General features: G+C 37.1%; 2 protein-coding genes across 4 annotated transcripts; both read left to right on the top strand.

Annotated features, from left to right (window-relative positions):
- The first annotated feature begins 9,562 nt into the window (after window positions 1–9,562).
- PKIB (cAMP-dependent protein kinase inhibitor beta) lies at window positions 9,563–49,594 on the top strand. Of its 3 annotated transcripts, XM_087972605.1 has the most exons (4): window positions 9,563–9,775; window positions 20,452–20,538; window positions 46,208–46,385; window positions 47,381–49,594. In XM_087972605.1, the coding sequence occupies exons 3-4, from the start codon at window positions 46,238–46,240 to the stop codon at window positions 47,458–47,460; spliced, it is 228 nt and encodes a 75-aa protein (XP_087828731.1). In that variant the 5' UTR covers window positions 9,563–9,775; window positions 20,452–20,538; window positions 46,208–46,237; the 3' UTR covers window positions 47,461–49,594. The 3 variants fall into 3 exon arrangements, with proteins under 3 accessions (XP_087828731.1, XP_087828735.1, XP_026521844.1); XM_087972609.1 differs by lacking the exon at window positions 20,452–20,538 and having other exon boundaries at window positions 9,564–9,716; window positions 46,211–46,385; XM_026666059.2 differs by lacking the exon at window positions 20,452–20,538 and having other exon boundaries at window positions 9,564–9,775.
- A 7,336-nt stretch (window positions 49,595–56,930) lies between these two features.
- Window positions 56,931–61,194, top strand: FABP7 (fatty acid binding protein 7). Its single transcript, XM_026666014.2, has 4 exons — window positions 56,931–57,168; window positions 58,249–58,421; window positions 59,568–59,669; window positions 60,937–61,194. The coding sequence occupies exons 1-4, from the start codon at window positions 57,096–57,098 to the stop codon at window positions 60,985–60,987; spliced, it is 399 nt and encodes a 132-aa protein (XP_026521799.1). The 5' UTR covers window positions 56,931–57,095; the 3' UTR covers window positions 60,988–61,194.
- Window positions 61,195–62,868: the final 1,674 nt, after the last annotated feature.

The following is a 62,868-nucleotide window of genomic DNA, read 5'->3' as shown; positions in this document are numbered from 1 at the left end:
ATACTGCTGAAACAAAGCTGAATGCTTTAAATAGCATACATACATACATACATGGGACACACACACACACACACACACATGATATATATATATATATATATATATATAATATATATATATATATATATATATATATATATACACACATACATACACACACACACACGGTTAGAAACTGTACTCAAAATGGCTAACAAAGCACTCTGCTCCTAGACCACAACATAGGTTGACAAACAGACTATATCCATGAACTCTTAAATGTGCTTCATGATTATGTTAACATAACAATTCTTACTTTCAGATTTAATTCTTCCTACTAGTTCTGCCTGTCCTTAAGAAGGCAATCCCAAAATTCTTTAGAGTACCAAGCATCAGGACTTGGTAGCACTTTTTCTGGTTAATAAATTTTATTAAACAGTATAAAATGTAATGATCTATGGTTCTCTACTTAAGAAAATGCAGTTCTGCCCTTCTACCCAGAGGTCAGTATTGGACAAGAAATAAACTTTCCTTTCAATGACTGAAACAGATTTTTTTTTCTCATTCAAAGTATCAATTTCAAAAGACATTTGACCTCAGTATTTCTACTAATAACTAGGGTTCAGTTGTGTGGGCATAGTTCCCTATTGATATAAATACTATTCAGGTTGAAACCTTTTTTTTAACACAGTAAAGGTGATTGTCAGCATTATCAACACTAGAATCACTTCCATGATAACAACCTTACCTTGCTTTGTTTCTTTTGTAAAATGAAGATAAGGATTCTAAGGCAACAGCCTGGGTACATTTATCTGGGAATAAAATAAATCTGATTAAATTAAGAGTTTACAGATGACTAACAGATGCATAGGATTACACAGTCAAACTAGACTTTCCTGTTAAATGTATAAATGAAGCCATACAATCATTGTTTGGAAACTAAATGAGCTTATATACTGTATATTCTGCAGTATATAGGAAACAATCTGAACTTTGAGAAAGGGATTGGCTTATTTATTTTAATGCTTTAAAATAGTCTCTTTTATTCTTTAAAATATGAGCTATCATTTCTTCTGTGTCTAGGTTAAACTTTAAGCTCCCAGAATGAAGCCATCTTCTTGACTTTGTCATTTGCCAAAAATAAGTATTGGTACATGTTTCTGGTAGTCGCCGACATACCAGCAGATATACCAGCTCTGCATCTCTTCACAGTCATACAGCCTGTTGTTTTTTGTCTCCATCTGAGCATATTGGTTTTGCACTCAGGCACTCCAGCTCTCAACCTATTCAGGGTCCTCCAAGTAATATAAGGGAGGTTGGATCTTTCAGCCATATCCTCCTTTAATGTAATTCCTTACTCGATGGTCTCCTTCCTCCAGCTTTTAATTTGATATGTTCCTGTGTACCCTGAAGAATGTTTGTTCTTGCCATAAAGCTGTTCCTAGACCTGATCTGGCGGGCTTGGGGCACATGTCCATACAGAGGATGTCAAAGATCGTTCTCTTGCTCAGTTCCCTCAGAGTCTGCTGCTACCTCTCTCCTGATCGTAATTGGGGCAATGCCAGTGAGAGGATATATTTTCTCAATTGGTGTGGGTTTGAGACATCCTGTCACTTAGCATATTGCTTCACTGATGGTGACATCAATTTGTTTTGCATGTGCAGATGCACCCCACACTGGAGCAGCATACTGAGCTGCAGAGAAGTTCAAGGCCATGTAGACAGTTGAACTTCCCATGTGTATAGTTTATCAATTTCCTGATGATATTGTTCCTCAATCTGATTTTAGACTTAGTGTTCAGACAATGCTGTTTAAAAAAGCTATTGGTAAAACAGATAGACAAAACATGTAACAGAACCCAGAAAATGTTTAATAGCCAAGTTAGATGCCATAGTTAAGATGAGACTTCCCACAGTGTATACAGACAGAGCTAAGATCCCACAGATAAATTATTGTGAGACTTAGTCTTTTTCCTTACTTGCTTCCAACTGCAGCACAAACATGCTCTGACAACCTCTTTTATATGCTGTGTCTATGTGACATTGCCCCCATCTCATCCACAGACCATATCTGAGGAAGTTGTTTGGGCAGGGGGGGGGTTGCCTTCAAATCAGTTTTGAATCCTAGTGCCTGGACCAGTCCCTGAAGTTTTTTTTGTCAGTATTTTTCAGAGGTGGTTTGCTATTGCCTTCTTCCTAAAGTTGAGAGTGAGAGTGACTAGTCAAGGGTCACCCAGCTGGCTCATGGTCTCCCATTTTCTAGCCCAGTGTGCCTTCACCACCACAATATACCGGCTCTCTCATCCTTATTGTTCTTAAGGTACAGATAGAAAAGAATATTTGCTGATGAATATTTGCACTGATTATGTTATCTAGTTTGGTAATGAAACATCTCCAAGAAAACTACTGACCCCAGAGAGCACCAAGGACCCCACTGTTTTTGACAGAGGTCTACAAACTTGGCAACTTTAAGACTTGTGGACTTCAACTCTCAGGATTTCTCAGCCAGTCATGCTGGCTGGAGAATTCTGGGAGCTGAAGTCCACAAGTCTTAAAGTTGTCAAGTTTGAAGGTCCTTGATTTTTAAGATAGCTATTTCCTCTTTTTCTAAAATGTAGGTTTCTCATGGATACCATCTGACACACTTCAATGACCATTTTGTTCTTGACAGCCTGCTGACCTTAGGGGGTGAGATCATCCTTGGATCTCTGAGCCAATCCCTCAAGAAATGCAGGAGGTATGCAAATTGATGTGTAGCATAAGTCTTTCTTCCCATGCCATGAATTGGAATGATACTCTAGGCCAGGGGTGGGCAAACTTTTTGGCTCGGGGGCCTCATTGACTTTTAAAATTTGACAGACGGGCCGCCACCTGGTGTTGAAATGCCTGTCATTACAAGTCAAAATCAAATGAATGCAATCATTCAATCATTCACATCAAACCTTAATTCTGTACCAATCTTCGGCGGGCGGATTAAAAAGACCAACGGGCGGATGTGGCCCGCGGCGTAGTTTGCCCACCCCTGCTCTAGGCTGTCTTTGAATTCTTCTATGAAAAATATTTTAAGAAAAGCAGAGCATGTTTGGACAGAGTTCCCAGCTTATCAGGCTAGCCACTTGCCAGATCTGAGGGTTCGATGGTGCTGTCTGAGCTCATTTCAACCCTGAGCTACAGTTATTCTCCTTTATTGGTTCTTATCAAATTTCACTTTCTTCCTAGCTGCAATCAACATTAAAGAAAGTGATTGGTAACATGTTTCCTTGCTGACTGGTCATATTTGGTGGGAGAGGAAGGAACACATAGATAAGGGAATCCTACAATTCCTTTGTAGGATTCCCATATGTAACATGTCTTGCACATTTAAATCATATTTTCAGAAATTGCACTTGCAGGCAGAATAGGAATGATTCAACACTGATATTCTTTTATCATTAATCATGCTATCTAGGACATGAACAAGGTATAGTGCAATTGAAAACATTTAAAATAGAACATATTTTATATGGCTGAATCATTTGATTTTAGCAATGATAGCTTTAAGAATGCTTTATAGAAAACACAACTTCAGTTTAAAAAAGAATAGGGTTGTATTCAGTATTATCTTGCAACATTTATAAATTCAAATTTTTCAGTTGTCTCGGTCTAATCGGAAATAATTCCTCATAATGAGGCCAAAGGGTATATAACTCAATTGGTGCTATTTTGATTGAGATAGGTGCTTATTCTGATATTAGATTTTGCTTTCAAAAGCACAAAGTTACTTAACAACTTCATATGAGAGTATCCAGGCAAGTAGCTTTTAATGCTGTAAAGCAATAAATAGGTGAAGGGAAGCAATCCATCTTTAACACATTGGGGGTGAGGTGGGGAATGAAATGGAAAAATGGAATTGACTAGAGATTTTACAGTATCCTTCCCCTGCCACACCCACCAAGCCACGCCCACAGAACCAGTAGTAAAAAAAAAATTGAATCCCACCATTGAGTGAAGGTTTTACAATTTGGGACCAATTGGCAGCATGAAAACAGAAGATCCTGTATATGACTAGTTATTAAAAGGTAAGCAATGATCTAGCGGAGAGGGAAGGTATATGAGAGCAAACAGGAAGCAAGAGAGAGAAGTTATGAAAGTCTGGGAGGAAAGGGAGATGCAGTGTTAAATTGCTTAAAATACATTATATTAATCATGCTCTTTCATAGAAACATACGGTATTGTATTATACATTATAACAGAGACAATGGTTGCTTGGTTGGTGCTGGAAAAAAATTGGAATGTTCTGGTTTTTCAGACATAATCTTGGTCGATAACATTTAAAGAAAGACAGAAGCTTGATCTTGGACTGAAAAAATTATGTCCTGAAAGTAAAATCAGTTTATTTGCCTACTTGTTGAAAGGATTAGCAAATCCTTCTTTTGCATGAATAAATTATTGTTAGAACATAGATATTCTGTGTTTAATTCAGGGGTCCCCAAACTTGGCAACTTTAAGACTTGTGGACTTCAACTCCCAGAATTCTCCAGCCAGCAATGTTGAAGTCCACAAGTCTTAAAGTTGCCAAGTTTGGAGACCTCTGGTTGGTTAATACCATTGCTTTCTTTCTTAATATTATTTTTATTGAAAGAAGCATGATGTGTCACAAAGAGCCTGATATTTCTGCAGACCAAGGAAGAAACTTTTATTGTCTACCGTACTTTGTTATGTAATAAAATCTGAAAAACTCATAAGAGATATTTTGAATCCTAAGTGATGGATCCCACGATCCACAAAATCCTGTGATATTTGTCTTTGAAAGCTGATTTAAAAAGATTCCTGTTTGGACTCTGGCTAGCAATGTTTTCATGGAATCTGGGAGCCGGTCTGAGCTTCTCTGTAGTGTTTGAACCATATTCAGACCAGTGGTGGGATTCAAAATTTGTTACTACCAGTTTGGTGGGCATGGCTTGGTGGGCGTGGTGTGCCTTGGTTGGCGTGCCTTGTTGGGCGTGGCAGGGGAAGGATACTGTAAAATCTCCATTCCCTCCCCACGCCACTAACTTACTTCCAGCTCCATTCTCCTGTGCAGGGCAACCAAAGAAGACCCAGCCGATCAGCTGGGACTCTCTTGGGAGGCAGAGAATAGATGGGGACAGGACCAGTCAGAGATGGTATTTGCCAATTCTTCGAACTACTCAAAATTTCCGCGACCCATTTTTCAGAACTGGTCAGAACCTGCTGAATACCACCTCTGATTCAGACCCTCCTTGGACTTGTGCTTACTTGCATTTTGTCTGGTTCCAGATCTCTCTCTCCTTGAATTTTGCCCAATTTGTTGGAAAGAAGAATCATGCTTGATTCAGGGATGACAAAAGGATATTTAGTTGAAGTTCACAATATCAAATGGAAAATTAGGAAAGAGACACTTAGAAAAGGGGAACATTCATAATCAAGGAAATTGCAGGATGAACTAGCATACTTTAAAAGAAAGGAATTTTAATTATAATTCAGTGCCTGAACATTCAGAAGTAATTTTGATTGGCTTTGGTTAGATTAACTCTCACTAGGATTTTTAACATATAAATACATTTGACAATTCTTGAATGTTGAAACCACAACATTTATGATCAAGCTACTACTCACAGTTAGTGAGATACTCTGTATTCCAGCTGTAATTGTTCCGATTAGATCATTAATCTTGGGTCAATATATTTCTACCTGCAGGCACATAGTGGAATGGTGCATTTCATATCTTAGGGGAATGTGTCAGCATTACTGAGGAGCCTGTTAAATCAATACAAAGATGCTAAACCATAAATGCCCTAACATAGAAATTGTGATTATTTTTTTCCATGCTGCAAGAAAGTCCTTCCTATACCTGTTTGTGAAAGGACCAAATCTCACATGAGAAAGGTAATAAAAGAAATCAAGAACAATGTCTTAGATTTCTCTTCCTGATCTAAACCCAGATCTTTTTTTAAAAAAAAAATCCAATTATATTTATACACTTGTTTCTTAGGAAGCACATTCTAAATGAATAAAGCATGCATTTTATTGTATTCTTATTTTAGAAATTTCATAATTTAAAACTGACATTTTTTGGTTCTATTTTTAGATTGGAAATTTATATTTCTTCTGCATTTTGTTCATTGGCTGTTCATTACAACAATCTGATTTTTTTTTAAAAAAAATCACCCCTTTGTCAGATTTTGTACAAAATGGAAGATATTGTGATAATTTCATCATTAAATTCAAATATCTTTCTGTTGAATTTGGTTTGCAAATTGCACCAAGCTATGATTTGATTAACCCTGATTCACAGAAGAAAGCACAATTTGCATATCTTGCTAAACTATAAAATACTGCACCCAATACATAATTAATGGAAGATTCATCTTACAAACTGGTTGGGTTTATACATTATGGCTTAATGCAATGTGTGAACCCAATAATTATTATCCTGTTCTATGTCTGTGAAATGTGGAATTGTAACATATTTGAAGTTTCCAATTTGTTTTCTCTAAGCCTATTTTAACATCTGAGATAGCTCTCTATTTTGTACCATCTCACTTTGATATGATGGAAAGAATAAGATTTTGTTTTGCTTTTCCATGTATTAATACTTAACAGCATTCAAGTTTATGGCTCTTTAGCCATGGAATAGATATTTAAGCAATGATAACAATTAAGCCTCTATATTTTCTTATCTTTTATGTATGTTACAAAATAATCAGGGAGATACACATCTAGCAATCACACACATTTATTAAATTGACATTTCATAATTTTCCCCTGCTGATTTGATAAGAGGTTCATGAATATCTTTAAATGCATTTTTTTTTCAAACTATTTGACACATTCCTTATTAGCAAGAAGAATGAGCCAAATACAGCCATTTTTAATAATGTACTCAGCTAGAGTTCCACTTGCAACTAATTAATCCCAGTTGGTTTTATATTCATCAGAATTGAATAGGATAGAAGTAAAAAGGGGGGAGCCTTCCCCTTCTTATGATATCCTCACCCTGTCAGTACGATTGATTTGAGATGATGATTATATTAATTATCAAAGGATCTGCTTGGTTTTTCATCATGGTAGTCACTTATAATGCACATCTTGATCTATAATTGTAGTTCCAAATGACACTATAATTGCCTGCTCACTGTTGGAAGCATGTTTATGTATAGATAAGACAAGGTGATGAAATGGCAACTGCTAACACATGCCTTCATCCAGTTTAGGAATAAATTCATGCAGTAAATAATCATTATGCTTCAGGCTCTATCCCAGTTATCGTAAATTTCCATTAGAAGCTACTAAATTATAGGGCTAGCAAATTAGGACTTCAAAAATCAAGATACTGGACAGAAGCAAAATGAGTTTTTGGTATCTTTTTGTTGCCATCTGTGGATGTCCCATACTTCCGTGCTCAGTTTGTGTTTTGGGGTGTGTTTTGAGTCAGGGTTGCCTGTGGTGGCTGCCTGGACAAGCCCCTTCAGTTTTGTTGGCAAGGTTTTTCAGAAGTGGTTTCCCATTGCCTGTTTCCTAGGACTAAGAAAATGACTGGCCCAAGGTCACCCAGCTGGGTTTGTGCTTAAGGCAGGGCTAGAACTCACAATCTTCTGGTTTCTCATCTGATGCCTTAACCATGACTACATCAAACTGGTTCTCATTTTGTATCAGCAGTCCTATTAAAATATTGTATTGATAGGGAATGCAGTATAATGCTATATATTTTCAGAGGGACTTAATTTTCAGGTAAGGGAGATTGCAGTTGTAATTCATGACTAACTGAAGCTGAATTGAGATCTAAAATATTTTAGAAAATAAATGGCAATGGATAAATTAATATTACATTTTGAAATCATCACTGGATGTTTCCAAGGTGTTTAAAACAAGGTTCTCTACCTAGAAATCTTTCTCTTTCTCTCTCTCTTCCCCACCTCCCTCCTAAACACATAAATGCACACAAACAGAGACACACACATACCAAATGTACATAAATTATTTTTTGTACTCCGGAAAAAACGTTATTTTGTGACTGCCACTTTCCACCACAAATTAATGGAACAAATATAGCAAGTTTGCTGAAGAGGAAATTTATTAGAGGAAGAGATTATCACACATGGAGCCAAAATGCAATGTTTTCAAAACAATCATTGTGCCTGATGTGCAGTTTTATTTCAGAGTAGTCACAAAAGATTAAAAGAAAAATTTGCAGGCAGGAGCAGCAATATAAAGAGCCATTTATGAAGACACAGAAGTGACTTCAGTATGAACAGCAAGGAAAGGAAGTGTTTCATATCAGCTTCAACTTCCACTTTTTCTGTCATAGGGAAATCTATGTGGTGGGGTTATACTTTCACTTTTTCTATTTCTTTTGAAATTATCCTGTGAAAAAATATACACTTTCAAACCAATCACAAGCTAAGGGAGCATTCAGCAAAATTCTCTCTTACTCTTTTGCATGGCCCTACTTTTCACTGTTTTTGTTCCTTGGAGCAGGGCTGATGCCATTTTTGCCAATTCCGTGCCACTGGTGGCTTCTCAGTAGTGCCAACCCCAGCTGCCTATTACTAGCCCTGTCCTTCCTCCACACCATCAATGGAAACTGAAGCACACTCATTATCCATTGGTTCTTCCCATGTTTCTCCCTCCATTGCACTGGTTAGCCTGATAGGTCATGGCAGGAGGCGGGTGGAGGGAAGGTAGGTGGGCTGAAGTAGGAGACAGTGCCCAATTTTCCTTGCAATTCTTTCTTCACACTTGTGCAAGTGGGTTGGGTAACCTCTCCAATTCAATTCACCTGCCTACATTCAGCAAGCCTTGACTCAATGTACAACGAAGAAGAGAAGAGGCGGTTGGTTTTCTCTCTGGGAAGTGAAGCTCAGTGGGAAGAGAAATCGAGTCAGGGGCTCCACTTATTTTCATTTTAGGTCAGTCTCCAAACTCTTTAGCTCAACTTCACGAATTTTGGGAATTGGTCCCAAAGCACAACTGTAGAACGTAGTTTACTATGTCATGCCCGGTAACCATCCCAACAGGCATCAACATTATATGGCTGCGTTTCGAACAGCTTTTCTGCCGCAATACAGGTGCAGAGCGGTAGAATTGTCACTGTGGTATACCTTCAGCACGATTAAAGTGATCCCGCTGATTTCAGTGGGGTTTGGCCCTGCGTAAGATTGCAAAGAAATTCGTTGAGATTTGTCAACGTTTCAGAGAATAAAAGACCGGGGTTGATCCTCACTCAATTGGCCCTAACATCTATTTTTGAATAATCTCCGGAATGCTCGTTACTGTCCTTACCCGAAACTCAACCAGATCACCCAATACCAGAAAACAGCCAATTTAGATTTTTAAAACTCCATTATACAAAAAAAAAAAAAGAGGGGACGACGACGGGGGGGAGCGGGTCTGAATTTCCTCCCCTCCGTCCTGCTATTTCCCCATATCCAGTATCTGCACCATACGGAAATCCCTTCCTCCTGGGATAAGATGATGGTGGAGAGAGAAAGTGTGTGTGTGTGAGAGAGAGGTTTTCATTTACTCAGAATCCACTCAGAAACCACCCAGATCGAGCGCCCGCCTCCTTGCCTTCCTCATTCATTCCTATCGCCAGCCGCTGGTAACGTTTGACCGCCTCCTTCCTGGTTGTTAGTTGGGAGGCTGCCTAGCCAGGCGGCGAATTGTTGGCGCTGGAGATCGTGAGCGCAAAACGAAGGCGGGCCGGGGAGTGCTGTGGCGGGATTCCGTCTAGGGGTAGTTGGCAGCTGCTCCCTCAGTTTCCCCCCCACTTCTTTTTCGCTTGAAACCACAAAGCGGTAAGTCCCGGACAAGAGCTTGCCCTCTTAAGGCTGGGGCAAACGCCAAAGTTTTGCGGTGAGGGAGGGGGGTTGGCGTCGAAGCTCCTAAGCCAGGGCACCATGGAGATCTGCTTACGCTTCTCCCTCCAGTATTTCTTTCTGCTTAGATTAAGAATCGCGCCACACGTCAGCGCTTTCGAAGTGTTTACCTTCCCTTCACCCGCTTCTCGTTAGCTGAGGACTTTGACTTTTATTATGCCGACCCATTAATAGTAGTCGTCGTTTCTGACTCGGGAGGGGGAAGAACAAGTTGGGAATTGTTGGAAAGAGTCGACTTTGCCTTTATTCCTGAAGGAGCAGAACACAGGTTGTCCTCGACTTAACAACAGTTCGTTTACTGACCTCTCAAAGGGCCCCGAAAAATGCGGCTTACGATGCTTTTTCAAAGTTACACGCTTTGCAAGCATCCCCATCATCGTGTAATTGCCAGTGTCCCAAGGTCATGGGATCACCTTTTGCAACTTTCTGACAAGCAAAGTAAATGGGGAAGCCAGATTCACTTATCAACTGCAATGTTTCACTTAACAACAGTGGCAAAAAAAGTAAGTAAAATGGGGCAAAAGTCGCCTAAGCGTTTCGCTTAACAACAGAAATGTTGGGCTCAATTGTGGTTGTAAGTCAAGGACTACTTGTATCTCTGCTACAGTCTTCCTACTGCCTACTTTTAGGGTGCTGGATGGGGTTGGGGTTGGGGTTTCGGTGATGATGCCTCCTGTCTGTGCATACCTGAGTATTGTTAACCTTAGCTAGAAAGAGGATGTGTTTAAATTGAAGGTGTATTCTAGTCAGTGGGAACATTTTAACTGCAGGTTAGACACTAACAGGTGTTCATCATATAATTTTTCAAAGGAAACCTTTAATGCATTTATGTGAATGTAGACACATTTGTGTGGGCTAAACCAAACTGTGGCTTGTTTAGCCTCAGCATAATGTGAATCCAGTTATTGTTTATTTAAAAACACAGCCGAGCAAAGAATGGCTTAATGGAATGCGAGATTGTCATCCTATTGAATGAAGGGAGAACTTTGATGTTATGAATTGTGCATAGCTTTGGAGTATAATTGTTCGCTCCTAGACTGACAACTTTGCAAAACAAAAATACACAAATCACAGAATAGGTCAAATTAAAAAAATAATGGTTTATGGAAAATCAGCATGTGAGTTTTAGAGTTTAATTTGCAGAGCTGTGGGCAATTTCTAGTTAATCTAAATCATACAAGACCCAGACTTAAGCACCAATCACTGTGCCCCCCTCCATTCCATTTGTTTTCCTTGTTTTAAAAGTCACTTGTCTGATGAAGAGTTTTGCTAAAACTGAAAACTTACATCTATTGCAATGGTTCTCAACGTTTTCTATGCTCTGCACTCCTAGAAAATGCTTAATATTTGCACCCCCTACAAAAGTAATTGCCACTCATCATTAAGGGACATAAGCCACTCTTTGTTGCACCCCCTGAAATACCATCTTGTACTCTCTGGGGGTGCAGGGACCCCAGGTTGTAAAAATCTATTGATCTATTGTGAAAATCCAGTTGGCTTCATGAAGGCATTGCCAAGGTAGATTTGTGACTTGGATATTGATACAATTTATGATAAAGGAAAAGCATTCTGCACATGATCCACAGAACTCTTTTTAATTCTTTTCAGAAGGAAGGACATTTTGCCCCATAGTATGTACAATATTCCATTTATAGCACCTTAAATAACAAATGTTCAATCAGAATAGAGCTGGAAGGGACCATGGAGGTCTTCTAGTCCACCCCGCTTCTCAAGCAGGAGACCCTATCATTTCAGACAAGTGACTGTCCAGTCTCTTCTTAAAAACCTTCAGTGATGAAGCACTCACAACTTCTGAAGGCAAGCTGTTCCACTGGTTAATTATCCTCACTGTTAGTAAGTTTTTTGATAGTTCCAGGTTGCTTCTCTCCTTGATTATTTTCCATCCATTGTTTCTTGTCCTCTGGTGCTTTGGAAAATAAACTGACCCCCTCTCCTTTGTGGCAACCTCTCAAATACTGGAATACTGGAATTCCCCCCAGTCCTTCTTTTCTCTAGACTAGCCAAACCCAAATCCTGCAACCCTTCTTCATATATTTTAGTCTCCAGGCCATTAATCATATTAGTTGCTCTTCTTTGACTTTTTCCAAAGTCTCAACATCTTTTTTGTAATGTGACCAAAACTGGATGCAGGATTCCAGGTGTGATCTTACTAAGGCTTTATAAAGTGGTACTAACACTTCAGGTGATTTTGATTCTATGCCTCTGCTCATACAACCGAGGATTGTATTAGCTTTTTTGGCTGCTGCCGCAAACTGCTGATTCTTGTTTAAGTGATCACCCGCTAAGACTCCAAGGTCCCTCTCACAGTTACTGTTTTTATGCCAGGTTTCGCCTAATCTGTACTTGTACCTTTGGTTTTTCCTGGCCAGATGTAAAGCCTTGCTTTTTTCCACATTAAATTTCATTTTGTTGGGGTGCTCTATTTTGTTGTTTAAGACTGTCAAGATCTTTTTTGATCCTGAACTTGTCTTCTGGGGTGTTGGCTATCCCTGTCATCTGTAAATTTGATGAGTTCCCCCTCTATCCCCTCATCTAAGTCATTTATGAAGATATTGAAGGCCTAAGACAGAACCTTGTGGTAACCCACTGCTTACTTCCCTCCATGTAGATATAGTACCATTAAGGGTTATTCATTGAGTACGGTTTGTCAGCCAGCTACAAATCCATCTGATGGTGAATGCTGTCTATCCCACATTTTTCTAGCCTACCAAGAAATAGATTGTGGTTTACTTTGTCAAATGCCTTGTTGAAGTCTATATATACTATGTCTACAGCATTTTACTGGTCTACTAATTTAGTCACTTTGTCAATGAATGAAATCAGATTGACTTGGCATGATCTGTTTTTAAAAAACCCATGCTGGCTCCTAGTTATAATTTTATTTGTTTCTAGATGTTCACAGATCTGGTTTTTGAATTATTTTTTCCAGTATCTTCCCAGGTATTGATGTTAGGTTGATTGGTCTGTAGTTTCCTGGGTCTGTTTTTTTCCTCTTTTTTTGAAGATACTGTATAATATAGTGTATATAATATTATAGCATAAGCTGTGATGGGAGACAGTTTATGCCATAAGACTCTTTCAGTTTATTTCACCTGTCTACTGATAATTGGCCACTTGATTATCAACTAACTCAAAAAATTGCTGAGAAACAGCAGCTAAGGAGTGAATTAGCAGCTTCGAGTTGAAAACATTTTTCCATTCATGTCCCAACCAATTTACTCTTCAGTTCACTCCTCTTATCAATAGATAATGTTCTGCCTTGTGGAGGATAATATGAATCACAATGTTTTTAGATGGGATGTGTTTTATGTGGGGCAAAAGATTTTTGCACTGCTTTTGATCTATTTCATTTAGGTCAACACTGCTAGTGAAGTCTAGAGAAAGAGGAGAGATAATAATAGGAGGCAGCAAGGCTGTGGATCAAGAGTTATGCATTTCCCCATTAAAGCTCCCCCTAATCCAGGCCTTTAAACATTAAAAACTTTATTTCATTATAATTGTTGTGATAAAAGATGTTTTTAGTGGTTTTCCTGTGCATCAAGCAAAATAATGTTTATTTAAAGGAGGCTTTGTTCTGTAATACTTTCACAGAGGAGAATGTAGAAAACATTTACAGCAGCATTGGAACTGCTAATATGTTTTCAGTCTTCCATGGAAAATAAAAATAGGCAATTGCCAGTGAGAAGTAAGTATGTAATTATTTTGATAAGTTAGGTCTGTTGTGAAATAGTTAACATGGGGAGAAGAGCTTTTATCACAAACACTCCAGGGAAAAATTCACACACAGCCTCCCCCATGCCCAATCCAATGAGAGGCTTTGGAAGAGAGGCTAACATTTGTTGCAACTCTCTAAGGACATGTTTTATAATTAGCAAAAATGCCTGATGCTCATCACCATTTTCCCTGGAAACTCTTTAATTATCATGCTGGAATGGAAGCCAATTCTATTTATTAGATTGTGACAGAAATACCAGTTTACTATTGCTGAAAAGCACTTTCTTCTTTTTGCCTTTTCTTGTTTAGTTTATTCTACTTATCCTATCTTGAAATCTGGTACTTAATTACTTAATTCTGTAAGTGCTGATCATTTGGATATAGATCAGTACCACCTGTTTTCAAAAAGGAAATAAAAAAGCTGGTTGGGTGACTTTAAGCCACTCGCTCTGTCTCAGCCCAACCCACTTCACAGGATCATTGTGGAGAAAATAGGAAAAGGAAGGAATGTTAGGTATATTCACCTTGAGTTATTCATAAAAATAATAAAAGCAGGATATAAGTAAATAAATAAATAAATAAAGCAACAACTCAAGAAAAGATTCTTTAGAAAAAAATTATTTTTAACTATAGCACCCTTAACTTGAGTGGGGAACCTTAAAACAAATCATCAAAGACTGGATATCACCAGAAAGTACAGAAGCCTAACTCAGTAAAAATTAAAATCCACACAAAATAGCCAGGGAGTACATTGGAATTACATGTCTTAGAAAAAAGAATTTTTCCTGAGCAGCTAGAATCTTTAACAGGAATACTGCAACAGATTACATATCTCACTTCTACATTCCATATGTTTCTGTAGCTAGTTTGTATAAATCTCTTCTGTATGATCAATAGAGGCAAAGTAAAATCTCCTTCAACATAAGCCACCCGTGCAGTTATCTTGGCAACAGCTTGAAAGCAAAGAATTTCCTGTGCTTTGTTTATTTACAACAGTAAAATCTATGTGGGAGGATCCAATCCACCATAGACGCAGCATGTTTTGTGGATCTCTATTGAGCACTTCCTTCCTTTACTCAGGGATTATATGGAGTACCAGAACATTACAAATAACAGGAGTTTTTCTTGTTCGATGTCTGTGGAAGAGAAATGTTGACGCAGTTCCTGCGTGGAATGCTGACAAAGGAATAGGGGGGGAAACGGATTCTGTTTGTTATAAGGAACTCGGATGAAACTCAGAAAGAAATATTATGGCAATTTAGAACTGACTGATTCAGTTCTAAATGACTGATTTTTACTATGACTGATTTGTACTATGACTGATTTTTACTATGACTAATCCTAATAAATCCGCTATAAAATGAAGATCTTTTCCTTGAAGATTATGGACCATATCTACCACTTTTCTCCAGTGGGGGTTAGGTAGATGTTTTGTGACCTTCCAAGCTAGGGCCGAGAGAGTGTGACTAGCTTGTAGTGTAAGAAAAGAAAATAGAAAAGAAAAAAAAGATCTTCCAATATTCTTTACAGCAGTTATAAGAACAAGTATTTTTAGCCTCTCTCTTTCATGTTACAGCCTATCCCTCTTCTTTCTATAATCTATTCTACCTATTTTTCAAAACCAGAAATCACAAGTTCATTTTTTTATTTACATAGAAAAAGTCCACAAGAGACTTCCAGTCACCAATAAATGTAGATGTCTTTTCTCTAATCAAAGAGGTCAATGTATCAATTTCCAGCAAAAGCTGTCACTTTCACCAACCATTCCTCCATAGTGGATGCTGTTAAATTTCTGTGCATATAGTAATCTTGCCGCAGTAATTATATATTGAAATAATTGTATATTGAAATAATCTTCCACAGCTTTTTAAAATTGTTTATGTATTAATCCTGGACCATGGTTGGGTTGGAAGTTAGCAAAACCATGTTCAAGACCCTAATGCTGCCATGAGGTGGTTTGAGCTCTCATCCTTCGCTCCAGCTGCTGGGGACACGAAAGAACTTCCCCAATTGGGCATCCTCCAGGCAATGATGATGTTATTGGTGGTTAATCCTTTCAACCCAGAAGCGCCTCAGTGCTTCTGACACGAATGCAATGTGATCCATTAATCCTAAAAAGGAAAAATCCTGGCTTCAATTGAATATTGATCGTTAAAATCATCTGTATCAAAGTATGTGTTTCAATCCAACATATTTTAGTTTCTTACATGTCCACCAAGCATGATAAAATGTCCCTTCACATGTCCTTCCAAACATTGGCATAAAATTAGCCATCTTTCTAGACACTGGATAGAAAGGGGCTATACGCCAAATTAATAAAGTAAGGAAATAAATGCATTGAGAAAGCAAAAATGGTCAGCTTTAAAAATTTGTTTATTTTGCAGGTGAGAGATTCAATGTACTCCTTACTTACCTAAGCTGTAGAAAATCCCATTACCTATAATATAGTTTTAAGAATGTACACTCAATTTTCTTTTTAATAAGTAATCATTGATCTGCTTTACAGAATGTTTTTAAACCAGAGTTTACATTTCATCCCTGCTGCCAAACATCCAAGACTATTTGATATTATAATTTCATGTCCAGTACTGTGATTAGAAAAGCTTCACATGTGATATTTGTTCAAAACAAGCCAAAGTTTATGCAATTTTAAGAATCAAAGGGGGGAAAAATCCTCTCACAACTAGAATTATATATGTGCAGGATTAGCACAGCATTAGAAACTCCTTGGAGACTTCAGCAATAGAGTGGTCAATGTCTGGAATACTCTACCCGACTCTGTAGTTTCCTCCCCAAACCCCAAAAACTTTAACCTTAGACTGTCTACTATTGACCTCACCCCTTTCCTAAGAGGTCTGTAGGGGGCGTGCATAAGCGCACCAACGTGCCTACCGTCCCTGTCCTATTGTTTCTCCTATTCTTTTATTTTTCTTATATGTAACCATTTCATGTATTCACAACTATGTATACATTTATACTTATTATCTTGTAAACAATTGACAAATCAAATAAATAAATAAATAAATAAATAAACTTTTGATTACTCTTGTTTCTTTAGATCTGACTCAGGAAATTGAGTTATTTGTATTATTCTTTTATGTGAATGAAAAGAAGAGTTGTTAAAGCACAGCCCATGAGAACAAGTCCTTCCCTTCCCAAGGTCAAGTGAGTTTTAACAGTACTATACAGGTAGTCCTCAACTTATGATCACAATTGAGCCCAAAATTTATCTTGTGAAGTGAGACATTTGATAAGTGAGTTTTGCCCCATTTTGTGACCTTTCTTGCCATGGTTAAGTGAATCACTGCAGTTGATAATTTAGTAACCCTGTTGTTAAATGAATCTGGCTTCCTCATTGACTTTGCTTGTTAGAGGGTCACAAAAGTTGATCACATGACCTTGGGATACAGTAAAAGTCATAAATATGAACCATCTGCCAAGCACTTGAATTTTGACCACATGGTCATAGGAATGCTGCAAAGGTCATAACTGTGAAAAACACTCATAAGTCACATTTGTCAGTGCTGTTGTAACTTTGAATGGCCACTGAACACTGTTGTAAGTCAAGGACCACCTGTAGTTAGCAAAATTTTGAGGTGGATTGTGTTGAAAGAGAGTGACTGGCCCAAAATCACCCAGCCCATTATTCATGACTAAGGCAGGACTAGAACTCACAAGTTCCTAGTTTCTAGGTCAGCACCTTATCCACTATACCAAACTGGCTCTCATGGTTGTTGAATTGAACTGAAAAATGGGATCAATTTTAAATCAATTTGAATGTCTTGAATGCATTTGTGATGGATAATTGACCATCGAAGAATTGAGGCAGTCTGAATCTCCATTTTGATTCAGACAAATATCTTATGTGCATGTACGGATAGGAGGTGGTTGCCACCAATGACCTAGCTTTCAAAGTAGTGGGCATGTTTGGCCATCAAAGCCCCATTCCCTTTTCTTTTCCTTATATTTTATGCCAAAAGGTGAGGCTTTCTTTGCCCTGTTGTGCCCACTTTGGAGCCAGTGACCATAACTGTACTGAAATCCTTTTCATTGTCTGAATCAGATAATTTTAGCAGACTAGACAAATCAAGCAGCCAAAGCTTTCGCTAATTTGACACAAATATTTGCAGAACTAATAGCATGTGTATGACATTATGACTTGTTCGATAAGCTGACTGTTGTGTGTGATGCCTTAATGAGCAAATGGGCAATTTGGTTGCTCATAAATTATCTGATCTTTTTTCTTCTTTGACTAATTCAATTTCATTGTGGTTGTTGGCTTCTAAAGTGTGACTTTGAAAATTTGCTGATTCTTTTTTAGTTGGGGTTTGGCAGGCAAAACCATTGCATGAAATAACCCAACCCAAATTAGTAAGCAATGCTTAAAATAATATTTTAGCCATGTTTAGCTGTAAATAGTTTGCAAATACACCAGGTGCACCACAAAGATTGTTAGGGTCTTAACAAAGACAAAACTGAACCAACTTGCCTTCAAGAATTACTATATCTCATGAAACTTCTGTAATGTGGCAGGACTTGTTCATACTATGAGAATTATATTAAATTACTGTTTATTTTCTTAAGAAACTGCAAGAATATACTTGAAGGATTGAAAAAGCTGAAAAGTTACTCTTGAAATGTTGACAGAACAGTTATGAAAATGGGAGCCAGTTTGGTGTGATGGTGAAGATTAGAAACCAGGAACTATGTATGAGTTCTAGTCTTGACTTTAGGCCTGAAAGCTAACAGGTTAACTTTGGGCCAATTATTCTCTTTCAGCCCAACCCACTACACAGAGTTGTTGTTGTAGGGAAAATGGGAGGAGGAAGGAGTATTAGATATGTCTGTCACTTTGAGTTAGATATAAAGTAATAAAGATGAGATAAAATTTTAATTAAATAAGTAGTTAAAATAAAATCCAATAGAATGCCCAGCCTCCCTTACTTGTCAATTTAGGTTTGCCAATGCTAGCTGAAACCAATCTTGGAGATTTTTCCTTTCCATTAAATGTTTGCATTGACTTAATAACTGCTAATTAAAATTAATTGCCTGCAAAGTAAAGCTTTCCACATACAAACGCTAATTGATCCCTCTCTGAATATACCAATCTCACATATAAATCCATACAAATTCATGCAACCTCCCCCCATGCATCTGCACACAGATTTATTGTGCTCCTTTTTTCCCCCTACCAGAATCATTAAAAAAGAAGATCTGTATGATTCTGGATCTACTGCTGCATATTAGAACTGCATATGTTATTCTTGGCTACATCCACACTAATTTTAATGTATTAAGACACCATTGTGGATTTGGAGGAACATAGAGATTGGCTAGAGCTGCAGATGTGTGCTATAAAAATTCAGGCAAAGAATGTCAGAAATGGTGTATAGAAAATTATACTCCTCTCAGATCATTCTCTGTTCTGTTACCAACGTATGGGTTGACTAAAAAAAAAAATCAACACCAGAACATCTGTAGCAATGGGGTATTGGTATCTCTAATTTGTCAATATCTTTTTTCAAACTAGGAACAAGGAAGAAGACTTTCAAACCAAATGGTCACTGTTTTGTTCTGTTAATATTTTACTTGCCTCACAATGTTATATTTATCAATTTTGAACACATGTTGATCATTTAATATTGATCTGTGTAGTTATACTTTTATTGATAAGTTTAGCAAAAGAAAGATTAAGAAGATGGGACACAGAGAAGATAAGATGATCGGGCAGTTGCACCGAGAAGGGATGAGAAAAAAAATTGGATATGGAGTGAATAGAAATTCTAATAATAAATAAACATTGAAGGCCTTTTCTGCTGCAATACCCTTAGAAACTCTAATTTGGAACATCTCAGCACTTAAAGCAATTGAGTGAAGCTGAGTGTTAAATGTCCAGTGAGTCTAAAGTACATTTCTTGGCCTTTAGCACTTCTTCATTCTTTTAGGTGCTTACGTCAGGATGTGTGCTTTCCCTGATGTGAAACTCTTTAGAGCTTTTGATCCAGGAAGTGCTTTATCTTAGAATAATCTTCAGCCATTTCATAGTCCAGTACAAATGGCAAATCTTATTTTCTTTGTTTTCTAGGAGTGATTAAAAAAAGAATAAGATCAGCTCTGAGAAAGAGTCCCGTTTCTTATAATTTTGCATTTTGCTCATAATCTGTTAGCATATTTATAATCCCCAGACCAGGAACTGTAGCCCAACTGCTTGGAACTAGATTTAGAGAATGGCTGTTGTAATAAAGCTTAACTGAAAAGTCCCATTCATTTGCTTATCTCTAGAAATTGTTATTTGCTTATTGTCATCTGCTTATATCTATGCTCTGAACATCTGCGTTGCTATGTATTGTTTTCTTTTTGTATTTTTTCAATGCATGGAAAGGCAAAATTTTGCTTGCTTATTGTATGCTTCTTTATTATAATAGATGAGCTCTTAGTACTTATGACGAACTATACATTGTGTATGTTTTTCTCCCAAATAAACAGGATTTAAAGATCGGGGTTGTTATTGTTGAGACAAGTTTATTTAAAGCAGATTAAAATGAATATTACCTTTCTAAAAGTGAACATGTATCTTCTAGCCTGGGCCCAGAATATTATTGACCTGGATCTGATATATGTTCTGAGGGTTCCTGATGCTCTCTGAGCTTGGTTGTTTTCTTGAAGACATTTCATTACCCAAACTAGGTAACACCATCAGTGTTGTTGGTGAGCACCAAGGACTCCTCATTTCAACCCTGAGCTAAAAAACAAATATTCTTCTTTATTGATTTGACGTATGTTCTGCATTTTTAGTCATTTATTAAGCATGGCCTCAATAGATGAATAACTTCCTGCTGCTCTTTTTATTGAAATCACAGCTTTGTTTGAACTTTTCATGGAATCCAGCCCAGGTTGTAACAGGACATTGAAGAAACAGAGCTAAAGAGGACATTCTGAAACCAGAAGTAAGTGTACTGAAAGACAAAAGCACTAAGAAAATATTCCTTTGGATAATGTGCTATCTTATACTGCAGCTATCACTTTTGCTACCATATGTGGGCTGCAAAAAATCCAGACAAGCCAGCAGCAAAGAATGCTTTCTGTATCACATTCTAGCTCAGATGTGATAGCTGCATTTGAACCACTGTCCATGTACTTTATACTTTACATAATATTAACAACAATAATATATTAAATTTACATGCTATCCTACTCCTGGTGACTCAATTAAGTATGGTTACTTCAACAACTCTATTTTGGCTTAATTCAGGGAATGGATCTAGCCAGCTTGTTACCTGTAAATCCCATGAGTAGAACTGAAAATAACCGGTTTGTTAGAAGAGCAGAAATTATAAAACTAGCCAGTGTTCCATCTTTTATTCACGTGGGCTATAAGTAGTCCTTGGTTTAGACGATAGTTTTACCAGAATTTCCATCGCTAAGCAATGGTGGTTAAACAAGTATCCAATTCTACAACCTTTTTTTCTTTTGGTTGTTAAGCAAATCACTGCTCTTGTAAGCAAATCTAGCTTCCCCCTTTGACTATTTGTTGGGAAGTGGCTGGGAAAGTTGCAAATGGTGATCACGTGATTCTGGGACACTGCAGTCATGGTAAAAACATGGTGGTTACCAAGCGCTCAGATGTGAATCATATACCTGTGGGGAGGTTGTGATGTAAGTGCAAGGACCAGTTGTAACTCACTTCTTTCAGTCCTTTTGTAACTTTGAATGATTGCTTAAACAAATGGTTGTAAGTCGAGAACTACCTGTAATATACCAATGGTAATCTAGCAAAGAGTAATGAATGAATTAAAAATAGGACCCATAAGTTCTCTCATGTTTGTTACTTTTCTAAAGGGATCCCATCTTTTCCAACCTATGCAGTAAAAGTAGTTGCTGTTATGGGGGAAATAGGAGGAAGAAGGCGTGCCAGTGTGTTCTCTGCCTTGAGTTATTTATAAAAGTAATAAAGATGGAATACAAGTAAATAAATATAGATTTGGAATTATTCTGTTGTGTATATAAGTTGAGAAGCTGTCAACGGTACCCATTTATTTCTGGTTTCATGGCACCGGTTTGGTTTGGTTTAAAAAAATTAAACAACATGAATGGCGAAGGAGGGTATTAATTTTGTCTTCTTTTTGCATGATGGGACACTTTTTTTTATCCCAAGATACAGAGGTATTTGGCAACAGGTCTTGATAATCAAGTTCTTGGTAGACCCAGAAGCTAAGCTAAGCAAGGTTGCAGTGGTGGTATTCAAAATTTTTTATTACCAGTTCTGTGGGCGTGGCTTGATGGGTGTGGCAAGGATCCTGTAAAATCCCCATTTCCACTCCACTCCAGGGCAAGGATACTGTAAAATCTCCATTCCCTCCCCACCCCACTAACCCGCTTTCCAGCTCTGTTCTCCTATGCAGGGCAACAAAAGAAGACCCAGCCGATCAGCTGGGACTCGGGAGGCAGAGAATGGATGGGGGTGGGGTCAACCAAAGGTGGTATTTACCAGTCCTCCGAACTACTCAAAATTTCTGCTACTGGTTCTCCAGAACCTGTCAGAACTGGTTGAATACCACCTCTGCAAAGTTGGGCTTAGTACATCAATGAGAAACTACATCTCAGGGTTGTAAAATAAATTGGAGGATTTAACATAAGCAATCTGAAATAAAATAATTTCTGTATTTTTCCAAGAAAACAGTATGAGGCATGCTTTTGAAATCAGTAGGAGCTTACCATGGTTTGAATAAGGCCGACTTTTTATCAGTCAAGAAAAGGAAAGGTCAAAGAGAAGATGACAGCAAGCCACCATCCAGCTGGTTTTGTGGGAGGTTGGGGAATAAAAATGGACTGGCATGGAATTTTACAAACAGATTGCACTGTGTTGAAAAGCTTTCCTGACTTTCTCCATTAATAGATTTGTGTGGATAAAAATATATAGTAGAAAACGTGAGTCTTACAGATAGAAGCCAGTGTTAACCAAATCCTTTTAGTTTTATGACCAAGGCAACTTCACAGGAAAGTCTTTCCTTCATTTAATAATTCTTCTTTCAGCTTCAGTTTTCATTCTCTCCTTTTTAAAAATTGGGCTAAAATGTGATAAGATAAAGTTCCATTCTTTCTCAAATATTCCAGTTCTTATTCTTAAAAATGTGAAGAGGAGATGACATACACGATCCAGAATGTAACATCCAGTGGTGGGATTCAATTTTTTTTTACTCTGTGGACGTGGCTTGGTGGGCATGGTGTGGCTTGGTGGGTGTGGCAGGGGAAAGTTACTGCAAAATCCCCATTCCTTCCCCACCCCACTAACCTGCTTTCCAGCTCCGTTCTCCTGTGCAGGGCAACAAAAGAAGACCCAGCTGATCAGCTAGGACTCGGGAGGCAGAGAATAGATAGGGATGGGCCCAGTCAGAGGTGGTATTTGCCAGTTCTCCGAACTACTCAAAATTTCTGCTATCGGTTCCCCAGAACTGGTCAGAACCTGCTGAATACCACCTCTGGTAACATCTATAGGGAGACTTTTAATGTTCTTTTCAGCAATCACCTTCCAAGTTTGCTTACAGAATTTAATTTGAAATGACCTTTTGGGAGGAAGGTGAGGAATATTCTTTGGGGCAAAAAGGTTAAATTGGCCACTAATATATTCAGTTGTTGTTCAGGGAATGAGAGTATTAAATTTGATTGCTTATTTACCCTTGGGGTATCCAAAAGGGGGTGGTTAAAAAAAGAACACAACTACTCCATTGAAACCCCTCTTTTTTCTTTTACATATGTTAAAGTAATGGAATGTAGTGATGACATGAATCCTCAGGAGCGAGGGGGTGCATTCCAGAAGAGTAAGAGGCAACTTAGTGCAGATATTATATGTGAGGAAAAAAGGTAAAGACACCCTTTCTTTTTTAACAGATTAACAGTTTAATGGAGTTGGAAAGGACCTTATAGGTCATCTAGTTCCCCCTGCCCATACAGGAGACCCTACACAATTTCTGACAAATGGCAGTCCAATCTCTTCTTGAAAGCCTCCAGTGATGAAGCTCCTACAATTTGCAAAGGCAAGCTGTTCCATTGGTTGATTGTTCTCACTGTCAGAAAATTTCTCCTTATTTCTAGGTTGAATCTCTTGTTGATCAGTTTCCCTCCATTATTCCTTGTCTGGCCTTCAGGTGTCTTGGAAAATAGCTTGACCCCTTCCTCTCTGTGGCAGCCCCTCAACTATTGGAACATTTCCTTAATACTTCACAGAGTTTATTGTAGATATAGATAGCAGAGTCCTCATTCTGGCAAAATTTTGTCTATAGGTATGAAACAATAAAGAACTTGGAAAAATTGCTATGTGTCATTCTCGGTTTTGAGCCTAATAGTTATGTTTCAATAAAGGTATTCAGTCTGGTGTTATAGTTCCCATAAATTCAAACCACTGTATTCTGTGGGCAAGGACTGTGAGAATTATAGTCCCATATCAACAGATACAGAATTCCTGGTACAGAGTAACAAGTATAATTTTTGTATCTGATTTTCAATTATGTTTTTATACTATTTCAGATTTTATCAAACATTCCTGTCTTAAAAAAGAAATACTGTGATATCATGCTTTTATTTATTTATTTATTGTCCTTGACCGATGGACAAAATGTATTTAATGCTGTGAACTTACAAGATTTATTGATCAGAAGACTGAAACTGATTTGGTTTTGGTTTTAATTTTCACAGTGATTTCATTAACATACATTTTGTGTTACTGTACCTGCTTTTAAAAAAAACTGTTCTATGTCTGTTTTTTACAGAATTTCTTTTGGCATGTTTGTCAGTATCAATGATATTCCATAGTAATTGGACCAAAAGTGACAGTATACGCTCTCTGTAAGATGAGAGACCAAATTATTCTAATGCTGCCAAAAATCAGTGACATTTTCAACCCACCTGATATCTCTAAAATAGTCAGATTTATAAGATGAATATCTTAAGGTAGTGGTGTTTTGATTTCCTAGTTTGAGGGTTAAAAACTCTCATTGCTTTTCTTTATAAATATGAGTAATTGAATATTAACTTTATTTAAAAGGAGAAGATAGTAGCTTGGAATGCTTAAACTTCTAGTGTGTTGTTTCTACATATTTTTAAAAAGCTAATCTTCATTATAAACATAAACTATGATTTTGTTAATTGTAATTTACCATTTACCACGATATAATTGTGAGCTACTACAGTGTGTAACTGGTACAGTGCCACAAGAGAATTCACTCATTATTTTAAACTATGGCTTGTATACCCTAACTATGGTGTAGATGCCATCACTGGCCTAATTCAAACAATAAAATCATCTCTCTCTGGTTCACTATGGAATGGAAAAGAGTTCTTTCCTTTTTACTAGCTTCTATATGGGCAATCATTTGGGGGTTTTTTATGGAAAGATATTCACAAAAATGTATGAATCTGCATAATGTGTAGTACGTCATAATTATGGATCCCTGCATTTGTATATTTTAAAAAGGCCAGGCCCTGCTGTCGAATGCTTCTTTAAAGTATCAGCCAGATGTTTTCATACTTGAGAATAACAAATATAAAAAATTCAGCAACACCAGCATTTTTGTTCGGTGCTCTTAAAACACCATCTTTAAATGGCTTCCCAGCAGATGGGCCTCTGAAAGCTTCTGTTTAATGAAGACTCTGGAGGAGATATATGTTCTCTGCTAATCTGCTGTTAGGATTGATTTAAGTCTGACTGGAAGATGGATTGTGTCTATTACTGATCTGGCCATACTTATGTAAACAGGTGGAAAGTTCTCCTCTGTTGGCAAATTGGCTAGAAGTTATGTCTGTGCGTAGAGAAATGCATATGGTCACTGAGACATTATATAAAAATCCATAATTAAGGAAGGCAATTATAGTTGCCTCTCAAGGGTTAAAAACTTTTGGTGATTGGATATTTGCTTTGTAGGAAGTTAAAGACTTAAAAAGATTTGAAGATAAGTGAGTGTATGTCTGTATCTTGAATAAACAATGACTTTCTTTGTTGGCAGAATGCTATGAATTATTTCCATGTTTTCCTTTAAAGGTAGATCTCAGGTACCTTTGCTCTACTCATTTCATTTTGTGATGGGATTTGTACCTTGCACTTAGCCATCCTATGGCTTGTTTGTAATAACTGCCTCAGTCTTTAAACTTGGGTTCCTCTCAGCACACACAACAGGGGTTTGAATTATAGTTCTGAAAAATTCCTGTTCCATAAAAGCAAAGAACTGAGACAAAGCAACAGCAAAAGGAACCAGCTTTTCTCTCCTGCAGCATTTATTTCATCATCAGGCTATTTTTAAAAATAATCCATCATGAATTAATATAAACATCCTTGACAATGAAGGTGGTAGTTAACTTCTATAAATCACATTTGTGGTTTTCTTACAGAGAGAAAGAATCATACAGTATGGTGGGAATCACATCTGTAATTCTTGTGCATCATTCTTAACTATTTTTCCCTGAACTGTATTTCATCTAATTAATCTGGTATACAACAGATGTTTCTCACCCTATATTGTGAACACTGTCCATTAAAAAAAAAGGAAATGGTGCAAAAGTCCCAACACAAAAGACATCTGGTGAACTACTTGTGTTTCACTTCTCCTTTGATTGCTATGATGCAAAAATGGGGACTGTTTCTCTGATTAATGATAATAGGGGTACTGGAAAGCCCCTTCATTCTTACTGGTAGGTTCCCAAAGATTAGTGACATGCAGATGGCAACACTTGGGTGGCTTATCTGACCTAGAAGTGGAGTGACCACTTCTTAGATTTTTAGGGCTATAGACTAGACTGGAGAACTGAAAAAAAAAATATTCCTGAAGATGGTAATGGTCCACTGTTCCTGTGCTGTTGCTTATATGGCCAAATTATATGAAATCAACATACAACCTTGACTTGAAAGACATTTATCTTTACTTATAACTTTTCTAACTGTGGTGTGAAACAAAAGTTAAATAGATGTGTAACAGATAGAATGAAAATGTTCAATATAGTTATCGTGTTACTCTACCATTTGGTAAGATCTGATGTATAATTCCCTGCTGTGTCTATTTTACGCAGTTTTTTGCATAAGATAGTGTAAACCCACCCATGACAGCTGTAATATAATGTTTAAACCAAGCTTATATGGCTTGCTCCACAAACCATGTGTGTTGGTTTGGGTCTGCAGCTGTTGAGCCACCCTATGAGCTATCCAGAGTCTTGTTTCTGGATTTTGACTCAGGCTTTCTCATAGTAGCCATAGTTTATTGAGTAAATTCCAATTGTTGATTCCATATATAATGCAGGTTCAAAAGCTATAATTAATGAAGATCAGTGGTGGGATTAATGCACCATACCAGACCCAAATTAGAAAAGCAAGTAGAGTATTTTGTGTCATAAGTTGTACAAATTCAGATAATAATGTGAGGTCAAAATTATTTTTTAACAAAAGGAGAGAGGAGAGAACATCAACAAGAAGGGCTTCCCAGGTCTATTTTAGACCCACATACTAGTCCTGATGTAGTTAAGCATATTTACAAATCCGGCATTTTAATATAGGAGATAAGTAAGCACCCATGTCTTTGAACTGAAATACAATTCAAAATATATTTTGTTTAAGTTTTGTGGTGTGTACTTTCTGTAGAATTTCTCTAATTTACTTCATTACATTGGGGTGGGTGAGTTGGGCACAAATTAAAAGGTTGCAGCACTTTGCTCTTGGTTGAATATATATTATCAAAAAGGAACAGCAATAGTTGACTTTAAACATTTAAAATCTAAAATCTACAACTTGTAAGTGTATTAATAATGGACATAAACCTTCTTTAGCATGTGTTTGTAATATCCAGTTTGATGTCATTCATGCTTCACAAATATTGTAGAATGAGATAATATCCTATGAGATCATATTAGCAAATAGAGCAGATATTTAAGCATCAATAAAAACTGCATAATTGTAGAAGCTGCTGGAAGCCCATGTGACATCAAATTCATATTAATATATCATACATTATTATTTTGAATTATTTTTTTGAAAAATAATATCTTTGGCCCAAAATAAACCAATCCCCCCCCCAAAAAAAACAAAACCAGTTATGTAAACCAAAATGCAAAAGCACCTTGTAGAACAGATGCAAAATATTAGGGTTTGTTTTTTTTGCTCAGATTAAGCCTATTTGATCAGCCTATTTTGCCTGAAATAGCCTATTCAACAATCCACCTGGCAATAGAGTAATCAAGTGCTTTGATTCTATGTCTTTCTCAGCACCCAAATCCACAACGGTGGCTTGGAATTAACTAGCTTGATTGTTTTCCACGACTTTCTCCTGCCAATGGAATGGATTAAGCCTAATGCAGAAGTTCCTGTGGTTTATTTAGGAGGTCAAGAATTTATTTTTGATTTCCAATTATGGATTTGTTTGGAGGGGAGCAAACCAAAATGCCTGGAGTGTGCATGTCATGCTAAAAGAGTTTAGCTGTTCTCAGTGATAGGGAAAGCCAAGTGGAAGAAATTGAGCAGGATGTGCCAGGATATTGTTTATATCTTGTTAAGCCAGAAATCTGACCAATTGCAATGGGTAAGCACAGCTGTTCTTTTCATCTATACTTCAAGCAAAACTGTGGCACTTTATATTTACCCTGGTGCTGATTTCTTAAGATTGCCACCTAAAATAAACGTTCTCTTTCCTCCCTGCTTATTTGTTTGCTTCTTCATTATCAAAGAAGAAAGGGTTATATCTCTAGGCAGAATTAGATGTCCAAATAGACAGCATCCATTTTCCTTAAAATGTATCTGAAGTAGTTAGGCATTTGCAAGTTGCATAATAAATCTATGCATTGCATATTTACAATAGATAAGAATTGATTAATAGTTGTATTGTAAAGCCTTTGCTCTTACAAAACTAATGTCAGAAGTAAACTTACAGAACAGAAAAGTTAGAAAATTCCTCTTCAGATGCTGTGATTCTCTGTGTATAAATTATTTTGCATTAAGACATATTGATAAAAGCCAAGGATTCTTACAAATTAAGTTGAAAAATCATGGCACTGCTTTAGGGACATAACAAAATCCTATCTGGATCAAAGTGGATTTCATTTTTTTTTTTTAAATTATCAACTATGGTAGGTATTGAAACTTTTTTTTATTATCTATATATCTTAGATCTGTATTTCACCTATCCCTTAAGAACTGCTTGGGTGGGGGTGACATCATTCTTCATTCCCATAATAACATAGTGATGTAGATTGAATGGAGAGAAAGTGATTGGCTTAAAATCCCCCAATAAGCTTCCATATTTGAGTGTGGACCAAAAATAACAGATAATCAGAGTTGGAAGGGACTTTGTAGGTCATCTAGTCCAACCCCGCCACGGAAGCGGGAGACCCTACACAATTTCTGACAAATGGCAGTCTTCTTGAAAGTCTCAAGTGATGGCTTTCCCACAATTTCTGCAGGCAAGCTGTTCCATTGGTTGATTGTTCTCACTGTCAGAAAGTTTCTCATTATTTCCAGGTTAAATCTCTCTTTGTGCAGTTTTCATCCATTATTCCTTGTCTGGCCTATAGGTGCTTTAGAAAATAGCTTGACCCCTTTCCTCTCTGTAGCAGCCCCTCAGATATTGGAAGACTGCTGTCATGTCTCCCCTGCTCCTTCTCTTCACTAGACTAGCCATGCCCAGTTCCTGTAACCGTTCTTCGTTCTTCGTATTATTGTACTTCCCTTTTAATTTTACACTGCTATATAAATTCCAGATGGTATCACTGGAAATACTGATTGTAGGAATGGAAACTTCTACAGCAGATACTCCACTTGCTAATATTATCTCATAGGATATTTATTATCTTTGTGGAGGGAACAGGGTAGCCCTGTCAATTATACAGCTACTACTAAAATTAAAAGAAAGCAACTGAAGATGTGATTTCCCAATGCCTTAATGGTTGTAGAAGAAAAGCCTGGCAGTAGCTAGCATTAACTTTTCCTTTCCCTTTGTTTTCTCCCATGGGACTTTAAGGCAGCCTGAAGGACACTGTACCACACCTGGTCTCAATTATAAGGTAAAATACTGAGAGCACTAGAGTGTGGGTGTGTGCTGTAGGTGAGCCAAAAGCAAACGTTTGCAGCCAAGGGAGTGGAGCAGCCATCAGCAAAACAAGCAACTGAGTTAATGAGGACTTGGATTTTACCAAATCAGCAGCTGACAAGGTGAAGGAAGTGACAGAGCTAGCAACTTCACCCTTCCAGTAGAGGAACTACAGTCAACCAGTAGCTTATGAAGCATGTTTACCTTCTCCTGTAGAATAATTTGAGAAACTACAAAATGAATGCTGCAGCAGCAATTTGGAAAAGCAACTGACAAGCCAACTTGTAGGTGGCTTAAAGGTAGCTGATGACTTTGGTTGACACTCAAGTGACAGATTGTTATATAGATGGTGTGGGAATAAGATAGGCATAGATAGGAGTGTAGTTATAGTATAAGCCTAATTATATATATTTTTTGTTAGTAAAAGCACCTTGGAAACCTAGAGAGGATAAAACTGTATATGATGCTGCTCTGTACCATTTCCCCAAAGAACCCCTCACAAAGATCTACAGCACTTTTTTCTATGCTCGTCCTGATAGTTCTTCCAAGGAGATGATACATTTAGTTGCATTTCCTCTCAACTATAAATAGACTTTCTTTTATCCTTTAATTATGATAAAAACATACAGTGACCTTAATCAATGATAGACATGTTCCCTGACTAGGGTACAATCCTCTGTGGGGTTTTTTCCTTTCTAATATAGTGAGTACACTCTGTTATAATGTAGTTTGTTCTTTAGTGTTTCCTAGTTCGTGTTGCACTTAGAGGTTGTATTGTCTCCAATCTCTGGGAAAAGGAGATGAGTATTGACAGAAAGGGAACTGGTCTGACTTTCAGAATCCCCAATGAGGCTTTTTTGACTTCTCGCTATCAGATGTGTCCCCAGTGCTAGCAAAACAAATAAAAGATCTAGTACAGAAGATCTGTGAAAGAGACATATAACGGAAAATAAAGTATTTTCATTTTTGGTACATTTCATACTACTATTCATATGCTCCTTATGGACTTTTTGCATAAAAGTGAAAAAAATAAACTTACGGTTTTGAAGATTACATAGAAATAGAAAGAAAAGTAATATGATTTAATTTTAGAAAAATTGAAATGTATTTGTACTTACAGCTGTGAAGAATATTGGAAGGTGTTTTTTTTAATACTGTAGCTTTTTTTAATTTTTCTTCAACTTTTTTCTTTTCTTGGATTTGTTTGCTTTTTCTTTTTTACTACTGTATCTTAATTTTGTTATTTTTTTCGTTTAAAAGTTTCATTTAAAATGGAATTATGAATAAAAAAATGTTCATTGCACTGAGACTGCAACAGGTGAGCTAGAGTTGATATTTATTACAATTCTGTATGATTCTCTTTTTTCCTTTCTCTTCTCCCTGAAGTTAGTAGTTTCTGCTTTGATAGTGTTGGACATTATTTTCTGCTGAAGTTCTAGCTGTACAAGCTTAGGTATCTGCACTGCATCCCAAATCAATACCTAATTTGCCTTTTTTTCTGATTCCAGGAAGACCCCCTTCTTTTAAGAATCAACTATAGTCCTTCCTTTAACTAATATCAGCTACACTGGGTCCATAGGAAAAGGGAGTGGCTAGTACTTGCTAACTTTCCATGGTTTGCCCTTCAATACATAATGGAGGATGTATTCATCAGCAGCTCTGAATCTCCATTCTTCAGCTATAGAATGATCCAGTTTCTGGGAAGGCAATGACAAGACTTACTGAGCTAACCACTCAACTTTCTAATCCTTTAAACCATGGTCTTTTATAGATTTTGCTTCTTAAAAGGGGTATTCTACCTGGCCATAAGAAGAAAAAAACTACTTTAAGAATCTAGTAGATTCATACTTCCAATGTTCTTGCCTATTGAGCGGTCAAATATTCCCCCATACAGCTGGACTCCTCTTGATATTATGGATAAGTCCAAGTTATTGTTTTATTGACAACAATGTGGATAAGTGTTTCATTTTACATGTAAGTATATGTGTATTCCCAATCCATGGGATTCCCTAATGCTCTTTCTTCCACATTTATTTAAAGTTACTGTATCTAAGTATTGCTGTTATTAACTACCATCTCCTCCCCTTTGAAGAATTAGTGCCTGATGTCGTTTACTCGTTTGTTCATTTCTTTGCATTATTTTCATCCCCTTAAGTTCCTTACAGTGGTGGGATTCAAATTTTTTTTACTACCGGTTCTGTGGGCATGGCTTGGTGGGCATGGCAGGGGAAGGATACTGTAAAATCTCCAGTCAGAGGTGGCATTTGCCGGTTCTCTGAACTACTCAAAATTTCCGCTACCAGTTTTCCAGAACTTGTCAGAACTTGCTGAATACCACCTCTGGTTCCTTAATTTAAAAGCAAAACAGTGTCACTTACAAGCCTCGTAAAGGTTCTGGGCAAAATCTTAAGATACATGGAATTATAAGCAACACTCTTCCGTGGAAGGGGCAAATATCTGGTCTTTTTTTCTGTGATTAATGGTTGGAGAGAAAAAGGCCCCTCGTGTATTTAGGCTCCACTAAATAACAGGTTCATGCAGTTAGTGTCTCCTACCTTAAATCCACTGCAGTTTTATAACTATCTGAAAAACATTTTGTTGGAGATTGCCCTATTTCAATCCCCATCACTGTTGCCTTTGTTCAATGCTCTTTTTATATAGTTGAATGTTCTTTTTTTGTAATGAAACTTGATAGCAAACTACAACAAGCTTCTTATCCCCCCCCCATCCTTTCCATGCAACAAAAAGTTGACATTAAAAGTTATAATGTTCCCTATTTTCCATCTATCCACCCATTCAAAACCCCATGTTATTCCATATCTCTTTACTGCAGCAAAGAACAGAAATCCCTCTCCTTTGCACCCTAAGCTATAGGCAGCTCAGCTTCTGGTCAAAACTCTTTTGTTTAAGTCCATTCAAGTTTCTCCTTTAAAGCTGTCAGCCAGACAAGACCAAAGAAGGGTTCCTTTGCAAATAATTCCCTGGTTTCTGACCAACAATTTAAAACATTTATTTATGATTTGTTCCCAACCTTGCATATAAAACTTACAGAAATCTAGTTTGGACAGTTAGCTTCCTATTTTAACTTTCCTGTTTTCACTTTTGGTCAAAAAGAATGTTTATCGTCCCGTTCATCATTCTTAAAATCCTTTGTATGTCTCATTGAAAGGCCAGTTGGGAAGCTAGCAATTTGAAATACAACTTAAAAACATAAAATGCTTTTGTAAAGTTGTGTGTTTCTTTTTATTTACTTTAGAAAGTAAATATGTACTTAGTGATCAACTGCAACATTTTATTACCAGCCACACCCAGGCTAGTAAAACCAAAGGTGTTAAGAGTATTGAACTTTTGAGTAATGGCAGTAGCATGAGAGTGAAGTCTCAGGGCTTGATGCCCAATACACAATAAGCTTGTTATTCAGTTGTACAGCTCAATTATCCACTACATGTTTGCTCAATCAAACATGTTTGCTTAGCCTGAACCCAGTTTTGATTAAGTGCTTATGAGACATCACATCTATATTAAATCTCAGCGTCCACATACATAGATTTTCTCCATGACTATCTAAGAATCAGTTTAGATTTCCATTTATATAGGTTTTTTTCCCCTCACTTTAATGTGAAAAACCATTTCTACAACATGACTTGCTGCTCAACTCAGCATGGTTCACTCTGGAAGCTGCAAATAAATAGCTTGGGGGTCTTGCTGTTTGTTGTGGATTGTTTACGCCTGCCCTAATGTGATATTAAATTTCTCTGTTTGACATGTAAGACAATTCAGTGTATGTTAATTTAGAAATGAGTCATGCAGGAAGAGGATCAAAGGCCCAGCTTCTTTGTTGTTTGCCCTGAAAAAAAGAATACAGGGGAATCTTAACATGGGGCACGAAAGGAAAAGCAGGGCTAAGCAAATGCATTATTTCATTCCTTTGATCACAGTTCCTTAAGATCTAATCTGTAGTGCTTATTTCCTCCAAATTATATGGAATATTCTCATTGCAAAACCTGCCTAACAGCTTTCCTGTATGTTTAAGTCTCTTCAGATTAATCAATAATCTGATCTGTGAAGGAAAATACCTTGTGGGGTATATGTGTGTACGTACGCACATTTGTACACAAAAGGTAAATTTTCTCTGCCCCTCATAGCCTTCAAAACCATGCAAACATGTAGACTGTAATCAAATGTAATAAAACAAAAAAGTAAAAGCAGCTTATTTAAAACAAGCTAAAATACAATCAAACTCTTATCCAAGGGCATCAGAGTCTCTAAAGCCTACAGCTTCAGGAATTGGGGGCCAATTTTAGCTCCACAACATGCATGGAGATTGTTTAAAAATGATGTGGATTTTATTTGCAAACCTTGCGTTTTGTTGAGATGTGAAGTAGCCCCAAGGCTCCCAAGAGGAAGAAAAACATCTTGGGTGGTAGGATTATGTGGGAAATGTCTGTCGAAAGCTGAATTTCAGTACTGCATAGTGTAATGTGTAAACAAAGGAATCCTTTGGTTTGTGTGTGATGCTGGGGATCAGTTTCTTTGTCTTTCCTCTGGTGCGCCTTGTAACATTAGCATAGGCGATATTTACGGATATGCATAAATGCAGGAATGGCTCACAGGAGCTGTTTGATATCTGCCAAACATGGTACATGAATCAGCTTCAGCGTGCTGCTTGTTAGTGCCACAATGTATTCCCACTGTCAAGCTTTACAAAAGGAAAAAAATGAATTAAAGGGCTCTTCGGGCCTCAATATCAGTTCATTTGTCTTTCCCTACATTTCCTCCCCAAAGCTGATATACTTATTTTAATACCTCTCCTCGGGTTATTTTAGGTAGCCCGGTTAGGAGGCTATAATGTTCATAAGTAACAATCAAATGATTATGCATGTTAGCAAGTTTATTTACAGATGATATTCAGTAGTTAAATACATTTATAAATGTTATAAATGTATAGTTTCATATGTATATTTCACATGTATAGTGTTATAAATGTATAGTTTCATACTGAATAAGGCCATCATCTGGGATTTAGGGCTATAAATCTCAGTTATATATTTTAAGTGCTTAGGATGATATGAATGATTTGCATTAATGTGTGTCAGGATGACCTGAAACTGTAGAAAGTCTGCACATTTCTTACCTATTACGAACACATTTATTTCTCTTGAAACAGCCTTGTTCTCATATGAAATAGACATATGGTAGTGCTTAAGTCTTTCAGTTTGAGTGTACTTGCTTGAGTTTTAAATTATGACCTTCCTATATTCTGTGATTGCCTGCTTCCCAATGACTGGAATCAAGCAATTGACTCATGTAGCAACACCAATAGCACTTAGATTTATACTGTATATCGCTTCACAGTGCTTTACAGTAATCTCTAAGTGGTTTTCAGAGTCAGCATATTGCCACCGACAATTATTTTACTGACCTTGGAAGGATGGAAGGCTGAGTCAACTTTGAGCCAGTGAGAATTGAACTGCTGGCAGTCGGCAGAATTACCCTGCAATACTGCCTTCGAACCACTGCACCACCACAGCTCTTATCACCACAGCTCTTATCACCACAGCTCTTATCACTGCAGCTTGTATCAGAAGTTGGTATTATCACACTACCAATAGAAGGCTGTTCGCAGGGATATGTATAAGGAAGGCCCTACTCTGTTTTTTGTTCAGTTATAGAAGAGACACAACTGGGAACTGCAATGATATGTTGTGGCATATATCTCTTTTCCTCCATTTGACCAATTCTGAAGTATTTTTGAGTCCTAAGGAGAGAAGATTCTATAGAGAGGCATTCTCATATACTGTATAGATCTATATATAGGTTCTTCTTCACTATACTACAGAGAATCATATCTATTTTTTTTCCTTAGTTCTGAAAGAAAGAATAAAACTTTCAATAAATATCCTAGGAATTCACAAAATCTTTCTGGCATGCCCAAAGTGAAACGATTGAGGCAAGATTAGAGGAATTTAAGCAGTTCAACTCAACAGCCTAAGCTAGTTATTTCCCATGCTGCTTCTGGCTGTTCCTGAAGCTGACTTAACAAAATTCCAATTCTGACTCTAATAGCTTGGGTATGGGGTTAGGTTGATGCTCAATCCATACAATTGGCCGCAATAGATCCTGACTGGTTATTCCCCTGCTTCTTGTCCTTCCTATCCATGGGGAAGACATAACTTCAAGGGTCTACTGTTATATTTCTGGGGATTCCTCCCCTCCTCACTAATCACATTCTTTTCTTTTGCTTTCCCAGATGTTTGCACTCATGGATGCCTTCACACCCTCTTCCCAAATTTTCAGTTTTACACTACACTGTATCTCCCCCTCCCCCCAATATACACACCCCCAATCATTACTTTGACGCTGCAGTGATCATGTGGAACCATTGTTCCTTATTCTGGTAGGTAGGAAGATAGATAAGTAGACAGGTAATTACATATAAAAATAACACAACTTGCTGAAATGTAGAAGTTATAAACACCATATGTACTGTAGTACATGTTGTCGATAATAAAAGTTATGCCCTGATTGTTTCTTAATTGCATCCTATGTCATGCTGGCTGAGGAATTCTGGGAGTCGAAGTCCACAAGTCTTAAAGTTGCCAAGGTTGGAGATCCCTGAATTCTATACCAATGAAAAAGCATCTGCCAGCAGTATGAATTTTTACTCCCTAATATATTGATGCTGCTACCATACAACCCTCAAATATCTTAGAGTTTTGTGAGAGGTAAGGAATGTGTATGTAAGCCAAATAAAAGCAAAGAAAGATCTGTGAAAGACAAATTGCTTTATAAGTGTTTTATAATAGTAGCCATTATCAAAGATAATGCTGTTCGCATAGTCTGAGTTGTAATTTTTACAATCATTATTCCCAGTTTTAGTAGAATTGTGCTTAGAACAAAAAACTACAAAAGATAGTTGAATACTGTTAATGGCATATGCATTAGCTAAATACCAAATGGGAGCAACTATGAAAAGAACAGAGTCCTTTATGAAACAGAGAGGATGTTAATCATAAGCAATAAGAAATAATGTACTGAAGAAGCAAGTTTGTGTGAAGACACCTGAGTGATCTCCTTAGGTCTCCTTATGCCTTACACCAATTTCCCAACCCTCCAAAGCAGAGGAAGAGGCTACAGTGGAGAAGCTACAATGCAATGGAAAGGAGGAATAACAAAAATGACTTCTCATTCCACTGATAAATAACTTCCATCAAGAGTGACTACTAATGACCCAACCAGTTATACTTCCATTCTCTATGGGCTTCATAGAATGCAAGATGTTACCTATGATTTTATTCCAGTGATCCATAAATAACAGAATAACAGAGTTGGAAGGGACCTTGGAGGTCTTCTACTCCAACCCCTGCTCAAGTAGGAAGGCATGTACCATTTCAGACAAATGGTTGTTCAATCTCTTCTTAAAAATCTCCACAACTTCTGGAGGCAGCTTGTTCCACAGATTAGTTGTTTTCACTGTCAGGAAATTAGTTCCTTAGATTGCTTCTCTCCTTGATTAGTTTCCATCCATTGCATCTTGTCCTGCCTTCAGGTACTTTGGAGAATAGTTTGACCCAATTACCACTTTTTCCCCCAATAATATCATTACACACACACACAAACAGACAGCTGTTTTAAACAAGTGTCTTAAGTCACTGCAGTCCCAACTGGATCCTCAACTCACAAACAAGCAATGGCATAGTACTCCATTATCCCAAATTACCTCAAATTACTGTTTACTTCCACACATAATGAGGGCTTCCTCTTGATATATGGGCTATATGCCTTAGAGAAAGCAGGATCATTTTGAGGTGTAATTAGATTCAGTTTTTGAGCCACTGATCTAGTCTCTGGCATTATCTTCACCAAAACCCACCCCTGAGGCAAGGTGAACAACAAGATTATCTGGAAAGTTGTTCTTGGTTTAATTCCAATCTTTGGGCAATGATACCATCTTGATGTCCAGTATTAGCATCAAAGAGGTAGTAGTATTATACACATACTACAGGCACAATTCGCTTCTGTACATACAGAAGACTTCCTCTTGATGTATGATAATTAGAGGAACAGAATATTTTTTCGGCAGTTGTGGAAGACTCAGTCTTAAGAGCATGTAATTCAAGCTGATATTTGTATATGGTATATTCAAGAAATTTACTGAAATAATTACTTATGAATTGGGCAATTATATTTATCAATAAGAAGAGAGGTTGTTGAAAGCAAAGAGATGATACTAATGACTGCATACATCACTGCTTAAATGCACTGAAAATTAGCCCAAAGATTACTTTTAATTGATAAGGAGTGGTTACCTGGTGAATGTAACCCTTTCTGTAGTGCCTAAACATTGGCTTCCCTCCCTTTTCGCACTTTACCCCTCCAGCTATCTCTTTCTCTTATCTCCTCTCCAGATAGTTTTTCCTTCCCAGATCAATTTTTCCTTCAATCCAGCTATAGATTCTTCTTAGCTGATCTCTCATCATTCTGCCCCCATTTTTCTGTTGTACAGTTTCTGCTAGAAAAAGAAAGGAAGTTTTGCATACAAGTGTATATATTTGTGTATTTCTGTGTGAGATAGTTTGGGTTCATAGCAGGGGTGGGATTCAAATTTTTTAACAACTGGTTCTGTGGGCATGGCTTAGTTGGTGGGTGTGGCTTGGTGGTCATGTGACTGGCTGGGTGTAGCCAATTCAACATCACTCACATCGAGGCACACATCTCCTCTCCTGGCCTCTCATGACTGGGGATAATGCAACAGTTGTAAGTGTGAAAAACGGTCATAGGTCACTTTTTTCAGTGCCATTGTAACATTAAATGGTCACTCCACACAAGCAAAGTACCAACAAAGGAGGAAAAAAAACTCCAGAGAAGTTCCTGAGATAGGAAGTCCAGTCCTGCCAAAATGTAATAAGGGTTAACAGAGAGGCAGTTTCTGTAAGCAACACCAGAATGTTTCTTTCCTTCCTTCCTTACAGGATTAGGCCAGTAATTTCTTCTGACAACCGGTTCTCCGAACTGCTTAGAATGTTAACAACCGGTTCTAGCAAATATGTGCGAACTGGTAGAATCCCACCCCTGGTTCATAGGACAGAATGGTAGTTATATGCAAACATGCAGGTCTATTTTTATCAAAGGAGTATCTTATTTTACAGCCAACTTTACTGTTTAACAGTAATAAACCTAGCTCAAATTGACTTGTCTTTCTGGGGCAAGTGGGGTTCTCACAGATTTGCATTAAGGATGTTCAAAATGTGTCAGAACATTCCATTTCTCTCTAGAACATACACTAAGGCAGGGGTGTCAAACTTGATTTCACTGAGGGCCGCATCAGGGTTGTGTTTGACCTCCGTTTTCGCTAGCAGAGGCACCGCGGGCCATTCATTTACTATTTCCAGGCTGGCCCTATGGGCCGGATCTAAGCACCCTGCTGACCAGATCCAGCCCACGGGCCTTGAGTTTGACACCCCTGCACTAGGGCCATAAGTTGAACCTTGTTGCACTCTGTTAGTGTCTCCTTTACTCAAACTTGCATTCTCTTAAGCTACCAAACAAACCCATGAAAAATAGAAGATTTCCTGGCTCTCTGCAACATCATTTTGATTTCCTATCCAATGGCTAACACAATATGTTCATGAACACATGAAACTCTGTAATTGACTTGAGTAGATAGAAGAAATGACTAGGATTGATTACAGCTGGAGTATCAACTTTAGACTGACAAATGATATTTTCCTTTTATTCTTTCTTTTTCAAGGGTATGAATTCTTTCATTCAGAGGCATCTTCCTTTCTAATGAATACAGTGTTGCTGTTATGCTGTCTATTTCTTTCTTGGCTCTTGGCTGCTATTTTTTTTAATGTAATAATTATTTTGTTATTCATTGCCTTGGTCCCAAAATGGAAAAGTACATATAAATACTTCAAGCAGATGAATCACCCTGTGACAACAGCATTAATAACTTGGATTCATTAACTATAAACTTATAATTTTCTATATTATGTATGAATGATGTCAGACTTGCAAAAACATTGACAATGAAAGTGGATAAGCCATTTGAAGATGACTTTGTTATAAAGCTATAAGTTCATTTGTTTCCACTTGGTTTTTGTTTTTGTTTTTTTGCTATAACATATAATAAATAATGGCATTTTGTTAATTATAGTCTAGAAACTGTTGTAATATAAGGAAGACATAGGTTAGAAAGTAATAATAGGACCCTTTTGCAACTAGCAATGTCCCATAAATAAAGAATGAATATCTATTTTTAATCCACCCATAAATAAAAGGAAGCAGACAAATTCCCTTTCTGTCAAGGAAGGATAGAGATTTGCGCCAAAGCTTTGTCCATCTATGTGGTGCTAATATTAATGTAGGATCTATAGATTTGACATCTGAAAATAAAGCAACTCCAAAGATCTATATGATTATTTAAAATGTTTAGTTTTGAAAGCAAGAGTGTATTTTAAAAAATAAGGAAACAATTGGCTAGATTTCTGGTTCCCACATTAATGGGGAAAGTATGGTTTGGGGGTTTTTTTTTGTTTTTTGAATGAGAGAAATAATGCAATGGACAAATTCACCCATATAGAGGGTATGATTGCTCTCACGTATGGTGGATATAGAGTTGAGGTTGCTATGTTATTGGGTTTCCTGCAATATTTTGCTGCATAGACTTTTGCAAAAATGACCTTGTAGGCATAATAAATTGTTCTACTGATATGAAGCAGATGGTAATATTTATGTCCAAGGTGGGCTTGGTACAAGGACTCAAATGTTTAATTGCATCAGGACTAGTGCAGTGTCACCAACTGGGTATTGGGAGTAGAAATGATTTATTGCCTATTAATCTACAACAGGTTGGACATTCTAAATGTGCTGGTTCACAAGAGGAATGGAATGCTGAGTGAGTAACTGTGCAGGTGTGATTATTATTTGCAAAACTATTCATTTCTGAGAAAAGCATATTTGTGAGATATCAACATTTGAGGAACGCAAAGTTTCAGTTGCTTATGAACTTGCTGATATATTATCTATTTATGCTGGAATGTATGAAAAACAAACATCCTAGGTGACACCAAAGGCGAAGAAAGGTGAAAGCATGACTTGATAAATGTTCAGTAAAGCCAACAAAGAGGCTGAACGGAGAAGGTATTTAAGCTATCTTTTAAAAGAGCACATCTTGGTACTCAAAACCAATAGTAACTTAGAGTTTTCAAGCAAAAATACATTGGCAACTGAGAATAAGTTCCTTCACTTTCTCATTCGTGTTTTGTTTTCTATATCATTTAGGCTAGTGTTTCTCAACCTTGGTGACTTTAAGATGGGTGGACTTCAACTCCCAGAATCAAAGCAAAGCTGGCTGAGGAATTCTGGAACTAGAAGTCCACCCATTTTAAAGTCATCAAGGTTGAAAAAACATTGATTTAGGCATTTAAAAGCATAACACATCTCTGCCCACCAGGGAATATGCTAACAGTGAGAGAAGTGGAAATAAAGATGAACTAAACAAAACAATTTTATATATCTGAATTCAAAATTCAAATAATTTTTGAACTTGCAAATAAACCAAGGAGATGGAAGTTTGAATTGTAGCACGAGGTAGTCACACTTCCATGACTGTTCTTGGAATTTTCTGCAACACCATTTTCTCTCAGAACACAACAGAGTAAGATTGATGACAGTACACAGAGAACCATTCTTGCTCCTTGATAACAAAAATAATCTGCTCTACTTCAGGAGTACGCATTCTAGATCCAATGGATCAGTAACACTGCAGCAGTTCCTGATCCATCTGGTAGTAGACATTAGAAAAATAACAAGTTATCCTCAAGTTAAGCTTTTACCTTGACAGCAACTGTATGAACACATCCATGAATATACAGTGTATTTCCTTCAGGATGTTATATGCACAGCTTTGTCTATCTCTTTGGAGAGACAAAAGAGATGGGAAGCTGAAGAGACGAGTTAGGATTATATTAGCCTAAGGCAGGGGTGTCCAACCTTGGCAATTTTAAGACTTGTGGACTTCAACTCCCAGAGTTCCTCAGCCAGCTTTGCTGGCTAAGGAACTCTGGGAGTTGAAGTCCACAAGTCTTAAAGTTGCCAAGGTTGGACACCCCTGGCCTAAGGCATCTAATAAGTACCATTTTGATGCTATCCACTACTAATCCCTAGATTTTGCTAACCACATAATGGGTGTTGAAGGGTAACCTTGTATATATTTTGAGGTTGTTATCCAACAGTAGGAATAAGAAAGAAAATATTATTTTAATGCCAGCATAGTTAAAGATAAATTAACATACATGAACAGAGGATTGAAAACATGAATAAATAGCTAAAGAATGTTTGGGGTCCCTATCATAAAGGAACAATTATTATACAATTATATAATGGTTAAATTCATATAATTTTATTTTATGGAAATATGAAATCAGCCAAGCCATACATAAGTTGATTTATACATTAGAATGAAGACCCTGATCAGAAACATGACTTGATTTCTTCTAAATATACAGTATGCCTTGTAACAAACACAATACAAAGTTGTGAAACACTTAATTTTCATATTGGTTATTTTGTTTTGTTATTTTGTTTTGTTATTTTGTTTTAGTTGTTACCTGAAATCATTTTTAAAAGGGATAAATTAAGTGCAATTTTATCAACAGCTTCACTGAAGATCTTTATAAACCAATTAAGCAACTCAGTAAACCCCCAAAATTAAAACATTAACCTTTTCAACTGGACCTAATACAGCTTGCAGAAGAAATGTGTTGCATTCAATATCTGTGAAAGAATGTAGATTTAGCCTAGGGAAAAGAACTATTTAGGGAGGAAAAAAAAGATGTGTCAGTTCTTAGAAAATAGAAATCATGAGCATAAAACACAAAACAACCTGTCCCTGATTTGTTTGTATAAGATAGGGCAGAAAGTAAATCTGACAGACTTTCAGGATTCTGTTTTTTCACCCTAGAATCTAGAATAGAAAGTCATGTGAGTTGATTTATATTGATGAGAAAAGATCAGCCAAAAAGATTAATAATGTTGGGAAAATAAATTAAGTTGTTTGTTTGTTTCTGGGTAGAATTGCAAACACTTTGGATCTTTAATTGGTTAACTGTTGCAAAACAACACAACTTTGGGGTCTATTCCTGCAGGCTGAAGATAATACAATAATAAAATATATACCATTATGTTCATTACCTTGACACTACTTCTCATAACAATTGCAGTAATACATTGTTTATTGCTAACCTGGTACTGATCCTGTATGTTCTTACACAAGTTAGTGAAGTGATTGTTTTGAATAATGTAGGTTATTTTCTTAAAAGGGGATAGAAAACCTGATGCCATACAGATATTTTAAACTACCAATATGACAATCGCCAATTTGGCCATGATGAAGTGTAATCCCTGTTGGAATCCAAAAGATCTGAAAAGGATCAGACTGTGTCCCCTTGTTCCAGACTATAAAAATAATGGAAATTGTCAGTCTTTTAGTGATTACAATATTGCTAAAACATGGCAAAGGGAAATTAGAATACAGCACTTAATTTAAAAAATTGGGGGAAAGAGGATGATTCAACTAATATATGTGGAAATCCTATTTACACTTGCTTAAGAATAACTTTCATCAAATTCAGTTGGACTTTTTTTTTAAGTAGACATGTAGGAAAGTGTTTGCTAAGCATTTAGTTTTTATATTATGTATTTCTGTGCATTAGTTAAGAAATGGGATGTTACCAAGCATTGTGTTTTGATTTAACATGCAATGGTTAGTAGACTGGTTAAATATTCCTGTAAGTCATGTTCTAATTGTTGTCTGATACTGTATGCATTTTTATGCATGTACCATAGCAGATTACTGATATACAAATACTGCTGTGTCTGAAGATCTATATAAATACTTAGATGTGAGACTAAAGAGATGGAAATGTATCTCTTGGGACTAATTTTAGATGTTCAATGTTAGCAAAGATTCCACTAATTTATGAGAGCACTCCATTAGACTGCTGGAAAATTACTGCAGTTTGATCCTGTGTCTTGGTTTCACTCTGCTATATGTAGGGCTGTCATGGCCACAGCCTAGACCAAGAGAAAATATTTCAGCATGACAGCAGCTAACATAATAGTCTTGTTTAATGTTTCCCTGTAAAGCAAGCATCACACACAAAGGCTACCACAACCAACAATTCTGTAAATAACCAAAGCAGCAGCAACAGATGGCAAGAAGCTGCCATCTTGACTTCACTTGGGGGAGTTGATGATTGTGGTATCCTTGTCAGAGGTGCTCGTTTGAAGTGTGTTTGCAGCTCATTTCCATTTGGATTGATCATGAAAAGAATGTTAAGATGCTAAGAATTAGAGCCTGAATTTGCTAGCTTTCCTTTTCCCTTTCCTGTCATTTTTCCTCCCGTAGCTTTTCTTTAGAGACCAGGGGTGTCAAACTCACTTTGTCATGATGGCATCACTTGATGTATTGGGACTTCCCCTCCTTCGCTAAACGGGGCATGGGCATGGCCAGTTTGTGATACATCCGGCTTGCGGGCCATGAGTTTGACAGCCCTATTATAGACCATAAAATGGGGTTATCTTGTTTTCATTAGTTTGTAAAATCATGCTAGCAATGTTTTTGGCTTGAACGTTTAGGGAAAAAAATATTTAAGTCACAGCAGTCAGGGTAAATGGATTTTTGTACTAATAAACATGTTAACTACCACAAATATCTTTACAATGAGTTGTAGAGAGTTGTTAAAAATTCTCCTTTATTCCTGAATATTGCCTAAATCACTTTGCCTGTGTTAACATTGGCCATTTCGCTGAAGATGGGAATGCACGTTTCCCCCACAAAACCTAAATTAATCTAAGGACAGCGAATATTTTTATTATGGCTGCTTGCACAATCAGCCAAATGTTCAGACTGGATTTGGCATTTTTATCCACCTATCGAGTTCTTCTTAAGGACCTGGGATGGGCAGATGTGGTTGTTTGATGGTGTTAAAGGCACTGTCACAGGATGTAAGCAGTTTCAAGCAAAGCTGCCTTTTGCTGATAGTGAATCTGCCAATGTTGAATGGTGTTCAAATGGTGTTTCAAATAGTTGGGGATTACATCCAGGGGTGGGTTTCTACCGGTTCTGTCCACCTCTGTAGAACCGGTAGCTCTGAAGAGCAGCAGACATAGAATCCGTTCTATGTCTGCTGATGTTTTTGCCCACCTGCTCACCCGGGCTCTTACCTGATCTTTATTTCCTGATTTTTCAACTTCAGCTGCTGAACGAGGCACAGCTGCAGTTAAAAAGGCAGGAAAAGAGGGCTGTTTCAAAGGCTGCTTCTCTGAATGCAGACTGCTGATGATGATTTACAGGCGTGCGGCTCCCAGCGTGCAGGGAAGCTCGTAAATCCCAAACTGGTAGTTAACCCTGTCGTATCCCACCCCTGATTACATCCAAGGCACTATAGTACTACAAAGTAAAATCCAGAACAGCGTTAGGTTATTTGCTGATCCTGTTTATAGTTTCGCAGTCCCTTCCTTCATGAGAATTTTAAGTTCTTAAAACAGTGAATGTAACATTTACTACTTCCATCTGGATTGGTTTGCTCATCAACTAAGCCACAAAAAAGTGAAGAGGTATCTAGAGTTGTTGTTTTTTTTAATTTACATTCTCTATTTCTAATTTAAAACAAGCACCAAAACAACTTATCTTGGATCACAATAAATGGAGAGAAAATATCCCTGATACTTCCAACTGCCCTTTCAGGTCTGTCTCTCTTGACACACAACCCCATCAATCAGTTGCTTCTGCTCCTGGACACTGGAAAGCTAAAGATAAGATCCCCCTTGGAAAGTGAAGCTGTTTCTATTATAAGGATGTCATACCTGGTTTACTTTAAGAGACACATTTCTAGAGACTACAGCACTGTATTCTTATATATAACATGTTGTATTTGAATTTATCCGTAATATTCCTGGGGAAGCATTATCCTCTCCTCACAATGCATAAGCTCTACAAATGATAGGAAATTCCATCCTTTACTTTCATTCATGATTCAGCTCTAAAATAGCCCTCTTGGCTTCTTCCTGTCTTCTGAACAAGTTCAGAAGGCTTCTGGAATCCCAACAAACTTTAACCTTAGACTGTCTACTATTGACCTCACCCCTTTCCTAAGAGGTCTGAAGGGGGCGTGCTTAAATGCACCAACATGCCTACCGTCCCTGTCCTATTGTTTCTTTTATTCTTCTTATATGTACCCATTTCATGTATTCATGTATTCATATATATACTTATACCTATTATCTTGTAAAGCGATTGACAAATCAAAAATAAATGTTGTGTTCATGAATGCTGTTAAAATACTGTAAGTAGAAAGTGAAAATGGGGGGAAAAAAAGGAAATAGACTCTCGGGATAAAGTTTCAGCACTGATGTATTGAGACCTGTCCTTCTACCAAGGGAAAGTACATTTTGGTTTTCAAAAGAAAAGTTACTTTCTCCTCCTAAACAACAAGATTGGTTTGCATTTGGCCACCAGATTATTGAAGCTGAGACTCTTGGTGTTTTTCAGGAGATGTTGCTATGAGGAAAGACATCAGAGATGACTGATGTTGAGCCTGTAGTCACAGATTTTGCTGCATCAGGACGGGCTGGACGCCGAAATGCCTTACCAGACATTCTGGGTTCTTCTGCTGGAGCTGGAACATCAGAACTGCCACACAAATTAGCAGAACTCTCAATGTCAGATGGTAATCCTTTTGAGAATCAAAAGCTACTTTTAACTGTTAGAATAACTAAGGAATGTTCTTCATTAAGGCATCATTATTACCAAGTAATTTTCTAAGGATCTTTCCAACTTAGAATAGAATAGAATAGAATAGAATAGAATAGAATAGAATAGAATAGAATAGAATAGAATAGAATAGAATAGAATTCTTTATTGGCCAAGTGTGATTGACACATAAGGAATTTGTCTTTGGTGCATATGTTCTTAGTGTACATAAACAAAAAATAAAATACATTCATCAAGAATCATAAGATACAACACTTAGTGATAGTCATAGGATACTAATAAGCAATCAAATCAGACTAGAAAACAAATAAAACAATATAAGTTGTAAAGATACAAGTATCATGGATATAGCCATAAGAGGGAAGAGATAGGTACTAGTAAGCATGTGAAGAAGAATAGTAGTCTTAGTAGTTAATTTGACAGTGTTGTGGGAATTAGTTGTTTAGCAGAGTGATGGCATTCAGAGAAAAACTCCTTGTGCCTTGTTGTTCTGGTATGCAGAGCCCTATAGCATCATTTTGAGGGTAGAAGTTGAGACAATTTATGTCCAGGATATGAAGGGTTTGTAGATATTATTATTACTAAGTAATTTTTATTATTAAAATTATTATTATTATTAATAATAATTAATTATTGCTAAGCATTATTACTAAGCAATTTTCTAAGGATCTTTCCAACTTCATATTAGGCTCCATAAGCCAATAAGCTGCTTTGTTTGTAATTTCACTACAATAACAGGTAGCACACGGCTTTACAACTGTTACACAACGTATACTTGCCATGTTTTCTTTCATCAGCGGCACATGTTCTTTGAATTTGGTGTATAACTCTGGGGTATCCATATTACTGTGAGCAAATATTGTGAAAAGTTCTTCCAAACTCCAAGTGTTTTGATTGAGTTCTTCTTTGTAGAACTAATACTTTCTCATGTTCACATCTCTTTAATTGAAGGAGCTGAAGGAGGAGAAGCGTCATCCTCTGGTGCCATTATGGACAACCAAGAGATGGAAGAAAAAACAATGGATTCCTAATGTTTATAAAATGATTGGTTTGGGTGATCATCTATGAACTTCACTGCCAGACTGTCCAAGACTCTGAAATATGTAATATTTGTAGCTGGCTAATATGAATATGTTGAAAAAATAGTTATGTTCTCAAATTCACCAAGAAGCAATTTATTTATTTACAAATCATAACCAGTACCTGCAGAAAAAAAAAAGAATTGTTTTCAGTCATTTAACAAATGAAGTCCAACATAATCAGCTGATTAGTGCAAATAACCAAATACAACAACAAACATCATGAATAACTTGGGATCTTTTCTGATAATAAACTTAAAATGTAGATATTAGCTTTGGTTTGAGCTTAGTATATATGTGTACATACATGCGCATGCACACAAACACACATTTTATACATAGAATAGTATACAAAAGTACATATCAAAATCAGTAATTCTAGACCCAGAATAGAAAAACTTTATGTAAGATTCATCATACAAAAATCAGCTAATTTAGATTGAGTACGGTTCTAAATAAACCACACAACAAATGTTTAAAAACATGGGACATTGCTAAATGTAGGGAGAATTTGCTGGTGCTCTTCATGGTTAAGGAACTCGTGAGAAATTCCCTAATTTCAAAAATATAGTAAAAAGAGCATCCAGTTCTAAACTATTAACAGGGAAGTAATGGAGATTACTGTTTTGTACCAGAAGATGGGTATCCATATTTATCATACAATTAGATCCCATATAGGAGTCATATATGATTCCATATAGGAATAAGCTGGTGGATACTGAAGATGTAACTAGAGGAATATGGACATTTCTGAGATAGGACAAACCTCCTGCTCACCCCCACCCTTCCCCACTCTATCCCAGAAAGTCCATCTCAGTCCCCATTGTAACAACTGCTCTAGTTCTGCACAGTAATCTCCAAAGCCTCTCCTCTTCAGACTTTAAAGTAACATTTCTCTGTCACCCTGGATACCAAAGGTTAATTTCCCCAAAAGCCAAGACCCAGAGTATTTTTGACACAGCACGAAGCTTGATTTTTAAAGAAAAAGGAAATGCATCTGGAGATTAGCCCCACAAAACCTTTTTCAAATCTGAACTTGACTGAGAAATGTACAGAAGTTCAAGACATACAAAAATGCCTTTTTTTGCTCCTTCAAAATGTCAAGATAAACCAGGATCACCTAGAATTTTGAAATCCCTTAGAGTGTATTTGCTATTTTCCTTTCTTAAAACTGGCTTTTCTGGAGAAATCAAAATTCTGTTGATTAGTTTTTAAAACAAATCCTTAACCGCAATTGTTTTTAAATTGCATTTCAGCATGAGGAACAAAATAGATTATCCATACATTAGAAAAAATGTTCTATCAGTCAGCCTTTCACAAGATCTAAGAAGATAAAACTTTTTTGCTTCAGTCAGGGTGTAGATTCACTGGGTTATCGCTGATCCTGTTATGATTGTTAAAGTATTTTCTTCTTGATATATTTTATCTATTCCAAAGGATTGATCCACATTTTATAATAAAGATTGTATTGTTTAAAATAAAGTATGTGTATATTATTTGCACAAGAATTCCATGACACAATTATATATGTTTTTGCTGCATGAAAAATCAGTTAAGTATGTTCCCTATTAGAGCATAATCATTGAGATTGAACTGGGAATATAATCATTATTTTTAAATGAATTTCAGATTCTCATGCTTGATGTAAATTCTGAATATATTCATGTGTTCTCTTTCAACAAATTAGTTTAGACTCCAAACAACATATTTTGGATGAAAGTACAGTAATAACTTTATTGGCTACCTTGCCTCAGAGAATCACAATTGTAACTAATGGGCATATGACTCTTTGGACCAAATGTATTAGATCATATGTACCATACTAATATTAATATTTGTCTTTGTTGACTAAGACAATGTGCCTTGTGCTATTCTGATACTTTTCTAAGATCTATGCACAAAACCCACGTTTCTTCCAAAAGAATGAATCCTCTACAATTTATCTCAATACCAGCTATTCCTTTTTCTATTTATTTTCTAAAACAGCATATTCATATTATTGGATACCAAATTAATCATGCAACATTTTGAGTCCTGTTACTTTCAGCTTTCAGATTGAACCTAAATAAAAGTATAAGGCACAACAAAATGATGATATGGTTGAACTTTCTCTCTGTAATCAATAGGTGGCACTCTGCACCCATTTGAAATAAATGGCAACTATGCCATTGTATAATAGCACAGATACATTTCACCAGTAATGATTATGATGCATGCTAGCTACTTTTCAAGGAACTAAACCATGGACCTGTCAAAGTACTGCTTGCTACATTCCTTCTGAACAGTACTTCCCATCACAGGATTTATTGTATCGTAATAAATGTATAATAGCAAAAATTCATATGGATTACTAAGTTCTATCCAGCAGTTTTCCCCATGCCAGTACCTCCCAAATGTATCAGGATCACAATTACCAGCCGGCTAGCATCAATGCTTTTTATATTTAAATAAATAACTTCCAAGAATAACTGACCATAATGTGAGATTTTCAACTTTTAACAAATATGAAATACAAATATTCTCAAGAAGGGTAAGAAAGAGCATGTTCTGAGATTGTTCAAAGAGAGAGAGAGAAAGTAAAAGAACGGTTAAATAGGAATTAATACTATATTTTATGATTTTTCCCCACCTCCAAACGAATGAATAAACAAAAAACATACAGGCATTCTAAGAACTTGGCTTAGGCTGTAATCAGCATCAGTATCTGCAGAATTGTTGAGTGAAACCAAAGCCACGGTTAGCCAAATAAAACGTCTGTGTGTTGTACATGTATTTTCAACATGAGCACGCTAGATAGTTGTGACTGGATTTTATTGACCCATGAAAGAAAGCAAATAAAAGTTTACTAAATCTAATAATATAATTGTGTATTATCTTAGTGACAAGGACAGATTAAAATGAGTTTGTGTCACATGCCCAAATACTTTGGATTTGTTGCAGCAGATCTTAATGGGCCTCTACTGATCAGGGATTAGCCACCATTCCACAGGAAGAATGCCAATTGCAAATGAGTTGTGATAAATATTGGATTTCACCTTCCAAGATGAGCGTCCTGGCCCAAGTCTCTAAAAAGAGAACTTGATCAATCTACTGCCCTAAGCATTACAGGTAGTCCTCAACTAACAACCATTCATTTAGTGACTGTTCCAGTGGTGGGATTCAAATATTTTTGCCACTGGTTTGATGGGTGTGGTTTGATGGGTGCACTTCACATGCATGTACACGTCAAATGCACACTTTGCACAAAGGCATTCTAACTCACCTCCTGCAAGCCTGCATAATCCCGGACGCTTCAGCAACTGCCATGCGGCACTATTCTGTGCTGCGCAAAGCAGCTACGCTTCAAATTCAGCGGATAAAGTTGAGTATGGGAGCCCGAGTCTCTGCTGGTCATCGCTGCTACCGGCTCGCCAGAACCGGGCCAAACCGGTAGAATACCACCACTGGATTGTTCCAAGTTACAACAGCACTGGAAAAAGTGACTTATGACCCCTTTTCACATTTATGACTACTGAGTCATCCCCATGGTCACAAAGTCAAAATTCAGACACTTGGCAACTGGTTCATATTTACGACTGTTGCAGTGTTCCAGGGTCATGTTGTGACCTGACAAGCAAAGTCAATGGGGAAGGCAGATTCACTTAACAACTGTGTTACTAACTTAACAACTGCAGTGATTCACTTAACAATCGTGGCAAGAAAGATTGTATGGGGCAAAATTCACTTAACATCTGTCTCATTTAGCAACAGAAATTTTGCTAAATGAGGCTTAATTGTAGTCATAACTTGAAGACTACCTGCATTTACTACTTTGGCATTTTCGGTTTACTAAGTCAACAGTAAACTTAGTGAGGTTTACTGAGCCAACTGTGGCCAAAAATGCTAGATTCTCCTAAGAGATGACTTTATCAACTTTTTATTTTAACGTTCTCTTTGATTTATACTTTTTGTTTCTAAGAAATACATTACCCCGGGCATATAACTGTATGCATTGATGCATAGAAACATATTTATCTATATACTTAAAGCCAGATTTTTAAAAAAAATTGCATGTAGAGGTAGCTTATGTTTGATCTAGGCTATATGATTGGCTTCTAGAGCATAGCGGAATTATATCAGGGTTTTCCAGAAACATAGAGGACATTTTTGATAGAAAAAAGGTGATCATGGCAGGCAAAAAAAAAAAGTACAATAACTAAAAAAAACATAGAGATAAGAATAAAATGGGAAATGTTTTCAGGCCAGTATACGACTTTCTGGAACTACTTTGATAAAACTAGATACTTCATTTGGCTGAATAGCTATGGGAGCTTCATGGAAAGCCATAAGGGTTGGGGCTAATCTCACCTCAGGAGGATGGTATTCCAAAGAGTGAGTGTTGTGATGGAAAGATTCACCTCTTGAAACTCCGTCATAGACAGAACACACATGTACCATGCATTTCCTGCCAGATCTGATAGGATGGTCCCTCGGGTAACCTGCTCCATGCCATGAAGGGCTTTAAAGATTTTAAAAAGACCTTTGAATTGGAACCAAAAGCAAAATGGCAACCAATGAAGTTCATGGAGCAAAGATACAACATCCATCCATCTCAGGACACATGTAACTCACATTTTGCACCAGCTGAAACTTCTGGATTCTCTTCAACAGCAGCCCCATGTAGAACATGTTACTGGAATCAGTTCTGGAGGTGACCAAGGCATGAAAGACTGTGAACAGAGTGGAATGAAATACAGGCAGACCTCATTAATCAACTGCCTCATGCAGCAACTGTTCAAAGTTATGACAGCGCTGAAAAAAGAACTTGAAATAATAACCAATGTCTTCATTTGAAACCTTTGCAGTCTCTCTTTCATCCATGGGTTTGTTATTAGTAGGCACTATTCTATGCCTGACCTCCTCCCTCCACACACACAGCAGAGAGATTGCCTAAATAAGTAATCACTTTAGGCAAGTGGACTAAAAGGCCTTTGTGCGGCCGTTTAGGCAAGGGGGCTAAAGGCCTCTGTGCTGCCAGTTTGGGCCAGCAGAGTGCTGCTGGAGGCTGGGGAGACCGAAAACAGGCCACATGGGGGCCATGCAGGGCCTCTGCATGTCCTGTTTTTGGTCGGCAGACTGCTGCTGGAGGCTGTGGAGGCCGAAAACGGGCCGCGGGATGCCTCATATGGCCGCCATGCAGTCTATTTTTTGGCCAGCAGAATGCTGCAGGAGGCTGTTCAGTCCAAAAATGATGCAGAGGTTGCCACCCCTCCCCCCCATTTTAGCTAGCAGGGTGCTGCAGGAGGCATCTGTCCCTATCTCCCCCTCTGCTCCCCTCCTGCCAGCCTGCAAAGGAGAACTACAATGCTAATCCAGCTCTCAAATCCAGTTTGACACCCCTGTTCTAGACATTAGTGGTAAATTCATTCCCGATACAGAGTGTTATACGAGGGTTAGGTATAGAGTGATGATAGGTGATTCAATTATTTGGGGAACAGAAACTATAGTCTGCAGACCGAACAGTCAATTTAGGGAGTTATGTTGTCTCCCTGAAGCAAAACTCAAAGATGTAACTGAGAAACTTACTAAAATAATCAACCCCGTGGATTATTACCCCTTTCTTCTACACGTGGGGAACAATGACACAGCAATGAATCTAAAAACAATAACAAGAGATTACAAAAAGCTAGGGAAGAAAATTAAAGAATTACATGGTCAAATGGTGTTTTCATCTATTCTTCCAACAAAAAACGCACATCCAATGAGGGAGCAAAGGATTTTAGAAATGAACCATTGGCTTAAAAACTGGTGTTGTCAAGAGAACTTTGGTTTCCTAGACCAAGGTCTGCATTACCTACATGAAGGGCTACCGGCAAGGGATGGAGTGAACCTCACAAGAACTGGAAAAAATATATTTAGAAAATGACTGGCTTGTCTTATTAGAAGGATTTTAAACTAAAATTGAGGAGGGAAGGGGGCCAATGTTCAAGACCTTTAGAACCTGATTCCAAGCAAAAACCACTTATATAAGGAGATAGGGAGTAAAGAGAAAGAAAAAGAAGAAAAGGAAAAACACAATGAAACAGAGAGTGATGAAAAGAATGGAAAACCCAAATACAAAGTAGGAGATATAAGAAACATACCCAAGTTCAATAAAGGACTCAAATGCCTATACACAAAGGCTCAAAGTTTAAGGAATAAACAGTGAACTTGAAATACTAGTACATGAAGGTAAATATGATATAGTTGCCATTACCTAAACATGATGGGATGAAACTCATGACTGGAATGTACTAATGGAAGGACACAAACTATTCAAAAGAAACATACCTAACAAAAGAGGAGGTGGAGTTGCATTATATATAAAAGATCACTTTCAAAAATCCTGGAACACTGGGGAATTACCTGAGGATTGGAAAAGAGCTGATGTGATTCCCATCTTTAAAAAAGGGAAGAAAAAAAAAACAGATCCAGGAATCTACAGACCACTCAATACCTGGGAAGATACTAGAAAAGACAATAAAAAAACAGATCTGTGAACATCTAGAAATAAAGTTATAACTAAAAACCAGCATGGGTTTGTTAAAAACAGATCATGCCAAACCATTCTTATTTCATTCTTTGAGAAAGTGACTAAATTAGTAGACCAGCGAAATGCTTAGCATATTTACACTTCAGCAAGACATTTGACAAAGTAGATAACAACCTACTTCTTAGAAAGCTAGAAAAATGTGGGATAGACAGCATCACTACCAAATTGATTTGTAACAGGCTAACAACCATACTCAATGAGTTGTCAATGATACTACAGCTACATGGAAGGAAGGAAGCAGTGGAATGATACAGGGTTCTCTTTAATATCTTTATAAATGACTTAGATGAGAGAATAGAAGGGGAATTCATCAAATTTTCAGATGACACTAAAATGGCAGGAATAACCAATACCCCAGAAGACAAGCTCAGGATCCCAAAAGATCCTGACAGACTTGAACAATGGGCCCTATCCAACAGTATGAAATGTAATGTGAAGAAAAGCATGATTTTACACACGTAGGAAAAAACAAAGGTACAAGTACAGATTAGGCAAAACCTGTCTCAAAAACAGTAACTGTGAGAGGGACCATGGAACCTTAGTGGATGATCACTTAAATATCAGTCAGCTGTGTGTAGTAGCAGCCCAAAAGCTAATACAATCATTAGTTGTTTAAACAAAGGCATAGAATCGAAATCACGTGAACTACTTGTACCATTTTATAAAGCCTTAGTAAGGCCACATCTGGAATACTGCATGCAGTTTTGGTCACCCCATTACAAAAAAGATGTTGAGACACTGGAAAAAATGCAAACAAATACAACTAATATGATTAAAGGCATGGAGACCAAAACATAGGAAGAACAGTTGCAGGATTTGGGTTTGGCTAGTCTAGAGAAAAGAAGGACTAGGGATGACATGATAGCAATATTCCAGTATTTGAAAGTTGCCATAAGGAGGAGGGAATCCATTTATTTTCCAAAGCACCTGTAGGCAGACAAGAAATGATGGGTGGAAACTATCCAGGAAAGAAGCAAACTTGGAACTAAGGAGAAACTTCCTAAGTGAGGATAATTAACCAGTGGAATAGCTTGCTGTCAGAAGTTGTAGATCAGGGATGTCAAACTCATGGCCTGCGGACCAGATGTGTAACACGCTGGCCATGCCCAGCCTTGGTATAGCGAAGGGGGAAAATGTTGCTATACATCAAGAGTTTGACACTCCTGTTGTAGGTGCTTCATCACTGATGGTTTTTAAGAAGAGACTGGACAATCACTTATGTGAAATGGTATAGGGTCTCCTGCTTTAACAGGGGTTGGACTAGAAGACCTCCAAGGTGCCAGCAGTTTGATCCTGACCAGATCAAGGTTGACTCAGCCTTCCATCCTTCTGAAGTCAGTAAAATGAGGACCCAGATTATTGGGGGCGATATGCTGACACTGTAAATCACTTAGAGAGAGTTGTACAGCACTCTGAAGCAGTATATAAGTTTAAGTGCTATTGCTAGTTCATTATTTTACAGACATTTTAAGCAGTGGTGGGATTTATTTATTTTTTTACTACTGGTTCTGTGGGCGTGGCTGGGTGGGCATGGCAGAGGAAGAATACTGTAAGAACTCCAGTCAAAGGTGGTATTTGCCGGTTCTCCGAACTACTCAAAATTTCTGCTACTGGTTCTCCAGAACTGGTCAGAACCTGCTGAATACCACTTCTGATTTGGAAACCCTTGGCAACTTTAAGACCCGTGGACTTCAATTCCTAGAATTCCTCAGCCAGCAATTCTGGAAGTCCACAAGTCTTAAAGTTGCCACGGTTGGACATTCTTGTTTAGAACAACAAGTTAGGTCCCCTGTGTTCAGTCTCCCTTTTCTTTTATGCCTCTATTTCCTTTGTTTCTACGTCAAGCTATGTTAAGGAGTTTTATTTTTAAAGATGTTTCACTGCTATATTTAATCCATTACATGACAGTTCATTAAGTAAAAACGTATCACTACTTCTCTTTGCTTCGTTTGGCCAAAGGGACTACTAGATGTAATCGTACTAGACACTATTTCAGGATCTACAAATGAGTTTGAGGAAAAGCTCTTTGTTAAGTCATCACACATTTTCATAAAGCTTCGAAGAAAAAACATTCTGTTCACATGTTGTCAAGTCGCTTTTGTGACATATTGCATTCCAAGACAACCTTCCTTGTCCTTGACAAAAACTATGTCTTTGTAAATGATCCTATAAACAAACAAGTTTTAGTGATTATACTTTATTGATGTCCCTCAAGGGAGAAGATGTCCCTCAAGGCAGGGAGATTTCTGAATACTTTTAAAAACTCCAGGAATAGGGAAATAAAGAACTCACACTAAGTTATATTTTGCTTCCACTTTTTCAAAAAAGAACCTTATTATTTGAGACAAAACGCTGAATACTCAAAAAACCTGAAAAAAATGCTGCATGTGAGAAGGATAATCAAAATATACTAAATATAACAAGGGGATAACCAAGAAAGCATGATTGCGATAACTAGTTTTCTAATACAAGCTCGTTTATTCTTTTATTCTAGCATTAAAGGGTCCAGTCCAAAACCCAATAACTTTTGCTTTCCTTTCCAACAACATCTAGCATTCTTTTAAAATTGTTGCCCCATAGAGTGTCAATGGAAATGCATCTGATTATTGTATTGTGTGGCTCCCATTCCGAGGCTGCAATATCCCTTGCCAAGTTTTCAAACAGGACTTAAAAGACCCTCACATCATTTGGCATTCCTCTCGTTTGCAGAAAAGCCTTTTCTTCTCTCTCCCTCACGTTTCCCAGGCTGAATAGGATGGCTAGTCCAACCAGCTCTTTTTGACCCAGTGGCCTGATCCAATCATCAGCTGAATATCAACCTTCCCACCAGTTCTCACTCCCCACACCCTCCCACCTCAAAGGAGTAATGGGAAAATTCAGGAGGAGGCAACAGTTTAAATTGTTTTCAGTTTCATTGGATGTTCCCTCAGTGAGGAAGCTGAACAGGAGTAACCGTGTAGGATTTAAACCATCATAGCCGCTTTTGTCCCTTTCTCTCACTCATCCCACAGTGAAGATGGCTGAGGCATTTTGTGCTACTTGGAAGCTGATTGACAGCCAGAACTTTGATGAGTACATGAAAGCATTAGGTACGTAGAAACAACAGCATATAAAATCAATAAGTGGATCCTTTTTTAACATATTTATTTCAGGGTAGTATAAAGGTTACAGAGTTTGGATTCTGCAAAGAATGAACTCACAGGAGCAAAGTCATGCTAAACGGTTCTTGGAACTGAAACCATAATTATTTTTAAGCATGTAAACTTTGTGTGTGTATGGTTCAGTGAACGGTATACTAATATTTACATTAGTATGAGCTAATCCTCATCTTAGTTAAGCCAAACTGTGGTTTGGACTGAAATTGATTCTGGCTACAAAGGTAAAATGTGAGGAGCTATATTGTAAAAATGTATGTTAGTCAAATACATGATTGTAAGCATATTTACTTCAAATATTTGTTGTAATGTCCCATTAAATTCAATGAATTGATAGGCTTGTTAGATTTTAAATATGTAAATATAACTGAATTGGAAAGCTAATTTCTCTTTCAATGTAAGAAAAATTGATTGCATGGGGTCTGTTTCTTGTCTGTTTTTAGCAAATAGATTGGGTGGGTGGGAAGAAGGAGAACTGAAAAAGTATTTTGACCAAGTCTATGTATAATCTGTTTTGTACATCTTCAGGATATATGGGAAATAAATAGTATTCAGCACAGTAATAAATCCATATACAAATCTAGATTGTAGAAATTAAAAAATCTGGATAAACATAAATCTTCTACCAATAACCTAAAGCAATAATTTGCATCATTTTTGGTGAAATAAAATAATATTGAAAAGGGAACAGTTTTTTTTTTCTACAAAGTAAAGTGCAGGTTCATTGAAATAGAAGGGCTATGTCAAAAATAAAATTCATATAGTATTATTTTATCAGAACATTCAGAAATACATTTGGCTGAGTACCTTGGAGTCTTCTATATAGCTCTGCTTAGAATTGTAACTATATCATTACTACCTTTGTTACCAAGAATTCTTCTTGATTTTAACAGCAACAAGTGCTGTTTTGGTTTGGTGCCTTCCACATCAGGCAGATTGCTTCTTTCTTATTTAAGAACCCCAACAACATAAAATGGATGTTTGTGTTTTTTTAATTTATTTTATATATTAAAGGAGTTGGCTTTGCTACTCGTCAAGTGGGGAATGTTACCAAACCAACTGTGATCATCAGCCAGGAAGGTGACAAAGTGGCGATTCGAACACAGAGTACTTTCAAGAACACAGAAATAAGCTTCAAACTGGGAGAAGAATTTGATGAAGTTACTGCAGATGACAGGAATTGCAAAGTAAGTAAAAAAAAAGCAGCCTTGTTTTATTTTTCAGAGTTGGCAGGAAAGAGACTTTGGATGCAGAAAGGTATCTTTACTCTTAAACAAACCCTGTGTTTGTTAAAGAAACATTACAACTTAACTTCAGTGTAATCCACACTGGCATAAGAGAAAGGTTATAAAAAGATTCATCAGCTTGCTTTGCAAATTAAGTTATGGTGCTAAGCATACATTTTTCAAACCCTGAAAGATTAATAAAATGTAATTGAAGATACTTTGATGATCATATGTTTGTAGTATTTTTTATTATTATTATTTCTTGCTGAGGCTCTTAACAATGGCCAACTACCTGCTCTGCTTATCAGGAGATTTCCAAGGACACGAGAGAAAATGCACCTTGTCTCTGAATCTCATACTTGTTGCCATGACTCCCTATTCTATTGGGATTCCTGAAAAGTTCAGAATTTGCTGGAAAAAAACAACAATCCTAGTTTCTGTTCTAGATTGGCTTTTTAATCACACTAAAACAACTTGAACAACTTGTCTTCAGAAGTTGTGAATTCTCCAACACTGGAAGATTTTAAGAAGTTGGACAACCATTTGTCTGAAATGATATAGGAGCAGGGGGGTTAGACTAGAAGACCTCCAAGGTCCCTTCCAACTCTGTTTTCTATTCTATTCATTCTGTTTTGGTTCCTACTTGAGGCATAATTACTTAATCCCATGTCTTTTAACTGAAATGCATGTTAAATACAATACCTTTAATATGAACAGGCATACAATTGCACACAGGAAAGGAATTCATTTAGTTTTCATGTTCATTTTTATAAGTGATCTGCTAAAAATATCATACTAACGAATTCATTTCTTTGAAACTAGTGGTCTAAAGGGACACTTGTTGGGTGATTTAAAAAGTTCAAAAAGGCACTGTGATTGATGGTTGAATCCCATCCCTTTTAATCTGAGTTGGAAGGTTTTGATCAAGCAGCAATAAACATCACCTAGAATTTTTAGACCACTGCAGCATATGCCCCTAGTGGTCCATCATCAATCAAAGACTGAAGTATTTTTACTCTCCTACAGATAAAGATTTTCAAGTTTAACTATTAAACCTGAATGAATTGTTTGGGCAATTTTTATGACACTTTCCATCTATTTCTACAGTCTGTTGTGAGCATGGATGGTGATAAATTGGTTCACGTACAAAGATGGGATGGCAAGGAAACAAACTTTGTTAGGGAAATTAAAGATGATAAAATGGTCATGGTAAGTAAAGCTTCTTAAAATTAAAAATGGTCCTGAGGGTTTAATATGCCATAGACCTTATGACAGGGTCCTCCTTTCCCTAAGTACTGATCAATTATAGCTTCTAAAAACAGTCCTATTACTTTCTGTAGCTCTACGGTTAATTATAAAACGTGATATTTGTCATATGAGAATTCTCTCTAATATATAGTGTTATTTTAATACAATCATATCACTTTAATGTTGACAGAGACTAAAGCAACTGAACTGGGAATCCCAGAGTCTCATATTACAGAAATGACATTAAAAGAAAATACTTTTCTTTCTCAACAAGACTTCTTGAGATGCTTTCATAGACATTAAAATGACCTCTGTCATGTTTTTTTTTTTTAGTTTTGTTTGGAAATGGCATTTTTAAAATGGAAACATAATCTAGAGAAATTCCTGCATTAGAAAGTACTTTTGTTCTCCATTATCCAACCATCCATTATTGCAATCTAGAGCTAATTCAATTATTTCAAAAAATGTAACATTCCTTATAATCTCGTGATGTATTTATTAATGGATTTTCTGACTATGATATTTGTAAGGGAAATCTTGTAACAAGTATAAATAGGGCTGCAATAAGCAAGAATGACATGTGACTTATGAATAGCACATTAAAATATAAAACAAGCAAACACCGTTCTGATTGGTTGACTAGAATATATTATGCAAATATAACTTTGTTCTGCAAGGCTGAGAGTTGAACATAAGTGGGGAATAAGCATGAACACAAATTGTAAATGCTGGATCTCCCTGCAGGTGAAGAATCTGTTGTAACCAACCTGTGTTAAAAATCTTTCATTTGTGTTCACTTTTATTTTTTTATTTCATGATTTCTCTACATCAGGGGTATCAAACTCACATTGTCACATCGTCATGTGATGTATCGTGACTTCCCCCCCTTCGCTAAACCGGGGATGGGCGTGGCAGCACGTGACACATCCGGCCCAGGGGCCACAATTTTGACACCCCTGCTCTACATTGACATGAAAAGTTCAGGTTAATTCATGCAGCAAAAGTGTGAAGAAATGAAATAGCACTGCATCATTTGCTTGCTATGTTTGGAGAAATTGTCTTCTGTTATAATAGTGCGGCAATGGGGCAGACTCAGATGTTTCAGGAACATCTAGCTTTTGCCTCAGTGTCTTGTCAAAGACCACATGATTCATTTATCTCTGCACATTATGCCCAACAGTCTGTTTTTGTTTTAAATTGTCTTCGTTTGTACTCATTGAATTTGCAGACTCTCACCTTTGGTGATATTGTTGCTGTTCGCCAATATGAAAAAGCATAACATCTGTCAGGTTATTGTCTGGGGTATTAATACTTCTCGATGAAAGAAGACCTGTCTTCAGAAGCCATCTTTGAAGTAAAACTTGCATAGCTGATGTGGAAGGAACACCAAATGCTACTTTTTTATTTTTAAACTCTATGCTATCAATTTGGAAACATTTTGCTTTGTAAATTCACCACAAATAAACTTTGCAATAAAATCTTGGAATGTCTCCTTTTAAAACAAAAAAATATGCTGACATTATTAAATACTTGAATTCAATCAATCCGGTTTATTACAGTCATAGACCAGAATAAATAAAAACACTCAGTGAATATCCAGTTAAAAATTCTAGAATAAAATAATAAATAACAGCTAAAATCTAAAAGGGAAAGGAATAAGTAGTGCAATGGGTTTGCCACATTTGTTGTATAAAACAGTTATGATGGACTACACACGTGTTTCCTACGAATTCACAGTTCTGCTGCACAGAATCTAGCCACCTGCAACTGTAGTTATGGACTGTTCATTCTTAAGCAGCCACTGGAGATAGGCAGTGTTGGAACAGCCAGGATACCTAGCAATTATTGGAAGGATATGTTTTTTCCCCAACACTCTCTGTAAAAGGAACATCAAAGGAGTATGTGATCAATGGTCTCCACCTCTCCTGAGCCACAGGAACAGTGTCTTTCAGTCAATTGTAGCTTTTTATACTTGCCATACAAGATGGCCAATGGAAGTACATGGCATTGTGCGAGCGAAAATACTTTCTGATGGTTTGCCATTTCCAACTGGCTAAGATAGCTGCTATGAGTAACAAGATATCTAATGGCGTCTGGAGCCAGAAATGAGAGGGGGGAGAGAGAGAGAGAGAATACTTGAAGTGAAGTGAAGTGAATACTTTATTTGGCCAAGTGACACACAAAGAATTTGTTTCCGGTGCAGAAGCTCTCAGTGTACATGCAAAGCAACAGAATAATGATCATCATCATAATAATAAAACAATAAGAGGGTGGAGTAAGATAAATAATAATGCTACAGCCACACTACGTGGATAAATACACATAAACATTAAACAGCACTATGCGAATTAGGTGTTCAGAAGAGTGATAGCCTGTGGGGCAAAAAACTATCCCTGTGTTTAGTTGTTTTGTCCTGCAGTGCCCCGTAGTGCTGTCCTGAGGGGAGGAGTTGAAACAGTTTATGAACAGGATGTGAGGGATCTCCAGATATTTTCTCAGCTCTCCTTCTGACCCGTAATATACAGGTCTTCTATGGAAGGCAGCCTGGTCGCCAGTTCTTTCGGCAGCCTTAACTTATCCATTGGAGTCTGTACCTGCCCTGTTTGGTTGCTGTTTGGTTGTTTTTATAAAATCGAAGCCAAGTATTTATTTATTTTTATTTATGTATTTGATTTGTGAATTGCTTACAAGATAATAGGTATAAGTATATACATAGTTATGAATACATGAAATGGGTACATATAAGAAAAATAAAAGAAACAATAGGACAGGGATGGTAGGCACGTTGGTGTGCTTATGCACGCCCCCTACAGACCTCTTAGGAAAGGGGTGAGGTCAATAGTAGACAGTCTAAGGTTAAAGTTTTTGGGGTTTGGGGAAGAAACTACAGAGTCAGGTAGAGTATTCCAGACATTGACCACTCTGTTACTGAAGTCGTATTTCCTGCAATCAAGTTTGGTGCGGTTAACCTTGAGTTTGTATCTATTGTGTGCTCTTGTGTTGTTATGGTTGAAGCTGAAGTATTCATTGACAGGTAGGACATTGCAATGTATGATTTTATATACTATACTTAGATTGGACTGAAGGCGGTGTAGCTCTAAGTTTTCTAGGTCTAGAATTTCGAGTCTGGTGGCATAAGATATTCTGCAATGAGTAGAGG

The sequence above is a fragment of the Notechis scutatus genome, chromosome 1, assembly GCF_049901735.1.
Source record: "Notechis scutatus isolate UNSWTSFEM ecotype Mainland chromosome 1, rNotScu1.2, whole genome shotgun sequence".
NCBI classification, from domain to species: Eukaryota; Metazoa; Chordata; class Lepidosauria; order Squamata; family Elapidae; genus Notechis; species Notechis scutatus.
This window is presented reverse-complemented; position numbering and strand designations above follow the sequence as displayed.

Bases quoted from the DNA above. Each gene is read 5' to 3' on its own strand.
- PKIB (XM_087972605.1), top strand. From the start codon at position 46,238: ATGACTGATGTTGAGCCTGTAGTCACAGATTTTGCTGCATCAGGACGG. The intron at 46,386-47,380 runs GTAATCCTTTTG...CTTTAATTGAAG, and splicing joins AGAACTCTCAATGTCAGATG to GAGCTGAAGGAGGAGAAGCG.
- FABP7 (XM_026666014.2), top strand. From the start codon at position 57,096: ATGGCTGAGGCATTTTGTGCTACTTGGAAGCTGATTGACAGCCAGAAC. The intron at 57,169-58,248 runs GTACGTAGAAAC...TATATATTAAAG, and splicing joins TGAGTACATGAAAGCATTAG to GAGTTGGCTTTGCTACTCGT. The intron at 59,670-60,936 runs GTAAGTAAAGCT...TTGAATTTGCAG, and splicing joins AAGATGATAAAATGGTCATG to ACTCTCACCTTTGGTGATAT.